Consider the following 72089-nt stretch of genomic DNA (forward strand, 5'->3'; position numbering starts at 1 on the left):
GGTAACGTGTGATCACGAAAGCTTGTCCAACTACTGTTGTCTTCCTTCGTTAGAGGGCAAAAATTACGAAGGGAACGGAGACTCTTGCAAAGTCTTCCCTACCGAAATTTAAAATCGAGCCCAGATGCACCTGCTCTTACAAGTGGCTCAGCGGTGGTTTGAGCCAGGTCTTATTGGTTCAAGAATGATTGATCGATTTCTTTCGACATATCAATCATTAAATCACATCTTGCACAACTTTTTAACTGTACGAAGTGCTATCCAATAGTTCGCACCATCAAAGAAGATCGATCATTCTTTCATGCAAAAGATACAACCCGCACGGGTCGGAGCTGGCTCAATCCCAAAAAAGTGAACTGATTTTAGCTCACGTCGGACATGGGTTGGGTTGTACCTTTCATGTGGAAGAAGGATTCACCTTCCTATACACTGGATCATCCACTGTTGCTTTGCGATCTGTGCTGGTGGATGAATGACGGGGGTTCAGAGTACTTTGAGATCTCTAGCATGAGTGATTAAATGGCGGATCCGTGCAAAAGAAGGTGGACCCCTCTTTTGGGTGAAATATACAAGCTGTAACCTTTTGTAAGGGCCCAACTAGACTTGTCCAAGCCCGATTGGATTCATGCATAAAGAAGTCATGCCCAATGCCAGGTCAATCCACCTACACATCTACTTATAGCCAGTGGCGGAGCATGACATCAAATATTAGAAGAACAAAATAATAATTTATTAATATTTTTTAAATAAAATATTTTATAATAAATAATAAAATAAAAATATATATAATCAAAATATTATAAAAATATCAATAATATTTAATTTTATATATAAATAAAAATAAATAAAAAATATTATCTTATGCCATCTGTAAAATAATTTTGATTGCATAAAAATCTCAATAATCTCTTTTACATTAAAAATTGAAAGATAAATAAAATATTAAAAAATAAATAAACAACTATTTTTTAAAAAAAATATTATTTTTAATAAAAATTAATATATAAATTAATTATAATTTTTTTCAAACTGATGGATTTATAATATATGTAAGATTAAAATATTGAAAGAGTCACTATATATATATAAATATATAAATAATAAGTATGGCCCTTCTTACGCTCCACCACTGCTTGAAGCCAACGAAGATTTTACCAATTTTATGAGTCTCATGATAGGTGAATTATATGCCTACTTATCAGTCATGGCTCAATGAGTCCATGCAACTGCCATAGCGTCAAGCTTAAATGAGAATGCTCTGTAAGTTGTAATGATTAAAATGGGTCGGCAGATGACAGCCAACCAAACAAAATGCCTTGGTCAAGAAGGTAGGCGATTTCAAAAAATCATGCTTGGAGATTAAGGGTCCACAAGGAGGTTGGTCATGATTCACGACAAGCAACTCGTCCTCAAATAAAGATTTTTTTGACTCCCATCATGCAAGCATAAGCAAAGAACCATAGTTGGTTATTTTGACCAACTAATTGATGTCATACAGAATTATAAACAAATTAATGCACATGTTTCTGCTGGGGAATTTTCTTGATCCTTGCCAATTACACTTTTGGTTAGAACATAACTTGGAACACATAACAAGGGAAAGACATGGAGAGGTGACATGGTGACACTCGTCCTAACGATCTACAACCGGGCCGAGGGGAGGGTAGTTGCCACGATAGGACTCCTCACCACATACTTCCCTTTATCATCCACCCAACTTAATGCACCATGAAGAACCTCATCCTTCTTCTTCCCCATCTGGCCCTCAATAATGATGGTGAAACTTTTCTTCTCATACTTCTCGTGAAACACCAACATATCTGGCATGACAGTGATTGAAAACCCCTTCATAGCTACCACCTTGGAGTAGTAAGTCGCCGCGTCTCCGACATTTGTCACCGTCCTTCGGAACTCTTGAACAACCTTATCTCTAGTAGTAGTCTTGTTAGGATTGAAGAATGCAATGAATGATGGATAATTGAGATCTAAAGATGCCTTCGAGCAATCGAAAGAGTAAGTCCTAGTGATCGTCTTTATCTGCTGGATGGTATAATTCATGGCACATAAGAGTCTCACATAGTCGTCAGAACTAGCATCATAGACAAGACCAGGATCAAGTGCCCTGTTGGGCTCAATGTGACCGGACCCCATAGCTAATGGAGTCGCCGGCCGATTGGAATCCCCCATGTCTTTAATTGGTGTCATGGTGTTGTCCAATTGGTTTGTGGTGGTCACCAACGCGGATCGAATCGCCGCCGGGCTCCAATCCGGCCTCGCACCCTTGATCATTGCAGCTATGCCTGCTGCGTGAGGGCAAGCCATAGATGTTCCAGATATGATGTTGAATGGGCTAAACAATTCATGAGACCTGTCGAACCCTACCGATGAATTCAGCGCCCAAGCTGCTAGGATCAAGGTTCCAGGAGCCACAATGTCTGGCTTCAGCACGGTTGGGCAGCTCATGGAGGGTCCTCTGGAAGTGTAGGCAGCCACCATTGGGGCAGGCTTTGTGCCCAGGATGGTCTCCCGGAATCTTATCATGGCTCTTGGGTCATGGTCTTTATTTATGTACTCCAAGATGGTCTTACCATCTTGAGGGCTAATGATAGCCGCGGGGAACGAGAATTGGGCCTCCAAGTCCTTGAAGATGACGTCAGATATGAAGAGGGCAGCATCCACTTTGGCAGACTGAACCTGGACGATGGCGAAGTCGAGAGAATCCTTGGCATCACATACGACCATCTTGTGACGCACATTCTTCAGCAAGGTCTCGTTGCCACAAGACCCCATGAATACCAAGGGCAATGGATGCTTGATGGGAGATGACCTTCCAGGGTACAGCGATTCCCCGACGATGGAGCTACCATCTCCGAGATCGATAATTCCAACGAATTCTCTATCGACAGTTGCGGCGCCGATGGTGGTGACCCATGGGGTCCCATTGTGCAGGATTTGTAAACTCGGGCCTCTGTTGCCCGCCGAGGTCGTGACGAATATCCCCTTCTCCATGGCGGCGAAGGCCCCTATGGCGATGGGATCCTTGTAGAGGGGGACCAAGTCGAAGCCCAGTGAGAGGGAGATGACATCCACGCCATCCGATATGGCTTGGTCCATCGCCGCGATGATGTCCGACGTGGCGACTCCTTCGTCCCAGAGAGCCTTGTACATGGCCAGCCGCGCGCGCGGCGCCATCCCCCTGGCCGTGCCGGGGGCGTACCCGAAGAAGGACGCGTTCGGGACGTAGTTCCCGCCGGCGGTGGAGGACGTGTGGGTGCCGTGGCCGTCGGTGTCGCGTGGGGAATTGACCGCAATGGTGAGGTTCGGGTTGGCTGCGAGCAACCCTTTGTTGAAGAACCGCGCTCCGATGAGCTTCCGGTTGCACGCCGAGGAGCTGAAATCGGTGCCTTGCTCGCAGACCCCTTCCATCTTGCAGGCACGGCGGTCATGCCGTCGTCGTTGAAGCTCTGGCTCTCCGGCCATATTCCGGTGTCGACCACCCCAATTATGACGTCCTTGCCGAAGTTGGAGGCCGGCCATAGACCGGAATTTGGACTAAGGTGGAGGAATTCTGGGGTGTGGGTGGTGTCGACCGTCGCCGGCGTGTCGCGGTAGGACGACAAGTAGCCATGTGATTTCTTGAGCTGTTCTAGCTGCGACGGCGAGAGTCGAGCACTGAATCCATGAATTGCATGGTCATAGACGTAGATGAGGTTCGAGGTCAGAGATATCGAGTCAGAAGTAGTGGCAGTGGTGGTGGCGGCGACGGCGGCGACGACAGAGGTATACCAGCTGTGGTGGCCTGAGAAGGCTTTAGGCATGGCTGACAGGTCCATATGGACAATATATGTGGCAACTTCAGCTGATGCCAATATCATGTGTGAGGTAAGTATGGTTAGTGCCATCCACAGGACACAGTGGAAGGATGGCAAAAGTGCCATGGGTTGTAGTAGTGGTGTCACTTGGACTAGAGGGAAGTCTCTGTGCTAATGTGTATATAAGAAGAGGGAAATGATGGGGAAAGGCATTCACCAAGTTGTTGGTGCTTTGGCTCACATTGCCCAAGTCAAGAACATGTGGGGGCTAGCTTGATATGAACTCTTGTGGTGGAGATGCAGTTGGCCATGAATGATCTATATGATTATATTGTGGTTACTGTGTGGTTAGGTAGTAATTAAGGACAGTAATCAGGTAGCTACTACAAGTAGTTCACATAAAATGTTATACATGGTGGTGTTATATTGGTAGTATATGTGTAGCATTTTATGTTGCTCCATTTATTCGATGTCAACTATATACGGACAATTATGAGGCAATGGCAAAGTTTCATTTAACTTTTTTTGAGTCTATCTATCTAGAACCGATGGACCATTAATTCTTCCAAAATAATGCCCACCTAATGAATCTATTTACTTAATTTGGTGCAAAATAAAGTAATTGTTCAAATCTAGAAGCTATGACTTCTCTTTATTCAATGCTTGATAAAGGTAGCCACTTGTCCCGACCTGCATTCATCAAGATCAACGACCGGCCGGGACCCATCCTAGGTTCACATGTGTGACCCTAAAATTCAATGGTATTACGAGAAATTATTATTTAGCACATATGACGCATGTGTTCAGTGAATTAAGAACAAAATATTTCAGATATGAACTTGCTTAGTCCATTCCATGGTTATAATTATAGTCATATGTAGCTATTGATCAAGAATGTTAATCTCATAGGATTATTAGTGTTGTTCGATAAAATAATTAATGGATTGAAGTTTCATAAGATGTTTTTAAACTGCTGCCTTTCGCCGGCAAGACTCTCTCTCGGTCCACCACAGCCGGCAGCATAATTAACTTGCGAAAAATGCTTAATAACAGACCATTAAACATCAACTCATTGTCACTTGGACTCAAGTTTTTGGATCAAAACCATCGGATCTATTAAAACTAAGGTGGTTGGCCGATCACCATAAGATTGTCCTATTTCCCAGCACGCAGCAACTAATACAACATGGGTGTAACGTCATGGAGTCCACGAGTTACAGCATAGACAAAGTAGGGACCAATAAAAAGTTTGGATACGTACAAAAGGGTGGGAACCCACAGCCAGCCTGGTTTTCACCGCAACTACACGTATGGTCAAGGCACCGGGCAGAAGCTGAGAAGTCCAACACTGGCCCAGGATATCCAAAGCTTATGGTTAGCTTATTTGTTATCTGTAAACATCACCTTGAGTGACCAACCTTTAATGCAACCAAGGCTAACATCAGGGTCAAGTTGCATGAGGCTTGTGACTCATGACTTATTCCAGTCTTATTCGAATGGGATCAAATGTTCAAATCTAAGCATGACTCTCTTTAACAAGTCGCATTCGATCGCATTAAGGTCTTTTATATATGTCGATCCAATGTGTTTTTCAAGTGTAATCAAGTCAATAAGAACCCCGACATTAACCATCAAAAACATGGACCATAGCACTTAATTGTATCTTCAACGTCTTTTAGAAGCACAAATTTGATAACCCACATTTTAGGGTTACAAACACTACAGTAGCCTAGTGGTTGCATTCCTCTTCCAATGGAAGGAGATTCTATGATTGAGCTTGGGGAGGTGCTATTTGACATGTTTACTACATCTATATATCTGATCCACAATGTAGTAGAGGTTGAAATTTCAATTCAAGGTTAGACCAGGTGATTTTAGTTCGAGTTCGGCCAAGCCGCATCCCGGTCGATTTCATAAGAGACTGATCAATTCAGTCCTCTTGCCATTGGCCTTTATGGTCTGAGAATAACTCTCCCTGTCCAAAGCAGTGGCATTATCAGTAAATGGGTTATGCTGGTTTGTTGCCCATATGATCTGAAACCACATCTTCTACTCTGCCTCCATGAAGCAATGACATCTGCAATAAAATAGACTCTTTAGTTATGATTGAGTGCTAGACGCCAACTAGAGCCCTGATTCAAGCAATCTTCTATGAGAGGGACCACTCCATAGAGTCATCTTGTCACAAGATTCACACTAGTTAGGCCCACCTCTACCATCAATGATGTGACTTCTAGTAATTGCCACCAACTAGAACCCTGATGCAAGCTATTTTCATTTTTTTTATTTTATTTATAAATAAGCTTTCAACTAAACCAAATCAATTTTATAAGTTAGGTCTGTAATTTCATAATCCTAATAAATTTCTAAAACAGTTTTATTCCATTTATATGTTTGTTTTATGGCATTCGTATGCTTTCCTTCATAAATAACTCTTAAAATTTTGCTCCTTTTGTATCCCCTAGAGAATTTTCTTTTTCTTTCCCTCCCTGAAAGACTTATGTCATTTATTTCTTTGATATTCACTTATTGAGAGAAACATCATGTAAAATTATTGAACCCCCTTTAATGTAAAGAAGATGTCCATTAAAATTTGCTATCTTGATATCAAATCTCATATTGGTACCATCTTATTATAGTTTCGGTATGTAGTACTGTATAAGATGGCAAGACGTACCAAATATCGATACGATATAATATTGCATACTAGTACAGTATAATATATCCGGTATAGTATGTTACTAATCGGTGCAATGAATCTTGGTATCAACTAATGGACTACGTCTAGTTAACTAAAAGTGAACTAGAAATTATAATCCCGAGCCTCAAACAATAGAACCAATAAATCATTTAACAGCTTGGCATTCACTTAAGACTTGACCCAACCATCCTACTTTGAGAAGGAGACAATTGTAGATAAAGATTCTTATCTAGTAACCAATAATTCAACACCAAAGAGCATCAAAGTGGTGCAAAAGAAGAAACCACTGTGGACTTTTTTTAGCACTGATTGTCTATTGTTGACCTCTTTTTCTATTGTAACACGGCTGTTTTATTTTTGGTGGGGGGGGGGGGGGGGGGAGATGCCCAATCAGCCTCTCTGCATGCAGTTCTATTTTATAAGCTTGATTCAAGCCTTAGACATGTTTGTTGCTATCGAATACGTTAATGTTCATTGCCGGCCTTGTATGTGACCTTTCCATCCCCTCTAATCAGACAATTTATCCTATTTTAATCACATAAGCTGGATCCTATTGGTTACTTTGGATCAATACTGTCTTTAAGAAAGTGTTCAAAGAGCGTCCTAGCTTTTTAAAGTGTAGCGTTTTAGACTTCTTACAACCTTTGCGTCATTGTCTCTATGAAATGAAAGTTGATATTTTCCCCTACTTCTTATTAAAAAAAAATAAAAAGCATTGTTTCAAGACATAAAAAGTATCCACAAGAAAAAAAAAGGTAACGACAATAATGAAGGACAAAAGATGATGAGATATCTTAATTTCTTAGATGGCTTATACGTATATGTTAATTTATTACTAATATTATTTTCTTAGATTAATGTAGTTTTTTTAACAGAAATTCTTGTTTGGACTAGCACTCCATTAGTGTTTTTTGAAATTTAGTGATTAGATTATTGATCATTGATTATTACATATTTAACTATAAAAAGATAGCTAAATACACTTCTTGCTTGATCCCAACCTCAATCAAAAGTCTACAAAAACCCTCTTTTTCAAAACATAGGCATCAAAGAAAGTAAGAAAACCTCATTTATCTAGAGCATAATATGGCCCATTGGTGTCCAATCCTACAAGAATGTAAGCGGTCAGAACTAAACAAATAAAATCAAACAAGCCAGGCCACAGGTTTCTTGTGTGGAAAATGATTTGAGACAAAAGAAGGATCCTAAGGGAGATCTAGAAGATACTCATAGACCAGACTTGGACTATTAGGCCTAGAACAATAATCTTTCCCCAGATATGCCCCCTAATATTCTTTTTCACGACGGTGGAGCTCTTAAAGGTTGGATGTAAAGTCTTTAACATTGCACTAACCGTGTACGCTCTGCTAGAAAGACCTCTAGAGTCAAAAAGCACCACACATAAGCAAATTTGAAAAATCCTGGAATACTTTAACAAGATTTAAACCATGGAAACATAAAAGAATCACCAAAACCTTGAGCTAAATTGGAGCTACCTAAAGACAGTGATGATCATTGTCCTAGATAAGACAATGATCTTAACTCACAATTCCTTGGCAGTAAACTGCTAAACGATGACCATTATCTTTTGTGGACCAAAGTTTAAAAATAATAAATAAAGGAATAATTTCATCATCATTATCATCTTCATTTAAATCTTTTGACCATCGAGCAGAACTTTAAATCAGGAAGGGTCTAAGAAAAAATTAAGGACTTCCTAACCGGATGCCTTCCTAGCATTATACCTTTTAGGATAAAGCACATTTAAAAGTTTAACCTTAGATTTGCAAAGAGTTCAAACAATGAGGAAAGATAAATATAGGGTGGACCCTTGGGCAACAGTAAGCAATAGGTTGCTCCATGGGTTTGAAACTATAGAAACTGCATACATCTAAGCCTTCCCGTACTCCCAAATGGGGGAGCCCATGCACTAAGACACCACCACATCTAACCCTTCCTGTACTCCACAAATGGGGGAGCCCATGCACTAAGACACCACCCTTCTTTTAAACATGGACAAATACACCAAAACTTGCTTGTAAATAAAAGAACAAACGATTGTATCGAGCTCATTAATAAATAAATAAATAAATCTTCATCAAAAAATTACAGTGCCATCCTCTTGCATCAGCAACTCTAGTTCTTGTTGGATGCACCAATAACTACTTATATATGAAATGATTTGTGTTATAAGTACATTCTCTCACTTCTTTTTCTAAGTGAACTAATTGATATCTGATCAACAGCAGCAGAAATTTCTAAATTTCTACAAGAGCTTAAAACAGAGATCTTGGAGTTCTTAAAAAATAGAACTCTTCATGGCAATTCCTTGCTTGCAGCAGAAAAACAAAGCTGATCACCTTTGCTTCATCACATCCCTACTGAGCTTCTGATTTCTTGAGTGGTCTGGTTGCAAAATAACATCAAACACTAAAAAGAAACTCAAGGTTGAGAGAAAAAAAACTAAACAGAGTTAAGGCCAGGAGATTGTGGTGAACCACTCTCAAGCAAGACACTCCGGCTACAGCAGGATCTGGAAGTACTCGAAGAAGATTGAAGACACCTTGCATCACCACTGTAAGGAATCACTTCATTTGGGTGCATTCTCACTCTACTATTCCTTTCCGGAACGTAATTGTCATCTTCATCTTCCACAAGTTGTTCCAAGCTATTGTGCACCAGACTGCATCTCTCAGTGAGTATTCTGAGCACTTGTTTGATTGATGGCCTTGCTCGTCCTTCCTTCTGGGTGCACCACTGTACGATCCCTACAATCAATTGGAGCTGTTCAAAGTCAAACAAGTTCCCTATCACAGGATCCACCAATTCGGGAAGCTTGGAATCATTTGTCATAAATTTCTGAGACCATCCAACTAGATTCTTGCTATCTTGTATTGCTCTCCTCCCAGTCACAAGCTCTAATAATAGAACACCATAGCTGTATATGTCACTCTTCTCTGTCAGCTCTTGAGACACCACATATTCAGGATCCATATACCCTGTAAGTATTGATGTTAAAATAAGTTTCAAGTTTACAATTTTTCAATTTAATAGAAAACAATCACAGGAAAGATGTACCTAATCATTTGGTACAAACCAACATGCCTTGGATTAGTTGGATGGCATCCCTCTCCACTTAGGAGAGGTCCAGGGTTCAAACATTGGCGGTGGTATTCCCACCATATTTCTCGAAAAAAAAAAAAAAATCATTTGATACACTACATACAAAAATTATGGTTGTTATGGCTTAAATTGGCCATGTCCAAGAAACAGATCTTCTTATGCCATATCCTCTAAAATTGGTAGTGTCTTCAGATCTCTTTCTTGCTAGAACTATCCAATTCTTTTTTGGAGCCACTCACCCCTTTCTCAACCTTTAACTTGTACCAAAGACCATTCCTGCACAGGCATCACTCCTAGACTCCAAACAGCTAGATTATATCAAACTCTTCTCCCGATATGTTCCACCAACACTATTAGGAACTCTAAAAGTACCGATTTTTTTCATTCAATTCTTAATTTTACAATGCATGCACTTCAAAATCCACTTTCCCGTTCTCAAGCTCATCTTAAGCTTATTTCTTAATTTCTTTAGTCAATATTATAATTTATAAAACAGAGTGCCGTCACAATAATAGTAAGATAGTAGTTAAAGAACGCCTTTTAAACTTATTATCTTTTATTTTTTAAGCTCCAGAACAACTACAGCAAACAAGTAATACTTGCGGATGCTTTTGTCCCTCATTTCGAAATGCATCTTCAATAGCATATATATATATATATATATATATTCATTGGTTAAAGTCTACATGCAAATGCATGTAGATTCAAATCTAAAGGACAAATAATACTAGATTCATGTCCCCAAATAACTATAAGTTGGTTGACATGTTTTGCGATTTGCTAAGTTTTTAGGCAAAATTTTATAGTTACATATAGCAATTTATTGATATATATAACCATTAAGGTCATAGTATCAGTTGTGCCCTAACACCTTTTCTGAAGGAAGCAATGTAATAGGCCTTCTTAGTTTGTGGACCACACTATGATCCACAGTAGTAATAGCTCATAGTTTTTCAATGAAAACCTAAACTAATTGCAAGGGATCTCACCTAGTCAGCTTATTTCCTAGACAAGTGCCCTTATTTACCAACCTATTATAATAGCCATTAGGTAATAACTAAAAGCCATTATACAGTATTTTATAGAGAATTAAGAGTTATATATATGTAATGAAACTCTACAGATGCTAGTTAGGTTTTAAAAAAAAAAAAAAACAATTGTACCAAACATCAATGAAAAGCTCCAATTATTATTGGAATATGAGATTGAGAGATTAGAAGAAAGAAGCAAACTCAACCTGGCATGCTTGCTAGCAGTTTGAGATTAGATCATCACATGGCAAGCATGAAAAATTGTCATGGCAACCACTCATAACAATGAGATATAGACAATGGCTTGACTCATGACATGAGGGTAAAGAGAGACATTTCTAGAATGTTTTTTATTTTATATTTTGTGCTAGTAAGGTCCAATTAGAATAGAGGAGAGTTTGGAGCCTTTGGATTTCTACCAAGTCTTAAACAACCCTTGAGGACTCATTTGGTTGACGGAAAGTGGAGGTGGGAAGAGGTATTTCCTGAGAAGTGGAGAGAGGACCTCTTGTTTAGTTGGAGTTTTAAGAGAAGAGAGTGTGGAAAAAACTCTTTCCATGAAAAATCACTTTTCACATTTCATGGGAAGTGAAAACCCATGGGGAAGGAGGATTTTGACACTTCCCATAGGATGAGAAGTGATCATACTTTTTTCTTTCTCAAAATACCCCTTTAGATCTACGGCTAAGATTTTGCAAAATATCGATAGATGATTAGGATAAAATACTGAATAGTGATATAATATTATATTAATATTATCCTAATATTTATATAAATATAATATTAATATTATAATATTTATTATATTTTAATATTATTTAAATATTTATACTAATATAATATTTTTATTAATATAATATTTATATTAATATTATATTATATTTAATATTATATTTATATCTATATTAATAAATTTATTATATTAAAATATTAATATTATATTAATATATATTAGTATTATATTAACACAATAAATTTTTATAGTCTAATATTATATTATAATATATTAGTATTATATTTATATTAATATAAATATAATATTTATATTTATATAAAGTTTAGGAGCAAAAAGATATGGTCTTATATCTACTAAGGGTATAATAGGTATTTTAAATAATTTTCTTAAAAAAATGGATGCTCAACTAAATATAAATTACTCTGCAATAAGTAACTTTCTCATAATCAACCAAACATACTAAAATCCTATTTTCAGGAAATAACTTCCCAGAGAGTAACGTCCTAAGAAGTTATTTCCTAGGAAGAAAAATTCTTTTCGCGAACCAAACGAGTCCTAAACCAACAGGCTTAGAGAGAATCAAGTTTGTGTAAGTATCGGAGGTAGTCTATCAACTGAGAGAGCAGATAGTTGCCTTGTCAGATATGTGGCTAAGTCATGGTTGGTTCCTCTTTACTATTGACTTGGGTCTGTTGAGCCAAGGGAAGACTCAGACTGCCATCAGAAAATCACACTGACTCAAGTACAAAACACAGAGGACAGCACAAATGCGACAGCAAGAGATAGAGAGATTTCCTATCAAAAGGCCAAGATTGTGACTCAGCCAATTTATTATGAGAACCATGTGCAGCATCAGTTAAGCTTTATGCTCTTTTGGGTCTCCAAAATTTTGTGGGATCGAGTATTTAAAGAAGTTACAGCTATGACTGTAAATGCATGTCTTGATATGACAATGTTAACATGTTTAGATCAAAAGCTTTCTTAGAGCTTGCCTATTGCAAGTTTCAAACATCAGTAGACAAAATATCAATCTGCAATACATAGAGAGTTCAGCAAGAGAGGTAAGAGATTTGGACTGTCAATAGTTGTAACTTTTTTCCAGAGAATCATGACATACTGAAGCCCGGTCGAAAAGCAGGATGAAAGCTGGATCCATACAGAGATTTTACCAATTAAACCAGATGGCACCCTACCATGTATGCTACATGCATAGATGTATTGGATCTTTTAAGTACTCTGAAGCAAGGTTTGCACATGTATAGATGAATTGTATCTTTAAATACTCTAAAGCATTGCTGTACTAGACAATACCATACTGTATTGTACTGATACTGAACTGATTACCATTCCGACACTCGGTACGCCACGCAATCTCGTACCACACCACACACTGACACTATAATAGAATGGTACCAGTACGAGGTTCGGTACCAAGACAGTGAACTTTGCTTTAAAGTCTAATGAAATGTGCATCTACAGCCCATAATATATTCAGCATTCCTCATTAGCTGATTGTTAATTCATTCAACAAGAACAATGAGTTACTTTTGATGTTATAGAAAGACAACTTCAAGACTAGCAGAATGCCTTGAACTTTTCTGTCACCATGAAAAATATATCCATGGAGAATCAAAAGAGAAGATAAGAAGAGAGAATATACCATAGAACATAGTTAAAGAAAGTCATGAAATATCTCATGAATGTTGGATAAAATAGTCTACCACTCCATTCATTTTCACTACTAATGGGAATATTTACAAAAAGGCCCTGGAAAACCATGTCATTTGGCCAAGACACTGGATAAAACACCAACCTTCACTTATACAGCTTCACGATGCTTGGACATCGCAGTACAAATATGGACATTTTTGTTAAGCAGATCAAGGTGTTCAGAGAGGTTTCATAAATAGTTAGCTTAAGTTCAGTATCCATCACAATATTTTTACATATGATCCATCAATTTTTCATCTAACTAAATTATGAGCTATCACTCAGAAAGATTTGCGGAGGTAATGAGGTTAAACCTAAGAAAAGTTACAATTGAAACATAGAGATTTCAATACGACTGCCTACTTACACTGATCATATAAGTGTTAGGAATGGAAGAAACTTACCTGGGGTTCCCCGTATATCTGTGTTCACTGGTTCAAAGCTAATTGCACCATATCTTGAAGCATGTGCGAGACCAAAATCAGCAACCTATGCACAAACCAAAGACTTACTTTTGAAACTAATGAACTGAAACATAACATCACAATCCAATCTAAGTATGTACCTTTGCTACAAAATTCTCATCCAAAAGAATATTGCTGGACTTAATGTCTCTATGGCAAAGGGGAGGATCACAATAGAAATGGAGGTACTCCTGAGATTTGCAAACAAACAAAAATAAGAGAAAGGTACTATATCAGGGAAATGAAATTCAATTTTATAAGAATTATATGTCCATCTGATAGCAACCAGCAAAACATCTGGCTTCAACCATGTCTAATTAGAACATTAGTTTACATCACAGAAAATAATTGTCAATATTATATCAGTTTTCCATGCCAAAAATGATTAAAAGTTTAAACACTGATTAACACTGAAGGCTCCTCAAGATACCAACAGTCCTATTTAGGGGCAATTCCTCCCCTATAAATCTGGAATTTAACTAGGATTTGCCTTCTAAAATTCTGGCTTAGATATTCATAAGAGTATATTCCCTCACTGAATTTGGAAATCCTCCATTTAAGACTAAATGATAAAGGCAGACCCCACTCATATCCCCAACCGCAAGGGCAACTTTACTTCCCTGGCACTTCCAAAACGTTGTCAAATCTAATATGATCAGATAAGTCCCAAAGTACCATTCTACATATACAAGTTAGACACTAAAGTTGGCGATACACCTATTCAATGTCTCGAGTTGGTTGGGTGATTGAAGAAGAGGACCACAAACCTGCACCAGACATTTCTTTACCTGATATTTTTCTTTTTTCCTTATCTCCCTCTTCTTTAATGGAGTAAAAGGCTTTCTGTGGCAACTTTAGGGCTCAAAACATATTTGCATTCTTTTCGACTATGGAGCCAGGGCATCTCATGCATAATTCATTATTTTCCTTCTATCATCCTGCTTTAGAACATTGATAATATATAGCATGATAGATATGTCATGGATATTTTACTTATTTTTTTACCAATAAAAGAAGAATTTTTCTTAGATTATATTAATATTCATTTTCACCTACTCTGTTAGATTGTCAAGAAACATTATGCACTACATATGTTAAATTTGTAAATTTCCAAATTGTTTCAACATGTTGGATCAAATCTTAATCTCTATCATCAAGATGATTGTTGAAGGGTGTGTGAAAATTTAGAGATTGATCAAACTATAGGTTGATTCTCTTACACTCAACTATTTTTATTCATTTTTTCCACTGATGTATTTGGAGTATGTCTGGCATCTTTTTAACATTAAAACAGCATCCTATAGCTGCCCACCTGAACAATTTCCTAACTCTACCACTCGGGTTAAAGTCAGCTGATTAATAGGTTGTAAATTAACTCCAGAATGGGCAAATCATTTGCATTGCTTTGCTACTTTAGTTGGTGTCATTTCAATGGTATTTTAGAGTTATAGAGAAAGCTAGACAAGCATAAGCTTATCATTCAATATATAAAACAACAAAGAAACTACAGGATGAGACTTACTAGCTAAGCAATAAAGACATAGCAGAGGATAGCTGAACAGTGAACACAGATTAAGATAAGTTGTAACGATCTAGAAAGCCAATATGACAAATTCAGCTATTTAGGCAATTTTCCAACTTTGGGCAACAAATGAAGATTGAAGAAAAGGAGCATGCACATGATATTTCTTTCGCACAAGAGACACATATTTTACACTAGAATAAGACCTTCTTTGGTGCAGAATAAGGAACATTATTAGATCAAGTGTGCAACATGGTACAACTAAAAATGCATGCTATGGGAGCCATGAGTCGGATCTTAACTACAAAGCCGAGAATGGAGACTTCCACCTTTGAGACATGGTAAATTTGTCATGGATAAGATAGGAGTGAACAAAAAATAAAATTTTTAAACAAAATTCCGCCATAAGTTCAGAAATCACTTTGGAGAAAAATATATGAAAGGAAACTTGATTGAGATTATAACAAGACTGTCAAATCTAAGTACGTTAATCATTTTCAAAAGTTCAGTTTAACTGTACAAAATAGGAAGGATCAAATTGAATACAAAATCAAATTTTAGAACAAAATTCTACAACAAACTCAGAAATCACTTCCAGAGAAAGTAAATGCAGTGAAACATCATTGAGATTATGAAAAGGGCAACGATGTTAATTATGTTAATCATTTCCCAAGTGTCAGTCATCCTGGAGAAAGAAGTAGATGTCAAAGTAGCAAACAGGTGGAATGAGTGGAACAAAGATAGGAATCAGAAATTTGATCCGAGACCATTCTAATGTAGACATCAGCAGGACCATTTTAGTGTAGGTATCAACATGTTGGGCATGAAATCAGATACATAAGCATACGGCTGATACAGATGACATGAGTATTTTGAGGCAGATGCTAGAACTATAACAGAAAACGATATTATTTACTACAATACATGAAGCTTCAGGGCAGCATGATTGGACAAAAGAAAATAAATTGGGATGATCGTTCTATATGCAATGTAGGCTAGAAGCCAGCTAAAATAAATTGGGATGATCATTGTGTATGCAATGTAGGCTAGAAGCCAGCTCTCCCAAGAGGTCAAGGATTCAGGTTGGCACGTCAAAGAGTTCTGAAAAGACAAACTGAACTTGGATTGCAGTAATGAAACGGGATTAAAGAGACCATTCAATAAGCTGAATGCTTTGGATATGATGCAGCATGATATATGATCCAACCTCCAAAAGATATTATAGAATTATTTATTTTTTCCTTTGATTATGCCAGTAATAAGCTTTACCAGAGCATTGGCTACATCAATGGCAATTTGTACTCTGGTCTTCCAGCTCAGTGGCTTTCTCTTTGGTGCTGCATAGGCAAAAGGAATTATTAATTTTCTTGAAAAAAGAAAAAAAATAAACTCAAAGGGCAACAAGAAACTGATGGATGGATTACAATGAAGATGATCATTTAGGCTTCCATTTGCCATGTATTCATACACCAGAAACCTGCAAATGGTGATCCAAGGGAAATATACATCAAATAGCAATAACATAGATATTTTATGAAAGAAAGAAATAAAATGTTGAAAAGGAGAACCACTACCTCTCATTCCTCTCAACACAAAATCCTTTCAGGGCAACAAGATGGCGATGGTGTAGTCTAGAAAGAAGCTCCATTTCTCGGCAAAATTCATCCTCACCTTGCTTCGAAACTTTGTCCATCCGTTTCACAGCAGCTATGGAACCATCACTAAATTTAGCCTTATAAACAGTACCAAAACCACCTTTACCTATGACAGTGATGAAATTCTCTGTTGCCTTCTTTAATTCACTGTAGTTGAACCTTCGGAAAACAGGTGACGGACCTGGAGAATGACCTATGTCAAATTGATTATTCACAGAACCAAAAGGTGGCTAGAAAAAGGTCCTCATAACCAGTTACTCAAGATCTCAAATTAAGCGTATTGCCCTAATGAGGTGTCAAAGCAGCCACTGTATAGTGTTAATCACCAAAATCACTAAAGCCATTGCCAAATACGATCAGCAATCATCCTGCATTTTTAAAGCATGAGTTGATGTTTCACTTTTTACCTAGTAAACATTTTTGGTTTCATCATATGCCAAAATGATCTTAGGGATTACTCAGTCAAAACAAAACCCTGATAAGCCAAGGATCATAGACAAGTTTCTAAAACAAGATTTCTGTTCCAGTTCTAGTCTCTCACATAAAGCTTCACTTTCAACAGTTTCAGCCAAGGATCGCCGACTTGAAGCCGAACCCCATGCTGGCCAGCCGGCGGTACGAATAGATACGGTCCTGCACTAGATCGTATCGGGCCTAAACCGACATGAAAACAAAAGATGAACCGATGAGGAAAAGAGAGAGAGAGATAGGGGGGATGGAAGGAAAAGAAGGCTGACGGAGACACCGATAGTGGCCACCGGAAGGCCGCCAAGGCCTTTTGGTCTCCGCAGTGCTCCACAAGAGGAAATGAGAGAGGAGAGAGATAGAGAAAGGGGAAGGGAGAGGAGTGAAGGGAAGGTGGTAGGGAGGCTGCCGAACAGCCCAAATCCATCTCGTGGTCGCCATAGGTTCGAAACAGGCAGGGATGGCAATAGGTTGGGTTTGGGTTGGGTCGACTAATACCCATACCCACCCCACCATAAATAATCCATACTTATATCCGCCCCATATCCATCTTGGGTCGGGTATATCCATTTTGCCTTGGGTCGGGGCGGACTGGGTTAGATCGGATCCGGTCGGGCCTCATCACAATCCTTCAAACCCTTAAAAAAAAAAATCATTCTTCTACCAAGATTAAGCTCTCAAAACCTCAAGGGACCAACTCACACCGCCACAAATCTCTCTCAGGTGCTCTCCTTTCCTGCAGATCTCTCTCCAGTGCTCCTAGGGCTGAGTACAGATCGGGTTGGATCAGGTTGAGAGAAAAATTTGATCCGACCGAACCTAATCAAATTGAAAAAGATCCAATCCGCTACCGACCATTTATCGTATATAAACCGTTTGAAACCGAAGTTAACGGTTTGTAGCAGATTCGGGTGGGTTGTGTTGGTTTGGACTTCAATGTTGATCCAATATTGATTCTAAACATCACAAACCAATTCACCATTCAATTCATATAAAAACTAGGATATAATAATTTTATAACATCCATAAGTCAGTACATAACATATCATAATTACCAATTTTTAATTCCCCAAACAGCCTAAGTATTGAAAATACTATATCGATCGGTCAGGTTGGGTTTTACACGGGTTAAAAATGTAGAAAAAGAAACCGACCATAATTAACCGAATTTTTTACAAATCACAATCCGATTCAATCCGATTCAAGTCTTTCAACCAACCGAAACCGATGTTTATCGAGTCAAATTGGGTGGGTTTCTTCAGGTTTCGGTTATTTGCTCAGTCCTAGGTGCTCCCCTTCCCCATAGATCTCCCCTTCCCCATGGATCTCCCTCAGGTGCTCCCCTTCCCCATAGATCCCTCTCGAGTGCTCTCCTTCCCCACAGATCTCCCAAAGAAAGAATGAAATGAGAAAAAAATAAAATAAAAGAAGCCAAAAAAATGAAAAAACCCCTCCAAACTTCCTTAGGTGCTCTCCTTCTCCGTAGATCTCTGAAAAAGAAAATAAAATGAAAAGAAAATGAAGCAAAAAAAAAATGCAATCTATGTGGGATGGGTCTTACCTTCTAATTTTTCTGTCTTTTATTTGCTTTTTTTGATTTTTTTTCTATGGTTTCCCATGGTTTTTCCTTTGTCTTTTCCGTCCATAGGATTCTTGATCAAGAGGGAGGCATGAAGTTTTTTTTCTTCCCAAAGCCTTATCGGGTGGGAGGCTTGGAGCGGCCAAATAAAAAAGCTTAGATATATAAGCTAGGGTTTTGTGTTGGGTCTTTATATTTAAGAGTTTAAATGGTAAGATTTTGTATTGGGTACATATATATATATACAAATATATATACAAATATATATAAGTTTAAATAATATTTATATATAGTAGGTCAGGTTTGGGGCTGGGCATCCAATTACCCGTATCCAACCCGAACCCGCTTGGGGTTTTTTTACTAAAACCCATGCCCACCCCGGATTTTAATTGGATCAAATAAAATCCATCTCTTTTGGATCGGGTCGGGTACCTGGCAGGTCGGACAAAATTGCCACCCATAGGAACAGGGGTATTCCCCCGTTTCATCATGTTTTTTCATAGAATGTGATAAATAGTGAAGCCAGCAATGGATTTAGTAAAGCCGACAAACCCATTATCGGCTTCACTATTTATCATGTTTTTAAGGAAAAAAAACAATGAAACAGGAGAACACCCTTGTTTAGAACTTGCAGTGACCATGGCACAGATTTGGGCCATCCAACGGCCTCCCCCCTACCTTCCACTCACTCCTATCCTCTCCCTTCCCCTCTCTATATATCTCTCTCTTCTCGCATCTTGCGGAGGATCGGGAAGTAAGGGTGAGCAAAAAACGAACCTGAACCAATCAAACCGATGAAACCGAACCAAACCACAGGTTTGGTTTGGTTTAAAATTTTATTCGATTTGGTTTGATTGGTTTTTGACATATAAAAAATAGATTTGGATTGGTTCAGATTCGTCACTAAATAAAACCATTCTCAAACCGAACCAGACCATCTTTAATAAAACGATGATATTTTGATTAGGGTGTTGTTTATGTTGGAGTATTAATATATTAGAAAACAATTCTGGATTTATGGTGTTATTTATCAATTTGATTTTGTGTTCATTAGCCTTAAACTCTAAGTGACTTACTAGATTGTTTTTTTTTTTTTTTTGTAATGTGTTGGAGATCTTTATCTTAATCCTTAATGATGATATTTGTTTAAGAATTTCATTTTGTTGAATGACAATATCTTATGTCAATTTAAATCATTTTACTTGATAAATTCTCTTGATGGTACTCCTATGTGAAAAGAAAATAAGTCTTCATGAATCATAAAAAAAAAAAAAAAATAATAATAATAATAATAATATAAACCGGTAAACCAAACCAAATCAGACCGTTTAAATCATGTTGGTTTAGTTTGGTTTCAATCTTCTATTGGTCCGATTTGGTTTCTACAAATGCCAAACCATTTAGGACTGGTTCAGCTTAGGTTTGAGCATGAAACCAGTCCAAACCGGACCATGCTCACCCCTATCGAGGACTGCGAAGCCTCAAAGGCCTCGGCAAGCCATTGCCAACCACCGCTGGCCTTTTCACCCTCCTCTCCTCTCTCTCTCTCTCTCTCTCTCTCTCTCTCTCTCTCTCCTTCTCCCTCACTTCCTTTTTACCGGCATTCTGAATCGAACGCCCGAACTGCACCGTTAGCCACTGATACAGTTCAGCATGCCCCTAATCATCCGATTTGAGGCAGTTCGGTGAACCATCTCTTTCAGCTCTTCCAGCAGCTTCACTCCAAGTTTTGAGGTTTCAGTCAAAAGAAGTCAATATAAGTTCTCGTAATATAAAAATCAAAAAAAAAAAGTTATTCTATATCATTTTATCTTCTTGAGATATCTTAAACAATGGTTTTTATACGTTGGTAATTTTATACTAAAACTGAACTTGTTGAAGCTTGATGCATTACTTATTAAACTTTTAATACCTAATATTCTATAATCAAGCATAAATTAACTCAATTAGAAAAGAGTATGAAACTAATTATAGATATCTACTACTCTTTGCCGCAATCAAAAGAAAAAAAAAAAGGTGGCAGGCATTAAGCTGATGCCACTAGTCCCTGATACACCCCAAGATTTGAAGAACTTACATAAGATCCTTATCTCCCAAAAAAGCTGGCTTTCAAAACAGCCATGCACATGCATCTTTTCAAGTTGAAGTAATGCATATACTTAAAGACACACAACACATAAATGTGTTGATTCCTTTATGGACTAAATTTCAACTAACCCACCATATTAAATAAATTAAAAAGTTGTGACAAAAATAGCACAGCTTAGATACATCTGATTGAATTATATTTATAAATTTTACAAACGTAGACATATTTACTGATCAACCCTTCTTTTTTTTTTTTTTTTTTAAGTAGTAGTTTCAGTTGGTTCCAGCCATTTTAAAAAGGTAGTAGTTTCAGTTAGTTCCAGCCAAAAATGGCTGAAACCAGTCAAAATCCCTTGAAATTGACCGAAGCCATAAATTTAAGTCAGTTTTTGGATTGGCTTCAGCCAAGAAGAAAAATTTTAGCCGAAACTCAAAACCTTGATCATAGCCAAACAACAAAGATGAAACATGATTTTCTAAAGGTTGTCAATATTATAAAATCAGGCAAATTTTACCATTTTCTTTTCAGGAACCTAATCATTTTATTTCTTATTATTCTGCTATTCTATATTCATCTGCATGATATTTTTGTTTCCATCTTCACCTAACAGAGTACAACTATCAATGTCTTTGACACATAGATGAAGCACAATTTTGATCATAGATGATTTGCTAGTACACAAGAAAAAGTGGTAAAAAAATATTATACCTTCCTGACTTCTCCGGACTTGTGTAGGAGGGAAGCCATTCTGTGATGTCTCATTGGGATCATCCGCACTCATTAGTTCCTTACTTTTTTTGTGAATAAGTAGTATCAAAATTAGCAGCAGTAGAATCGACACTGCTATAACCCCAATTCCAATTCCTGTAATCAATGGGAGCCGATAGGCTTGCTGATGTTTCTTGACAGGTATGCCACTGAGAAGCTGATTGGGGCTTGAGAAGAATCAGAACTTGGCAAGGATGGGGGGGTGAGTAATTGGGAAGATGACTCTGCAACATTCATCGATCACAATTTTTAAGAAGAGGACAAAGTCATACAAAGAAAATTAGTAGGATTTGCAACAATGCAGAAAGCACCCAATTAGTGCACAACCAATTTATTCAATAGTTTTTAGGCCTTGTGTTGAACCATGAATAGAAATTGAAAGTTTATAATGATGTAATTCTAAAACATTGACATGACCCGAGGAATAATGGACTGGTAGAATAACATGTCAAAGTTTTTGGAAGCATGGTAAGTGATTATCTTTTTCTGAAAGTCTCCACAGAAGTATGGATTCAGATTGACTTAAAATACTTTTCAAATGTTTTGATGTACTATATACATAACCCTTATTCTATAGGTTTGGAATTGTTTATCTTTAACCATTATGAAAGGGAATTGGGTTACCAATAATCATAGTCACGACCACCAAGCCTTATTCCAACTATGTTGGGTTGAAAATATGATCCATCCTTACCACCACTACCCAAGCTACAACAATTGTTGCTGTCTCTTCAAATCCATGTTAACAACTTCCATCTGCGCTGTCATGGGCCTTCTTTTCCCTTTTGCTATCCCTTTGACACATATCTAAGGCTCTTTCCTAACTGGGACCTTCACAAAACTTCTATGCATGTATCGTTACCATCTCAGTCAACTCTCACCTCACTGCCCTCAATTGTTTCAGCTCCCCCCCCCCCCCCCACCCCTACAGTGTAGTGTTCTGACCTTATAATCATAGTTTTACCACATATACCCTTCTATTGTCAAGGATATCGTGCTTATAAAACACTGCAGACCATAATGTTGTTTATTCAACATTTTTTTTTTTAATTCGGTCTCACAAGCACAAATAGATCAGGTAATAAGTAAAAGACACCTCCCCTCCTCATCAACCCAGTTTTAGTTCTATTGCATGTCTTCATACTCTCTCCTTTTCCTTCAATGTAATAGGTCCAAAATAAGAATTAATACCCTATTATATCTCATGGTCATCGCTCTAAAGCACCCAATAACTTTTCTTTACACTATCTCCGCATTGTACTGCAAGGTAGATCTAAGATAAGTTGAATGATAACAGCATAATATCTCATAGCCATCAAAATTAACCAAGCCATTACATTAACTTCTATTTTCAACAAAATTGCATTTCATCATAAGAATTGACTATGAGATGCTTAAAACATTAGAAATAACTGTAAACCAGTAAATAAACAAGTGTATCATGGAACTCTAAACCTTTTTGTTCCCTCATATGGGAGGGATTTTTTCACAAACAAGTTCACATTTCTTTGATAAAAAATGGATTTATGATTGAATTTTTTAACATACAGACAAGCATTATGTAATAAAGAGCATTAAAAGATATCACTGTTCTCTCCATTTCTAAAGAACTCAGATATTCTTTTAGTCAATAAAATATTATATGATCTGATACTCTAGGAGCAAAACAGGAGCACCCATATTATAGCTTCTTGCACCAATTAAGTCAGAGCAGTGATATTATAAAAATGGAATTAGAAGGTTACTATAAGTATCAATTCCATATTCCAGAATTGCTTACATATTTTCCTAATAGATTATTCTGCAACGATCTGGTCCTAACTATTTTACATCCTGTTATTAGATTAAAGGAAGGTCAAGTTTGGCATCTCATCATCTCTAGCATAAGCTATGCACTTAAAAAATCATTGGACATGGACAAATAATTGTATTAAGGGGTTTATGTTAGTCAAAGAAAAGCAATCAATTCTAAAAATAATCAAACCTGGTTGAATGCTAAGCCCTTGAACCCCAAAGAAGCAACTGGCCATGTCAACAGCTACCAAGTTGTCACCTTGGGTTGCAAGTGTAACAAACACTGCATTGCGACAGACACTTAATGTGACATTGTCATCTGCTCCTATAAGATTGTGAAGGTACATGATGCCATAATTCAAGCACCTCTTGCAACTGCTGTCCAATGAAAGTGGCACCTTGCAGTTTCCAATAACATCAGTAAATTTAGGAGACTGCATCATTTCCAAGACAGTTCCTCTCCCCTCACACTGATAAGAAACTCGGATTTTCGGTCCCAGTCCACAAACTGCAGTTGCACTAGTTGGGATTCCATATAACATGAATGTTTCAGACACGGAAGTAAGGCAGATATCAGAAAATGCTGATGGAACTCCAAGTTTGCCTGTTGAATTTGCAAAACGAGCAATGGAAATTGCAACAAATGCATTAATATATCGGCAGCATTTCCCTCGCTCATCTTGATTTGAACAAGCAGAAGCTGCCAATGTAAAGTTTGCCCAACTAAAATCCAAGGGACAATCTGCATGAACGGATAAAATAAACTTCATAAATTAACACCTTTCTGTTAAATATAGCTACAGAACTAAATGAATCATGATGACACTTAGCAGAAGGATTTAATCATAGAATAGTACTAACAACAAAATCATCAAGCCTTTTATGGAGAAAATACATGACTGGGGGTGTTAGAGTCCCATACAGTATGAAAAAATGTGGAAAACTAGTGTGAGCTAGTACAAAGGCTAGCTAGCTAGATAGAGCTTTTGTATATAAAGCTGAAAAAGGTCGTTCAAACAATAGAACTTGGTTCCTCCAGGCAGAATCAAATATCCATAATGACCTGAAATAAGGCTGGTGAAGCCACTGATGCAAAGTAAGATATTCTCAAGCAAAAGCTCATTTAGTTATGAATACACATTTCATAAAAGAAACACAAAAATAGAACAATGACCCGTGAGAAAGCATAACAGAAACAATCAAGCAAATATGCAGCACTCAAAGTAAAGAACATCAAGGATACCAAGCTGTGAAATTTTCATCGCAGTCAAAACAACTAGCATATATAAATATATCAAATAATCAAAATTTCGAAAGTAAAGTTTCTATACCGGAAGTAACAAACTGTATTTGGAGATGCCACATCTAGCAAGACAATTTTAGATTCATATTTTGAGTGACTATGACAGCCTTAAGGTTTAGAAAAAGACTGCAAAAAAAGAGCAAGCTTGCTAGCACTTTGAAATGTAAGGTAAGCATGTTACATCCAATCAAAAAGCTTAAGCTGATAAGTGAAAAGGGCGCATGAGTACATGAGACAAACCCAGGTCCCAGACATAGCAGATGTAGAGCCTATAGAGGGGCAACTTGTGGCAAGGTTTATCGTACTGATGCATACTTGCCCGCATTAAGCATACATTACTGTCTTGGTACCAAATTGAGACTCAGTAGGGAAGGTGTACCAAGTCTCGGTACGCCAAACTAATCTCCATACCAAGGATGCTGACACTTGACCAGTATGATACCAGAATGAGATCTGGTATAAAGACAGCAAACCTTGACTAGTGGTGAAGGATAGCTGATAGAGTGGAGGGACTGGCCTGTTAAATGGGACAGCGGACTCGCACACATGTTAAATGTGACAGCTGACTCTCACACTTTGCTAATGTCCAAACCAAAAGCTAGACCTAACCAATGTGGGACTGGTCTGCAACAATGCAAAGGTGCATGGTTTGATAAAATTCTGTAGTATGGAGCACCAGTAAAATGATCATGAATAGGATAGCAGCAATTTGGTTGGAATATAATAGGCAATAGATCTTTATCCCTTAAAATTCTCTTAAGAGAAACTCTCAAGGTGATAATTGATGAAGAACATGTGTCAAAGGGAATATTGGCTTTTTTTTCTTCATGATGTGACTGCATGGTCCAAAAGGTTTTTCACTCACTGGAAACTAATTTCAATGCCTAGTTTTCTTTTTGTTTTCTTTTCGGTCGGAAAAATGAGGCTGGATCTCCAACAACAGGTAAGCAAAAGGAGGCTCAGTCTCCAACAAGAAGGAAAAAAACTAAACTGACTCCAACCCAATTCCTCTAGCATCCAAAGCATCAACATTTCAGTGGGAAAACTCTGAAACCAACCAACTAGCAACATGATTACGTGAGAGATCTTTACTAAAGGGTGAGAGAAAAGGACATCCCCACAATCCAGCAAGCACGAATGGTAGGACCTTGAGTTGTATCTAGTGGAGACCAGTGGTTCAGGCATCCCTTCAATCCAAATTACCTTAATAGTTTTTTAGCAAAGTGAGTACTGTTAAACATTTCCAAACACCATACAGTTCCACCATGATTACAAATGGTCTGACAAATGAATGATGACAGCTACCAAGAGCCGTCTCATTGATTCACATAGAACAATACCAACACCACCAACACCATTTGGTTTTTGGGAGCCATCAAAGTTAAGCTTCAGCCAGCAAGGTGGTAGGGGTACCAAGAACTGAAGGATGATATATGGAGGCTATGAAAGAGGTTGGAAGATAAAGTAGCCCAGTTAACTAAATTGACTAATTTCAAAATCGATTGCTGATATTCTTTCACCTTTAAGAGAGCAGAATGGATGACAAAGTTGGGAACCACTGGACTGTGATCAAAGACGTCCTCGTTGCGGTCATTCCAGATCTGCCATGGTACATATGAAAGGATGGGCTATGCTGAAGCTGTACTAGTAGTTAGCTGGAGAGGAAGTTCCCAGCAAGAGGCCAACCAGAAAGACTATAAGATCAGTGGAAGGAGTTGCAGAACAGACCAAATTTCAAAATACAATGCTTCTGCACCTACCCCTGTCGAGTCTAGACAAACCTACCCAGTGAAGGAATTCTAAACCAGGGAGCCTGTCCTGGTAGAGTTTCCATAGGAATAGAGTCACCTGTCTAACGGGATCTGATCCTCCATAGCCAACACTGACCACCACACTGTTAAAAGGAGTTAGAAGTGGCAAACTTGCTGACCTCATGGATAGCAACACATCTTTGTTGATTAGGGCCCCAACATTATACTTATAGTCAAGAAGCATGGCCAGAAGGTATAGTGAGTATATTGTATAAGCATATCGATTCATCTAAAGAATTCAAGCCCAGCTCGAGCTTGGTGTCAATTAATCTCAAATCAAGCTTGTTCAGAATTATTCAAACTAAGCTTGAATCTGGTTTACAAGCCTGAGAATTTATTTCAAACCAAGCCTGAAAGTAGCCCAGCTCGATCAGGCTTGGCACTGTAAGGTTTGAAAATATCATATAATAGAACATATTATCATATATGTAATATATACTATCATATAAAAGCTTTGATTGATGCTTGTTAAATTGTTTTATAGTTTGATCATATATTTCATAATATATTTAATAATAAGGTTTCTAGATTTATGTTTTATACATAAATTTAATTGTTCGAATCAATTAAATGTTAATTCAAGATTGAACACAGATTCTATTCAAGCTTGAGTTGAGATTAGATTAAGCCTCATACAAGTGCAAATTGATTTTGGCTATTTGACCTCAGCTCAGTTTAATGCTATCGAGCTGATCGATTAGGCAAATCTTCATCTTAATTTGAAATTAAGCTCGAATTGGACTCAAATCAGATAATAAGAAAAATCAAATTTGCTTTCGAAATTTGGGCTAGAAATTAATTTCAAACCACGCTTGAACAAAGACAAGCTCCAAGCTTAATATTGTGTAACATGTTGGGTGGCAGAGTAGTAGTTTTGAGGGTAGAGTTCCAGTTACATAAAGGAAGAAGCAATTGGTTGGCAATCAAATTCTCAACTAAAAGATCCATATTGATCATGGTGGGCAGTCTAAAGCTAGATAGAAAGTTAATCCAAGAATTTTCAAGCACATGAATGGTTTGACCATTAACCAAGCCCAAAAATAAATTTATAAGCAATCAAACCAGTAGCTTTATAGATGGCCTTCTAAATCCAATTCCATGAGCAACCGTTTGATGGTTCATAGGAGGGGCAATCCCCTGTAAAGGAATATTTGGCACATGGGTGTTCCGTTACCAAGTTTTTCTTTTTTGATTTTCTAAATACGCTTTCCAAAATTTCTGAAAAAAAGTAAAATCTTTCAGGAGTAGCTTTCACTTTTTCGCTATATTCCAAGATCAAATCTCAATATCCTTGTACTTTTAGAAAAGGTTATTACCTGTCCAAGGTTTTAATAAAGCACAACCTAAAAAAGAGTTGCCCCAAAGGTTGGAATAGAAACTATTCATCTCATCTACAGACCTCTGAGCCTTATAACTTTTTACAGTGCTTTAATGTTCTAAACTTGCCAAATCATTTAAAAAATCAAACTATCAGTTAACTTTACCAAGATGCTATGTCTGCAACATCAAAATCTCAAAGCATATAACAATATCGATTGTCCCCACATGCGCATATTGACATGATCCCATTTATAATTTGTATATTGACATGATCCCATTTATAATTTGTTGCTTTAGACCTATTATCTAACACCATGTGGCTCACAGTATCCCTTGGTTCCCCCATTGACATAACATACAAACATAACAATGGCCGTTAATTTACAAAAACAAAAAAACAAAAAAAAAAAAGAAATTTAAAAATTAGAAGAACATATTTGTGAAAATAGCTTTTTTAGCATATAAACCAAGAAAACCCATTCCTTGATACACCACTCACAACAAACCAAAAACATATATATATCACAAAATAAAAAGAAGGCAAGACAAATTATTCCATAGAAAAAGCTGCAAAAAAAAAAACAAAAAGCAACCCCACATTGTAAGTTAATGGGAACAAAAACAACAACAGAACACCACCCAATAGTTCAAACAAGAATCCACTTCCAGATTCACATACTCCCACCAGAAAATAAGCTCAAACCAGCATAAAAGTCATTCTAGCTCAGAAAGAGGATAGAAAAGGTAAAGAGAAAGGGAATGGGAAGGAGCAATGAGAACTGACCTCCAGCGATCACGAGATGCTGTTGGGATTCAAGAAAAACCCACGCCAAGAACAAGACCAGAACCAGGGGCGGGCGCAGCATGGAGGGGAGCTAAAGAGCCGAGAAAGAGAGAGAAGCGAGCGGTGACAGTAGAGTGAGGGCAGCGTAGATGGATTGGAATCGGAAGTCCTAGCATCCTCACTGTTCTGTTCCGCTCAACCGCGGGTGTGTTGAGATACCGGTAGTCGACCCCAAGGTTGGACTCTCCATTTGACTAATTGAGCCACGTTAGCAGCTTGCTAAGTTCACTCTCGGGTGAGCAGAACACGTCCCGCAAACCTCGCGTTAAAGGTCGGACCGAGGGCTTCAGAACGGTGGCTTGGCTGTCCCTTGTCGAACAGCGAACAGCAGGACATCACGACGTGGCAGTTTATCATTGGTGGGATTTGAGAAGAGAGTGGTGCCACGTCGGTGAAGGAAGATGATTGCTGTTTGGGATAAAGTAGCTGATGGATGGACGGGGGAGTGGCGGGGCAGAGGACGGGCGTCGGGCCCAAGATATCGTGATGGGGGGAGAAGAAAAATAGAATCAAAATAATAATTCTTTTTTATTCGTAAGGAAGTGGGCACGGGCGAGGCAGAAAGCGTGGGCCGAATTGGGATAAAAGGTGTCTGGAGTCATGCTGCCTTTAAAAGTGGAAAGTTCCCACGAGAGCCCGTTCATGTGACTCACAGGCAGTGGTGTACAGGGGCTTCGTATGTGATTGGCGAGGAAATAGAACTGTGGAGAGAGAGAAGAAGTTACCTACTGAGAGGAATGAAAGAGATTAAAAAAAAAACAGAGATTAGGTTGTAAAGAAAATTCTGGGAGCATGGAAAAGCAAAGTTGCCATCGACCACTTGCCTTCTTTTATTTTACACCGAACCACCAAAATCTCAAATGTCATTTCATTCATCGATATGATCATGTTTGCAATCTCGTGACGTAACAGGTCTCCTTCTTTCTTGATATGTGACGAGTTATTATATTGGACACCACATATATCACATAGTCATGCACCATGTCGATTATAATGTTTTATTCTTGTATGCCTCTTTATCGTACATTCATTTTGATGATTGACCAATAAAAATGCAATGGTCTAATTGGCATGGTGTATGGCCGTGCTGGTGCATGTATTGTAGAATATAATTTACTGTTGTCTAGGTCAAATGAGATTGATATGATAATATTTTAGTGTATAGTCAACTATAATATTTTAGTGTGTTGGGATATACCGACCGATCCTGATGTCGATTCACCGATGCCGATTCACCGACGGGTCACGACGCCGACCCATCCTCGACGCCAACTCACCGACGGATCCCGATGCCGACCCATCCTCGAGGATGGACCGATTGACTTTGCCCGTCCGACGACGGGCAACGCCAACGGTAACGACCGATCATGCCCGGCCGGAACGTGTCGGCCTAACAGGCCAATACTGCCTCCGATCGCTTGAAAGCCGATCTCGCATCGCCGACTTCCTGTCGGTTTGGACAACCGACGTCCGACCTCTACAGATCTTCCTGGACGCCGATCGAGCGGCATGGGCTGCAGTCCTATCAAGGACATGCCGTGCAACCGCCAGGGGGCGTTGTCCTGCCATGAAATCTGGGGCGCTGTCCTGCCAAGGATGCGAATTAATTCCTAGGACCTGTCAGCTCGTCAACGACGTGACAACCTCCGGCAATTTGACAACTCTTCAGTTGTCTACATCACCGACGGCGGGACCATACCACCTCTTACTATAAGACGAGGTAAGGCAGCAGTTTGAGGGGGGGTCCTTTCTCTCTCTCGCTCTCTCCACCGTTGAGTCCCTTGATTTCTCTCTACTGTTGCCTAGTCTCCTCTCTGACTTGACCGTCGGAGGGTCCCTGCCGGAGGCATCTTCGGTCAGTGTGGACTTTTCTTTACAAGTGCTCGTTCCTGGTGATCAGGCAACGAGGAGATTAGTCGCAACATAGTGTATGGTCAACTAGAGAACTCTAGTGAAAAAGGAGATGAATCCACTCCATGTGCTATAACAGCTCATTACTTTTCCATCTTGGATAGATAGCGCTTTCAAGAATGAGTTTTTTATTGATCTGCATGATATGTGCTACACTTGGGTCATGCAAAATATTTTACTTGAATATTAAAGGAGTAAGTTCTTAGATCAAAGCTAGCATCACCTTATTAATGTCCTAGCTATCATCGTGCATTAGACTCGTGAAAGGAGAATATTTATTGATATAGAAAGGTGTTTCCTGAGCTATGATAATAATTGGTTCGTTTTGCAAGTCAATGCTTATATTAAAAGAGCAAAGAAAGCATAACAAAGGATAGGTGATGAAAGATATCGATCAGGAAGACCATAACTCAGATACAGATCATTTGCGATCTATAAAGAAAATGGATGCTACTTTCGATGCTTTAGGATGATATCCTTATTTTCTATTTTAATGTTTAAGGAGTATTTTTTTTACTAGTCTGTAATCTTCAATACAGTCAGCCCTCTTATAAATATTTTTCTTTTCTTAATAAAAATGGATGATTGATTTTTTTTGACCTCTCCCACTCCTCAAAAAAAAAAACAAAAAAAAAATACAGTTTAGCAAGACTACTCCAATATACACTCATCCTATTTTAACAAAGCCACGGCAAAACGAGATGCATCTATCAAGAAAGATTGTAGATTTATATGAACTAATGTATGGAAATCTAAAGGAAGAAATACTATAGCTACTACACCTAGCTTTTATGGTTCTTAGATGTCATGTTATTGATTTAGTCTAAAATAAGGTGGTCCAAAAAGGGAAAAAAAAGGGGTCTATTGTGGAGGGAATCCAAAAAAAAAAAAATTCAAAATTTTTTAAAATTTAAGTATTTTAATTTTATCTTTTAATTTTACTATTTCAATGTTTATGGTGCCATTAATCTCTTCATTACTATATTTTTAATTTCTGACCGTTTGACTCCTAATTATATGTATTAATGGATCAGTAAAAACCTAAATAGTCATGTACATTTAATTTTATTTTTATTTTATAACCGTTGGGCTTTTATTAAGGACTTTAATGGATCAATAAAAATCCAAACAATCATATTAGATGGCTATAAAAGGGTAATTTTGAGATCTGATTTTTAACATCCCATCTAAGTCTCTCCTTCATCTTCTTTTTGAATTCATCGGTTCAAATCTTTTTCTTTGTGATTATTTTTTTGGATACTGAAAGAATCTCTATCAATTTTCTTCACGGTTGTGCTCGCAGGCAAAAGATCTTAGTCGTGTATTGGGTGGTTTTCATGAATTTTTCTATACGAGGGATAGGAATACATCTTAGAGCAGTGCCTTGTACGCTTTCAAATTTGATCAATTTTATTTTTAAATATTTTATGAATCATTTATAATTTTTCTATGATAGAATTTTGTTAGTTTTGTTTAATTTTTTAAATCGCATCAGAAATTCTTTCGATTCTATTTCAAAATATATTGCTGCTAATTTGATCAATTTTATTTTTAAATATTTTATGAATCATTTATAAGTTTTCTATGATAGAATTTTGTTAGTTTTGTTTAATTTTTTAAATCGCATCAGAAATTCTTTCGATTCTATTTCAAAATATATTGCTGCTAATTTGCCTACCTAAATTTGCCTAATGAAAGAGGGGGAAAAAACAGTTCAACATGCTACTGGACATGAGAGAAGGAAGAGAAGTAGGGTAAGAAAAAGCAAGAAGCATATTTACCATATTCATGACATACTTTCATATGAAACACACTGGTTAAATATTTTAAGGTTTCATTTTTTCCTCATGTTTTTTTCCTATTTAAAGCATTCTAAGTTTGGTTTAATGTAGTCCAATCATGAAAGCTAAACTATTGGCTGATTTTGATTTTGAATGAGCATTCATTTACAATTTGAGGATTGACTCAACCAAAACTCAGTACATTCATATTCAACCTTTCATATAGTTGGTATGCGGTAGGATGAACCATGTTAAAATAGTAATCTAATTTACACTGTGGTTATCTCAAGACAAATTAGTAATGTTCACACGGAGGAAACAAAGCTTATTAAGTTTCCTTCTGTATCAAATTTGCTTCTTTTAAATTTTAATAGAAGAAACTTTATCTATTCCTACGTCAGTGTATAATTTCATTCCACAAATAGACTTTAAACACGTACCTACATGGGCTTGAAATTAATGTCTGGGAGATAGATAGTATAAATATACTCTCAAGTTTAGACATGGTTGTATTGTTGAACAATCATTTTTTTTTTTTTTTTGAATTTGTACATAATTGAGCAGACAAATGGGATAAAAATAGGACGATCTAACCTATTTAACTCGTATTATTCTATTATAGATCGAGACAGATTATCTATTTGACATAATAGTTAGGTTTTCATCTAAATTTTTTATTCATTTAATAATCAAAGAGAATTCAAATTGATAAATTTTTTAATCTATCATTTATCAAATTCAATTTATATCTGATCCGATCTGATCCAATTATCATCTCTAATTTTTACTCAAAAAAAAATTATCATATTCATCAGAAAAATTACAGACCCAAGCCGTAGAGCTCGCGTAAGAGCCTTCCCTTGATGCACATAAGCCACCAATTTTGGATATCAGGCACCATACAATTACATCAAATTTGTTGCATCATATTGGATTGTATGGATGATGCAGCTTCTCCGTTACACGCCACTCCCAGCTAACTGATAATTTGTTTCAAAGCCACCTCCAAATTTAGCAGCTGTATTCGCTCCGTTTATTATTATTATTATTTTTTTTCAACCCGAAAATAGAAAAGTGGTTACAATCTAACATCAAAAATCCGCATCAGTTGTCCGGCAGGCAACGTAACACATCCACCATTCGACCGACCAACCAGCGAACAGCTGCATCGGTCCATCACCTCCGGCGCGGAGCGCCGAATCCCATCAGTGTTCCGCAGGCACATCCCAACACAGCCGTCCGCTTTTCCCAGCCTCCGCCCTATCACCACAACAGCCGCCCATAAAAAAAGGCACCAGCACTATTTCCTCCTCTCTCTCCGAATAAAATCCTTGCTCCAGAGCCACAGGGAAAGCCAAGAGAAAGATAGGAGAGAAAGAGACGAGAGAACCAGAGATGAAGGCATATACTTCTCTAGTTTTTTCTTTTTCTTTCGTGTCATCAATCTTTCTCTCGCTCAATTCATCTACTGTTTTGTGATTTATTAGGGATCTCTCTCGGCTGTGCTATGCCTACCGCTACTCCTCGGCTTAGCTCTCTCTTCCAATGCCGCCACGGTTCTTCTATTCTCGTCAAATCACATAAATAACATACTCTATCTCAAGATTTCGTCTCGGTAATTAATTAAGCTTGGTTTTTGGATTCTGTAGGTGGGAGAGACATGCGGGGCGAATGGGGACTGTGGCACCGGGCTGCATTGCGGCAGCTGCGGGAGTGGGCAGTCTATATGCATGCGCGTGAAGCCCATCGATCCCGAATCCCAGGTGAAAAATCGCAGCAAAGATCCCTGCTTTTAGTTTTGGTAGCTTTGATGGCTTGTTTTGTTGATCTCGGTGAAGGAATTAATTTGGGGATTGGAATTGGGGGTGGGTACAGGACAAGGGGCTTCCGTTCAACAGGTACTCGTGGCTGACGACGCATAACTCATACGCGATCGCGGGGTCCCAGTCCGCCACCGGCTCCATCCTCGTTTCCCCCACCAACCAGCAGGACTCCGTCACCTCCCAGCTCAACGTACGTAAGCCCACCCCTCTCTCTCTCTCTCTGTCTCTCGTTCTTCGCCGGAGATGTTGGGATTTGGGGTGTTTTTCCTGTTTGGACTGGAAAGGCGCGGAAACGGGAATCGACTACGCGTTTCCCTTTCCTTTTTTGAAGAAGGAAAAAAAAAAAATTGCCGCCGGTGGCGCCACGCGGGCTGACCCGTTCCCGGGCCTTTTATACGGTGGAACGGGTTGTCGGATGGCGCTGCCGATCGCCTGCGAGCCGGTGGCACTAGAAAGTTTCTTTCAGTTTGCTTACGTGGCAGGGGATTCCGGGCTTCGGACTGTGGGGCCCACACGCAATACACAAGTTCCATGAACAGCACGTCAAGTTCTGTCGTGCCACGCGTCGGAATACTTGAGCCAGGGCTGCAGAGTATCCGAGGCCGCGGAAAGACCAAGGTCCGAATTTAAATAGCGGAAAGTTGGAATTCCTCTCGCTTTCCTTCTAGATGACCATCCTTTGTAGGACCTGTTCTCGGTTCACCCGGGCCTAAAAAAAGTCTTTCTTTCTTTCGTGAATGCTTTAATCTCACCCGCCAGGTTTTCCTACTTGAGCACATGGTGGACTTTGGCATGTGAGGATTAACAACTCACCAATATCTGATCATTATTCATATGTAAAGTAGGTAGGAATATCCATCTCTTGAGAATTGGAATAGAGCAATAGAGGGTTGGTAGAATCCAAATTCTATGTTAAGTTGGCCGGTTTGCTCTCATCCATGTAATTTTAATTAGAAAGAAAGGGTTTACTTAAAACTTTGGGCTGAAGGAATTGCAATGTGGAACCAAACTCAATTATTCTGTTTGAAAGTGATGCTTCAAATTGTTGGCATTCTGGCATCCAATTCCTTACCGAAAGTTATTAAATTAGAATAATGTGTTTATGATAGGAGAAAGAGACTCTTTGTTAGGCTGCTACTCGGTTGTAAAACCTTGGCCCTTGTGTGGAAATTAATTTTTGAGCCACCTAGTTATGCCTTTTTCTTTCTTGTCTATCTGATAACATTGTGCGTACCTTGCTTTGGCTTCATCCACAGGCTAAAAATGATACGATTGTTGCTGTCGGAGCTAACAATGTTTGCTCATGTAGTTTGTAAGTTACGTTGCAAAAAAATGTTTTTTTAGTGAGATCACAGATATTTATCAGACCACCTGTGTCTGATGTTTGATCTCAGTCATTATGCATCTCCAGTTGCATGGTTGAATTTGACAATATCTTGCAGGCGCTAGCCTCCATCATAGGTTAATAAAATGATCCATATTTCTTTCACTTCTTGCTGTGAGATCAGAAGAATCTGCAAGAATTCTTCTCTCTCATCCTATGTATTATTGTAATCATTAACCTTTACTTTGACAACCTCTCTCTTGAATAGCTTTGATACCCATTAGCGTGGGCCCATATAGAGAGGCCTGTATCACATCTTACATGTGAGCATTATTTATGTGGCAGAGGCTGCACATGCTTCTGTAAATATTCACAATGTTTTTAGTTGGATGTATTTGCTTTTTGTTATTCCCCCTTTTGCAATTGAACTAAAGTCTGACAGCCTTTAGTGCTCCAATGAGTATAAAATATAAAACATGAATGTGGGGAATTCTCATATAAATTTGTGGTACCTATATGTTCAGGAAAGAACAATTTATACTTGTAACAAAATCGTTAATTGACAAAATTTGATCCTTTTTATCAAATGCTTACTTTTACACATCCATAATAAATTGCATCATTTATTCTTTAGATATCATCTTCGGTTGATCTAATTGCATTAACTACCATGTCATATTTTACTTGTATTGGAGGTTATGGTCTATTTAGCAGACCAATCTGGAGTAAAATAATATTTATATAATGCCTTTGCATCTAATTAGAAGCTTAGCATATCATTACTTGGGCATTTGTTGTGCAAACCATGCCTCTCCTATCATCAATTCTTATTAAAATTACATTGATCTAAATGCAGAATGGTGTGAGGGGTTTGATGCTTGACATGTATGACTTCGAGAATGGCATCTGGCTTTGCCACTCGTTTGGCGGCAAGTGTTACAACTTTACTGCTTTTGTAAGCTTTTAGCCTGAACTTTCTCAAGGCATTCTAATTTCTGAAATCTCTGAACTAGCTACTAATCATGAATAACTATTGATCAGCAACCTGCAATCAACGTGCTCAAAGAAATCGATACATTCCTAGAAGCAAACCCTTCAGAGGTCATCACTATATTCATTGAGGACTATGTAACATCCCCTCAGGGCCTCACCAAGGTATTCAATGCGTCTGGGCTCATGAAGTATTGGTTCCCATTGTCCCATATGCCTAACAATGGCAGCGACTGGCCTTTGCTAAGTGATATGATCAGACAAAATCAGCGTCTTTTGGTTTTCACATCTAAGAAATCCAAGGAGGCTTCTGAGGGGATTGCTTATGAGTGGAATTATGTGGTAGAAAATCAATGTAAGAACAGATCAAACCTAAAATAAGTGATGTTGATTTGCTAAATGTTTTGCATTTTTTTGAGTGAAGTTCTTCCGAGTGTTTTTAATTTTTTTGCTTTCTGATTTGCAGATGGTGATGAGGGAATGAAAGCAGGTTCATGCCCTAACCGTGCAGAATCATCCCCCATGAATACGACTTCTAAATCACTTGTTCTGATGAATTATTTCCCGACAAATCCAAACCAAACTGAAGCTTGCTCAGATAATTCAGCACCTCTTGTTAGCATGCTTAAAACTTGCCATAAGTTGTCCGATAACCGATGGCCCAACTTTATAGCTGTCGACTTCTACATGGTAATTCTATATAAATTTTTCTCCTGCTACACTTTTGATGAGTTCGTTGAATCACTATCATTTGAGGATTAACTTCTCAATCCTCTGATGCAGCTTAGTGATGGAGGCGGAGCACCAGAAGCTACAGACATTGCAAATGGGCACCTCGTTTGTGGTTGTGACAACATTGCCTATTGCAAGGTGAGTAGATCCTCTTTCTAGGACTAAGACAAATAAGTTTCCAGAAGCATCATGCTTGATACGATACAGAGAATGCATGCCAGATGAGTTTAAACTGATAGGATAATGCATTGTGGAAGTTTAGGAGCAGTGCTAATTGAAGATAGAGTTACTGGAAAAGTAGCAAGGATGGTTTTCATATCTATGAGGGCTCAATTTGTGTTGAAAGATCAGAAAAGAAGAAAGATTGAATACCAATGGTGAAGAGAGATTGAAATAAGTAACCTGAAAAAGATGAAATGAAACTTAGGCCTTTATTGCATCCACTGACCTCATTTATCAACTTGTTTCTAATCTATTAATTGATGAGGGTTTCTTTCAAATGTAAGCAAACATGGTAGTTTCTTTGTGATGCTGTGCTAACTTGTTATCTGAACTCATTAATTGTAACAGGCTAATGCCACCTTTGGCACTTGCAAAGTGCCCCCACCACCACCACCAAAAGCTCCAACCTCAAGTGTAAACAGGGACAAAACATCGGATGCTTCTTTAATTGGAAGATTCTCTCTCTGGGGTTGGCTATTTAAGATGTTATCAGTAGCCATGGTCCTCCTATTATAATTTCCTTTGTTTTAAGTAGCCTGTAGTTGCTGAGGTGCTCCTTGCTGTTGTATGAGTTGGTAGATTATTTTTCATGATATTGTTTGATTCATACACTTCAATACCTTCGCAAGTGTGCCAATTCTTTATAAAAGTTTTGTTGGGATGAAAAAAAATTGTTATTTATCTTGTTCATGAATTCTTCACAAACACCTCCCTTTTTTCGGTGAAAAAGTACGATCGATGTATACAGTGGAGCCGTCTCCTCCTGGAATTGAACCCTAGATATCTCTTTGGGATCAATTAATACAGAGACTCCTCCTGGAATTGAACCCTAGATATCTCTTTGGGATCAATTAATACAGAGAGTTTAATACAAAAATTTAAATTTTAGCTTTGGTAGGGGTGCGCCCGGCCCGTGCAGCAGTGCAACGCATGGGCGACGCTTGAGGGCCCCAGTGGCAAGCCACTGTGGATGAGCCCTCCCCCCAAAAAAAATTAATTTAATATCATGGTGGGTCGATGACCCACGTATCAGATATTAAACTGATAAGAACAGATACTACACTTGATCTTAGCCAAAAGGCCGAGAAAGGTATGAGTCAATTAATCGCCCAAGGTCTCCTTTTATATATTCTTTGCTGCGTGCCATCTCTTTGCGTGCCCGATGTGGGACTAAAACTATGGCAGTCCGCTTCATCTTTTATGACGCTACGTGAGAAACATGTTAACGTGGGTGTGGAGTGAGTTGGTGCACCTGTCGATGGTTGGCCTCCACTGGATACCACCTTGTCGTGTGGAGGAGGTACAGAGTAGGAAGAAAATGATGTTTGGAGGAAGGGGCAGGTAGTGAATTTTTTATGGGTTATGTCATCTATCGACCATTGTTTTGGACTGTGGCTTCTTGGCTACTAGCTTTGAGAACCTCATATTTTATAATGTTTTGCGTGAGGCTAACCGGGTGGCCAAGGGAGAGGTCTATGGGTTGAGTCACTATCTTCTACAATATGAATTTTACATGGCAAACAGTGTATAGTTCGGGATGATTATTATGTCATCTGAGCAAAGAAATAGATAGCTAGCTATCAACAGGCACGGCATTGCATACCATATACCACGTGTTCTAAGTTCAATATATGATGTCTTGTTTGATAGCTGTTCATTTCTATGATTAGATGACATGGCTTTAGTCATCTAGGGCTATATAACTCTGAGGATCAAAACTCTTATGGGTTAATTTTATTATAAGAAGACTTATACCTTGTTGAGCTCTAGTATTTCGAATATTTTATCCACCATCAATAGATTCAATACATCAAAAAAATAGTTTATAATAAAGCTCTACTTTTTTTTGGTACAAGTGAGGGTTAGACAAAACAGAATGATAAAAAGGTATGCTATTGTAAGTTACAAAAGAATTGGACAAATCCAACTCATTCACAGAAAATGGTCAGCCCTATTGCATCATATATGACATGCGAAGAAAAGAGGGAGAAATAAGAAGAACCTTTATTTATGGTAGATAATGATCTTTTATATGGGTGCATGATATTTAAAGGAATTATTTGTCACTTGTATAAAAAATCATATTTTGATAGTTAATTACTAGAATCAACTTTATAGAAAATTATCAAAACAAGATAGAGTCACCCATGCAATTAAATACTGATAACCATCAAGGAAGGAATTATGAAGACAAGAAACTACCAAATGACTGAGGATACTTATTGCTAAAAAAAATTACCAAACCACGTCATAAAAAAGAAAAAAAAAGCTTTATTCGATCTTATCACACCGCAAATATAGACAATTGACTATCTTGATATTGGATAAGATTTATATGATTCGCTTATAGATCATAATAGTATCAAAAGTATTCAACATCCATGACATAGTCTAAAATTTTTCAACATGGCCTCTCATCATCTTCGAGAAGATCAACCAAATGTCAAGCCTGTATCCTAGATTCTTATCTATTTATCCTGTTCTCTAGCATGACAACCATTCCATTTGGGAGAATATTTATCATTATATTCAATTAATTATATTTTTTCCATATATCAATCTCTTTGATATTGTTTCTCTACCTATGAGTTATTACTTCACTTTACTGCTTTCTTTCTTTCCAATTTTTTCATCCTTTTAAAAAGTTTAAGTCGATTTTCTAAAATATGGAATGTGCTATCCTTGATCAACTATACCTATCTGATTGTCTTGATCAATATGGAATTCCTGCAGCCCTTAATCTATAGATTTGTGTTTTTCAGAAATACTTTTTGTTATACCTACTGGATTTAATAGGATTGAATGCCAAAGAAAAGTTCTGAGATAGTAAATCAAGACAAAACTTTTCAAGGAAATGACTGCATGGAACGACCATGAAAATTATCCCTTGCAAGATAAATTTATGTTGGGCAAAAATATAATAGGAAAGAGGCTTCTTATGCTCATAAAAAAGCCTCAACCAATTGCCAAGAAGTGGCTGGAATCTTTTAGTAAGACTGCAACATGGTCAATGGGATAGCCAAGGGATGGCAAACATATCTCGCAATGAGATTTAATTTGATCAAATTGGCCAGCTATGCCTATACTTCACTAAAGGATTTGGTAACTCATGCATGTATGCATTGTTCTTTTTACCACACTAGAACCTATGTTGTATTGTGGTTTGATCATATAAATTTATTATCATATAAATAGTATGACCATATAAATTTCATCATATAAAGTTGTATAAAAATATGCGTGCGTGCACGCACTCACACATATAGATCAATTTACAATGTTGAGTTCTTATTTTATGTCCCCTTTCGATCTTAAAGATCATCGTTATAACTGGCTTAGGAAAGCTAATTAATTGATCATTCGACGGATATAATCAATTCATCTAAAAATTGACCATATATGCAAGTGAATAGTAAGTGTTTCATGTGCCCTTGTGATTTCAAACATGGAGGCATTATCACAATTGGCCTTGAAAGGTAAACCAATTGGAAGTTAAAATACTCATAGGGCACCATTTGATTGGTTAGAAAAGCTAATAAAATTTAATAATTATAGATTAAAGAGTATAAAATATTTTAAATTGACCAATAACATGATTAATACATTTGGTTGAGAAAAATACATTTGGTTGAGAAAAATGATTGAGTGATAAACATGACTGATTTGCTCAAAATTATGATTATTATCATGGTCAATAAGTATTGGCGCATTTAAAACCAGAATAATTATTATGATTGATAGGTATAATCAACCTATTCAACAATAGTCACTTATCATGGTCAAGAAAAATGACTGATCAATTCAAAACTACTATTAATATTATGATCAATGATGATGATTGACCAATTTGAAACCCAAGATATTACGATGAACAATAAATATAATCAACTTATTCTGCAGTATGACCACTTAGCGATTGGCCTAGTCAACAATAAAGCCACACATGGCCAATAGTAAGGTTAGCCTATTCAAAATTATGCCCATTATCATGATTGAGTGGTATAATTAACCAATTCAAACTTTTGACCCAATGGTCAATAGCATATTTGGTTGATTTTAAAATTATGCTCTATACTATAGTTAATATACATGACCACTAGGCTAGATGTTATGATGATGTGCTATAGTCAAAAATGATTAATTGATTAGTCACTTGTTATTTCGATTATCCTAGTATTTCTTTTTTTTATAATTAAACTTATGCTTATCCAACTTAACAAAGATATTTTTTTCATCGAGTTATAGGAGACAATGTTTACACCAAAATTTAATCGATCATCGACCAATTGTACTTAATGATAAAAAAATAAAGTTAACGAAGTTTTGGTTAATCATTTGTCTATGATACTTGAAGGAACTACATCTATCTACTTTTATAAGAGGTCACATTTAGATAGTTAATTGGTAGAACTGATTTTATAAAGGAGGTTATCAAGATGTAAGAGAGTTAATCAAGTGGGTAAGCATCGACAACTATCAAGAAAGAAGTTACTAGGATAAGGCATTGCCAAAAAAGGATAAAGGTTATTGTTAGAAATAATTTCTAATTTGTATCCTAAAAAGTGAAAGAATATTTCATTGACTCTCTTTCACTCTACACATGTGGATACCTTGACTATCCCAATGCTAGATAAGGCTTACTTGACTGACTATCCCAATATTAGATAAGATTTGTATGCTTCTCTCATGTACCATGATGAGCATTGAGATAACTCTAATCCATGGCCACATCTAAAATATGTCAATATGATGTTATATTCCATCTTGAGAAGATTGACCATGCATCAACAGGATTTTGCACCTTAAGCTCTCATCATTGCAATTGCAGGGTTCCTTGGAGGCACCTTTGCAGCTTTAGACATGGAAGGCACAACACACCCAGGTGATCATTAGATTTTATTCTCACAAAAGGTAATTCTCATGGCAGTGGGACCTGATAAAGATCTGGAGCACTGTACATACAACTCCAATCTGGATGTAGTTATATGCTATAAGTACTAAAGCATGTCCATAAGAACTGCAGTCTTCCACACAAACAAATTCATCAATCTTCTAACTTCAAAGGCAATATATAATAAACGAGAAATCTCAAATCCTTGATGTAACTCAAAATTTCAAGCCGGTTAAATTGCTTGACAGGGAGGAGGTGAAGGCAGGCGTCATAAATCCCTACTCAAGAGAAGAGGATGCAGGACCAGCCCCATATCCACCACCACCACCACGGCCAAACCCTGGCCTACCACCAGCACCCTGCATGATTTCGTCAATAAAAGTCAGATACCTGTCTCCACATGAAATCAAAAGTATGAACAGTGACTTCCTCCAAAAAAATAAAAATAAAAATTATATATAAACAATAATGCACGCATGGAAAATGTTGAGATAGCAAGGGTGACAACTTGCAAGACTCAAAATAAAAGAAAAGGCTATATCCAACACAAGCAATACAACGGGTATCCTTAAAGTCTGTGCAACTCAAATTTGCGGTCAGGTATAAGCTTAAGATAGGTAACAAGTGTTTGCAAGCTCGTTCAATTTTCACTTGAGCCGCTAAACATAGCAGCAAAACCAGTCCGTGCACATCGATTACAGTTACGGTACACAAGTAGAATCAAGTCTCAAGGTCTAACTAGCAGCATAGGTTAATACTCTGTCACACAATCAAGATTAAAATATTCTATAGACAAAATGTGTCAGAATTAGGAGAGGCTGTGTCACCCAGATTGATTAATGCATCTTCTACACTTTTTTCGATCAATCTGTGAGACTTCTTGGAATCTATAACAAGTGCTTCCATGACCTGAAATTTGGCACAAACACAGAGTTGTCCTGGGATAGGAGGCAGAGTAGAAAGCTTTCTAGCTTTGATGGATCATCATTCATATAGCCAACCAAAAATAAATGGATAGTGACTTGCGGACAAAGGTCTAGACTCTAGATTAAGGACTTAAAAAGCGCATTCACATGAAAGCAGCAAGTTGGTGGCAAATTAAAGGAAAAAAAATTTGAATAGATACTTCTAATTAATTAGATGATGGGTTACTAATTCTTACATCCTAGAATATTTATTACATGCTTCATTCATACTTCCAGGAGTGTTGGTAGAACTAATCATTTGCAGAAACCAACTTTTTATTCCCCCATATGCAACAACATACTGAACCCACTGGATCATTCTATGCTACTCTATAATGGTATCTGCAAAAGATTAGCAATCCTGAGTCTAGCTGACCTACTCATATTAAAATCATAAGTAAAATTACCACATCAATTTTCTCCCCCCACAAAAAAAAAGGCATCCATGTGGACTCATCTATACAGTTCCCAAGCCTTGTTGTATCCCTCACTAAATTTATGATAATGAGTGGAATCCAGATTAGCCATAGAATAGGTGATACAACTGCTATCAGTCTGGGTCAAGCATGAACTTAAGATAGGGACGCAAACAGGATCGAGCACATCTTACATATTTCAAATGTAGGGATATCAATATATATGGCTAAAATACAAATTTAAAAAGTTGAAACCAAATCCACATATAAATAAAGATCAGTAAATTGACACAAACAAATACTAAAAAATACTCATTACAAATGCTCATTCAGTACTTCATGATTTATATTTAACCTATGTTTAGCCTTAAGTACTTGAATCGTCATTTACTTATAATTATAGCTAATATGGATATTAAGAACCATATTCAACTAGTAAGCATTGTGTTCGTATTTCTCAAAAGTGCAAGTAACCATATGATTATACACACATACATTATCAACTCAATTTACATCTATATGTGAAGATCAGAAGTGCCCAATTTAGTACAAGAACAAGGGGAGAAGGGGGTGGGGGGACCTCATCCTATAATTTAAACAGTTTCCAGTCCAACATTTAACATCAAACAACCAGTTAATGTGTTATATCACTTCCCATACCAAGACTTCCTGCACCAACCAAATAGTGGTCCATTTAACTTGAGACTAGTTTCATCTTATGGCAGAGATGACAGCACAAATTTTAATCATATAAAAAACAGGCAGACATAACTCTATCTCTCTATCATTCTTTCAAGTGACACTTTGTTTAACATAACAAATATAGCAATTATTTAAGATAGCCAGTTGCAGCAATCAGTGTATAGAGTACCTTACTACAATCTGTCATCAAGGAGGACAAAAAAACTAGAAATCAAAGTTTTAGAAGAAACATCACTTCACACCCATGCATGTTTGGAGGTGGGCGAGGGATAGGAAGTTGTCAAAGCAAAGTGCATGAATGTAAAAGCATACAGAAAATTGTACTATTTCCTTTTAAAGAACTGAAGCCAATAGAAAAAGTGTTCAAAAAGAACTAAGCTGCACCTATCATTGTGATAAAATTCATCTTCACATAAATGATAAACATGGCCGTGCTCAATGATTTCTTCAAAATGGAGAGAACACCACACATATTGTACAAATGCATGGAGAGATAAAAAGGAAAACCATCAAGGATTGAATTTGACATCAACCTAGACATATCTCAGCTGACCGTCATGAGACAGAAGAAAATAATTCTCATCACCTCGCTCCTTTCGGGAACAATAATGCAAAATACATCAATTCAAATAAAGGAACTAAGGTAAAAATAAATAAAGACAAGACCATTCAAGAACTCTAAAGTTACTACAAACATTCAAAGACCTTAAAATTTAAATAGAACCTTCCCTCAAAAAAAAAAAAAAAAAAAAAAAAAGATATCGAGAAACATCATAAACATTCACCATGAAAGAAAAAATGAAACAAAAATGACAAGAAATAAACAAGCCATCATATAAAATATGAAACAAATGAGAAGATAATAAAGCTTGCAGACAGCAATATGATGAATACTAGAAAACAGCAGTTATGTCTTTTTTAAATTTATTTAAGCTCATATAGATAATTTGATTTCCAAAAGATAATTCATATATGCAACAAAACATCGGCCAATGGGCCAATGGTCAAGTATTCCCTATCACTGTGTACATGAAGCTTTATGGAATGATGGTTTATAACTTTGCTTGAAGAATTTGTGAAAGTGGATATAAAGAAATGGGGTATCCATCAATTTTTTGTGTTTCTATTATTTTATTCTTCTTTCAAAATTTTCCAGGTGAAAGGGTTGCATTTTTTATCTTGTTGACCATCGGACACTTTCAAGGCTTTCCTTTCTGGGAAAAGGGTTTTTCCACCCTTTAATGTAAGCAGACCTCATTATCTTAATCTAGATGCATGTCCGTTCTTGATATTCAATATTCTAGAAACAGTACTTTTTCGACAACAGGAAACCAGAAAGCATTTAACTCCCTAATTGTGGTAAATATTATATTATCACAGTAATCTGGCAAAATGGCTATTGTTAAAGCTAAAAGAAAACAATATAGACAAAATATTAAATTATCAATAATAATTGTATTAATAAAAGCAGCAGAGGTGAAAACAGTTACAGCCAATTCACATCATAAATATCAGCTTCCAATCCTTGGTTGGGAACAATATAGGAACCATCAGTATAATACCCTTTCAAGAGAGAAAAAAAAATGTATGAGGATACTGAAACTAAATGTTGGAGCTTACCCTGAAAGATGGCTGGAATTCAGGAGGTGCACCACCCTTGTCCCCGAAATCGCCTGGAGGCCCAGCACGAGGACCTCCCCGATAACCATCCCTATCTCCAAACCTCGGCCTATCTCCCTCAAATCGTGGAGGTCCCCTGTCCAAAATGCGTAAATAATTTGCTAAAGTTTGACCAACATTTATGTTAACTAATAACGAACACAAATGACATAAAAACAGAAAACAGAAGGGAGTGAAAGAAGTACCTGGGACGGTCTCCAGGAGGACCAGCACCAAATGGGCGGGTTGGGGGCCTGGCAGACTTCTTGAGGGTGGCAGGCACAATCTCTGATGGAAGGTTCAGGTATGTCCGGAGGTATTCAATGCCATCATTGGTGAGGTACCAATAGTAATGCATCCATGCAAAGGTCTCCCTCACGTATTCCCGGGACTTGAAGCTCTGCATCAGCTTGATCACCTGAAGGTTTGGCACATCAATATCGGGGTGCTTTGCAAGGTTGTAGTCCTTCTTCGCATACAGTACCCCCTCTGCACCCATTAGTCACATAACAAACGAAAATCATTTCAACACGCCATATTCACTATCCAATACCCTGAACCTAACAACAACAAGTTGGTCATCACGGTACCAACAGCAATTGATACAAAAATGGAAGAAAAAGACATTCTGATCTTCTTCAAGTACGGAACCCAGGAATTAAATCAAAACCAAGTAAAAAGAAGATGTTTCTTAATCTAAAACCCTAGGCAGCAACCGGAGGTCCAAAACTACAGCACCAACAGCAACCAAAACAAAACAGGAGGAAAAAGATCTAGTTGTCTTCACATATAGAAGAACATATCAGAATATTTCAAATTCCGAAGCCTTAATACCAATGCCAAAAGCCGGCAACGACATCAATAGCAGCAATCAAACCAACCAAGAAGATAAAATTACCTTCTTTCCTCTTCCTGTAAACACCCCTGCCCCACGCAGTGCCCACTTAACCAACACCAATCAAATCAAGATCAAATTAGAAAAAAGACGCAATCTTTCAGAATCCAAAACCTTAATCTCAGTCCAGGAGCACAACGGACAGAATAACAACAACAATCGAAAAAAAACGAAAGAGAAATCTATACCACAATACCAACAGGTATCTGATCGAAACCAAATAAAGAATCAATCTGTCGGAATCAAAACCATAACCTTAGTCCCGGGACCTCCCCGAGCGCAGTAACAACAGTGATCGAATTGGAACGAAATCGACAGGGAGAAAGGGACTGAGCGGCATACCTTGGAAGAGGTACTTGCAGATCTCATGACGGTTCTTCTTGGGAATGATCTGAAACAAAAAGGAAACGAGAAGAAGGGAATTAGAGAAAGAGATTTAGCCTGGATGGATATGGAAATCCCCAGAATTCTTACCATAGTTCTGGGCGAAAGCCTCCGCAGGAAAAAGCGAAAGCATGCACAGGAGCCGAAGAAGAGAACGGAGAAAAACCCTAATCCTACCCGGTGTTTATAGTGTCCCGCGTGCTTTTCGCGTGCTGGGATGAACCCGGGGAACAGTTGTTAGGGTGCACGGTGGTGAGCCCAAAAGATGGGTCTGGGCTAGCATTTACATTTTCAAAAGAAATATGGAACTAGAGTCTAGGGATCCTTTATTCCTTAGTGTCCGTCATGTGGGATTTGGGGTTGCCCTAATGTGAATGCATCCAACAAAAAAAAAAAAATCGCCTCTATCCAAAAAATATCGCTAGAATGGGGAGCTATACCCACAAAATATGTCAGGCCTACGAGGAGACGTACCCCTGCATCATCCTCTGAATGTCTCATAGTAGAGGATGAGAGTGCACAGACTCTGACTAACTCTGGATCTACTATGCCTTTGTAGTGGAATCATCTTTGACAATGAGATGATTAGCCCCCAGAATCTACCCTCCTAGGTGATACTAGCCCAAATAACTTTACTCTCGAAGATCAAGATATCAAAGAAATGACTCCCACCTACTACCACAAGGCCCAAACTCGGATGACGAATAATAAATCCTGCACCACCACCATTGTTGTTGGACACAATATCATCGAGTTGACCTTAAGTAAACTCGAAATAGGGTCCCCCACTCCTCATAGCCAATTGAGCAAAGTTGCTTCTTGATTAGGCTCTTGAATTTCTTTTGCATAAGATTAGAAACATCATTGTTTTTCATATATGAATTTCACCATCTAAGAGCATGTCTAAAAAACTTCAGACGAGCAAAAGCTATCTTCTGAATATTAAAGTATCTATAGATAGTAAAGTATGTCTTTAACTGATCCAACAAATTATTTAACATTTCTACACCGATGGTCTTATCGTATACAAGGATTTTGACTCGAGCTTCAACTTTAAATAGTTGAAGAGAGATTTTTGTAGCTCTAGATTGCTTATCTCCATAAGATAGAGAATCTTCATCCCTAACCATAGGAGAAAGCTCCACAACAAAAGTTGTTGGGGCTTGTGCTTGCATTAAAAGTATCACCAATTTGAAGATGATCTTCAGAGTTGGATAATTTTCTCCTCTAGTTGTGCAACACGTCCCATCATCTTATCATTGATCAAAGAAGGACTAGCCATCATACTCATTTTTTTCTTTCAATATACTTGAACCATGAATAATCCTTCTCTTGATTTTTTGTATTACTCATATGTCTAGACCATGAACTAAGATCTTTATAGATATAGAAGACCAATACTCTAATGCCAACTTATTTCTATAGATGTAAAGAAACTTGGCTATGATACCAACTTGATTTGATCGAGAAGAAGAAAGATTTTTTTCAACCCATTCAACTCAAATCTCTCAAAAAAACTAGAAGAAGATGGAAGAATTGTGAAAGTAAGACTTAAGTCTCCTTTTTTTTTTATTGCTTAATTTTTTACCATAAAAAATTATGGTACATAACTTCTATTTATAATAGTGAGATCTTCTCCTATACAATTTGAGTAGGATTCTTCCTTGTAGTTTTCAGAAATTCATAGTTTTTAGAAGGGCATCTGTCTGTCCTTGAATAATTCAGTTCGGATTCTTCTTTCTAGTTCGAATAGGAGTAAGTTTCTAAAAAAATATGATTAATATAAAAAATTATGAAGAAAACTAAAATTTTATAGTTTTTCGATCTCGACTTCTATGTTTCTCAACTTATGCCTTAACTTTTCATTCTATCATTAAAAAATCACCTAATTCTTCATGAATTGGAAGATAACATCCAATCAAAGTATTTCTTAAAAAGAAAAGTTTCGATTTGATTAGTCTATTTTAAGGTCCAAATGATAGAATTTTGGTATAATTTAGCCTCTTTGGGACTGGCACAAAATTGTAGATCTCCAAATAATATACAATTCTAAAAAAAAAATATTTCAATCAAGCAACGTATGACTAAGTTATGATCTTAAAAAATTTGACATATAATTTAGCTTCGTGATGTAGCGGATCTCCTAGATCCTTCCTATCCATAGTGCTTAAAGTAGTCCACATCGAGTCTGAGGATCATCTGGATCAGCAACTCAGCTACTATAGTAATATTAACTTTAAAAATATAATTATAATTTATTATACTTATTCATATTATAAGAATATGCTCATTTAGAATATATTACATTAATTCATATTTTAATACTTAGATATTTAATATATAAGTTCAATACTCTTCCTTTTGACCAAAAAAAATGACTAACTTTATTTTACTCTTTATAATATTTGAATTTTTTAAAAAATATTTTGAAAAATATCAATAATTCACATATTCCAATATTTGTATATAATTTTTAAATCTCTTTAAAATAAATAATTCATGAAAACCTTTAGTATTTTAAATAGTTTAATTTTTAATATTGTTTTAATTCAAATCAGGTTAGATCAACGATCTGAACCTTAGTTGAATTAGACCAAAAACAAGTTTAATATTTAAATCTTAGATTATTATCTAGCTACTATAATTTTTGGTACCATATTTATGGTGATAAAATTTTTTCATCAATATAATTTTTGTAACTAAACAATTAGTAACATTAATTATTGACAAATCTTAGTTTTCATAAATGAAATGGCAATTCTTGGTGATGTAATTTTATTGTCATCAACAGTAATCATAGATAATTATTTTTTATATATTTTGAATAATAATTATAATATTATTTAGTGATATATTAGTTTTTATCAAAAGTTTACTATAGAAAAATTAATTTTTTAGTAATGGCCCAAATTGCCACTAAAAATTTCAAAAGCCACCACTACACATATTTAGTGCTGGTCAGCAGCGGACACTACTTTGACCACTAAAAATTCCATCACTAAAATAATTAGTGATCCAAAATGCGATCGCTACTAAAAAATCTCTTTAGTGGTAGCTAGATCTTGATCACTAAAAGTTGAACTTTAATAACAGACTAAAGTAGCTGCCATAAAAGAACTTTATAGTGACAGTTATGATCTGGTCATAAAAGAATACTTTGTGTGGCTTCTGTAAGTGATTACCACTAAAAATTATATTTTTAGTGACGATCAATGATTACTAAAGAGTGATATTTTAATGACAATCATATTTCGATCACTAAAAGATTAAATTTTTCCTAATAGTCATTAGTAGATGTGACCAAAGAATCTTTAGTGGTGGCCTCCTGTTATCATTAAGAAAGCTATTTATTGTGACAATTAGTAATAGTCATCACTAATATATCTTTAGTGATGGTCCAGTATGATTGTTAAAAATTATATATTCTATGATAAAGTAGCCACCACTAAAAATATTCTTAAGTGGTAGGAGCTATAGAATTATATAATAATACACCTAAAATAATAGTAATTTACTTCTACATTCAAAGCCTTCAAATTTGTCTTAAGCAAAGACAAAAAGAATTTTATTCTCAACAATGTTTCAATATCATAAAAATAAATAACTCAAAAATATTTATAAAATAGTTATAAAAACTATCCGTACATCCTACAATGATGGTTAAAACTTATACAACAGTTGCTAAAATTTTAAGTTTAAAATTGCTCATACAGTGCACAACATCCAAATATACTTACTAAAATTTTGTGACTTCTATCTTTTGAATCCATAGCACTCAATTATCTTGTCCTTCATCTAACTACTTTCCCGATTCAAAAGTAAATTAGATAACAAAAATAATATCATATAACTAAAAATAAAAAATAAAAAGTAATATGTATGGTATACAACATATTATCCACCGGATGGTCATGGATACCAGTCAGCACGACTTAAAATATCAAAAAATCATAAAGATTACTTTAAACTTATTACGGTGTTGTATGGATCGATAAGAGGCCAGCTTTGGATAGTCCCAGCCACTTTTCCTGCATCTTCTTTCTAGGAGGAGGTGGGTGTCAATTCTTTGTTGGTTTGATATGTATTATGCTTACTGACTGATACAGGCCATATATTTGGTACTTCAATATATGTTTTCTGAAAAAATTGTCAATTGAATATTGATTCTCTACCTCTTTTATCTGGCTCAAAAAAGGTGATTCAGACTGCTGCAGATGGTATAATGCTGAGATCAAGTAAAAGCTAAATACTTATTAAAGTTAGGGAGGAAAGGAGGTTCCTGAACATCTGTAGCAAAAAAATTAAATATATAAAATTCAAATTTAGAGTAAACAAATCGACATCAGGCCCCGAAGAAGATTATCATGCTACTTTTAGTTCAATGCCAAGCCAACTGGTAAGGCATTATGTTTTCTTTCTTCACTGCAACTTGACCAAGTTGTAATTTTATAAATTACATAGTGAAAAATTCCTACTATAGGTGTAGGAGAAGTGAATTTCTATATAACCATGATGAGCTTATTAAAAACTCTCTACTATTTGGACAACCATCCGATATTTGAGTAAGAGTAGAAAGTAATTCCTTATTCCACCATAAATAACTTTTCAGTATTTGACTAAGAGTAGAAAGTTATTTCTTATCTCACCGTAACTGCAAAAGGCAGTTATCCTTCAAAGACATCCGGTACAAAAAAAAAGTATGGTGAACAAAGTACAAAATTTTTTTGGCTCTCAAACTATCTCTGTGATATATCCAAAAGTAAGTGGATTTGGGTGGTCGACAAAAAGATATTTATCCATTCATGATTTACGTCGAACTACAAGCATATTGGTTGGTTGCTGATTCACCCCATATAATTTTTTGGGATAACGTATTTTTAAACTTAAATATTTGAAACTCATGAATTTTTGAGCATCATAATTAAAATTAATAAATAAATTTATTTTTTATTATTTTAGTCATCCGAATATTCCTTCATTGCTATCAGAGCATAGATAGGTGTTTTCTAATCATATATGTGCTGTAGCTGTGATTATAATTGCTGTATTGATGTGTTACTTAGAACCTTTTTGTCGTATTTTTTCGATTGACATAAGTAGGATTATTATTTATGCTGTGAAATTTCGCATGTCACTGGATTATATATGTGTGATATAATTTAAAAAATTTCATGGCATGAGATCTTGTATGTTGAGAGATATTAGTAACCCAAACTAATTGAACCGAAATCTTATTTTAATTATCTATCTCTATTTCTTTTAGACTATGAAATTTATATGGTTTAAACAACTGTTCATAAATTTTCTGTGGATGTAAAATTCATAATTTTTTAGAGTTGAAATGAGAGAGATATTGAATTTTTGAAAATTCGGATCAAAATCGGTTCAATAACCGGTTTGGTTCGGATTTGAGAGTTTTTAGATGATATACTCTCTATACAATATATATTTGTATATGTATGACTACATCAAGTACATGATTTCTTGTTTCTGAGTTATAGTTTATCTAAATCATTATGAAATCATCCTATATGTATTTCTAGACTGACTTATATTTTTCTTGTAGTTGACATGTATTATTTGTGAAAATCTCAGTACAACCACCTTTAGGTCACATGTTTAAATCTTGGTATCCAGACAATAAAATGAGCTCACTATAAAAATTTATATACATTTAGTCACAAAAAAAATTGTTGCTAAAAAAGAAAATTCATTATCTAAAGTATTTGGTGATGAAAAATTTTGTCACTAGATTCATAATCAATACCTTATCACTAAAAGACATCCATAACAAAAATAGTATTTTATCATAAAATATTTAACATCTTGTGATGAAATAAATTTCATCCTAAATACATACATAATTCGTGACAGAATAAATTCATTACTAAAAGTGAGTGAAAAATGTTGCCTAAACATCTATTTTATCATGAAAACTCAGGTCTAAGGATCGTGTGCATTAGTTTTTTGGTACAAAAATGATTCTTTTGATGAAAGCACGTCATAAAACATTTTGGTGATGAAATTTTCTTTATTACAAAATGGTAACCATTAGTAACAATGTTATCTCATCATTCAAAATCAAGTATTACAGATATTTTCATTACAAATTTGGATTAAAAATGAAAAAAGTATTTTATAAACAAATTTATTTCATCTTATCAAATTTGGATAGAAATTATCTTTTTAATCATTTCGAACCTAAGATCTTTTTGTTTATTACCTACTACTCAACCGCTATGATAATATTAGCTTATGATTTGAGTTATAATTTACTATACTTATATAAAACTTGTTTACATTATAAAATATACTCATTTTAATATATTATAATATTTTATATTTTAATAACTAATTATTTTTATAAAACATTCAATCCTCTTCTTTTTCATTAAAAAATATAAATAACTTTATTTTTATTCTTTATAATATTTTTAAATTAATAGTGTTTAATATATTTTAAATATAAATTAGGTTGGATCACAATATAAATTCTGGGTTAAATTTATCTCCATACGAGTTTCATAATTAAGTCTTAAACTATTATTTGGTTATGGTATGTTGCTTCTAGTTTTGATAGTTGATTTTGTTCCCAATCTATAGTGATAAAAAGAAATCATAAATAACTAATATCAAAAATTATTAGTTATAAAATCACATATGGATGACAACATCCATTTTATCATTAAATAGTTAATATTCTATAATTAAACTATATATATATTGCCAATAAATATATATTTAATACTAAAATATTATCATCGCTAAATCATATAAATAATTTGCAACAAAAACTCTTTCATCATAAAAGCCATATAATGGCATATAAGTGACGAAATGTATTTCATTATTAGATAGTTAGTATTTTACAACAAAACTATATATATTGCCTATAAAAAATATATTTAAGTATAAAATATTGTCATTACTAAAAGTTTTTTAGATAATTAGAAATAACAATAATTTATATTATAAATTTATATATTAAAAAATATATGATCAAATATTATTTCATTACTAAATAACCTGCTGATTTATGTCACAAATTGACATAAAAAGTATCAATTAATATTTAAATTATCTAACTTTATTAGGAAATTGATACTTGTTATTATATTTTACAGAAGAAGAGGTCATCAATAGAAAGAACAAGGAAAGAGGATTCCAATGGCGCAAATTTTACGGAAAACGGAGTTAAATTGACCCAGGAATTGAAGAATGAAGAAAGAAGACTCAATTGGGTTAAACCCGAGTCAAATCAGGTCAAAATTGGTCAAAAATCAACTGATTTGGTGATCTGGTTAGCCGCCTGGTCCACAGCAACAGGCGCCTGGACCATGGACCCATCGGCGCACCATAAACCAGCCAATCAGCGAGTCTCGGCTCACCGCAATGCATCGCGAGCCCGATCCACGCGCGCGGTTCAGGGCTCATGAGGAGAGAGAAGAAGGTCCGAAGGGTAACCTGGTAACTTCACATCACTCGATGGTCCGATCTTCTCTGATCAAGATCCAACGCTCCATATTTTTGCGCCATCAGACGGCCACCATCGCAGTCGGTCAAGATCCAACCATAATCAAGGCAATTGCAAGAATCAATAAACACTAGGACAACACGGGATCCCTCTGCAGCGCGATCCAACGGCAGCGCTTCACCCAGATCGTGATCCGACGGCCCAGAATCACTTTCGGCTTGATTTATTAGATGAATTGGGTCCTTTAGATGAAGATCGGATGGCTGAAATAATTTCTAGAGTTTCTTGATGGATTTAAGTGCTTTTTGAGCGAGATTTGAGCCCCTAAACCCCCCTAACAGCCCTCTAAAACCTCTTAATCCCATATCTAAAGTTTTGAAAATCTTATAACCCCCAAATGCCTATAAAAAGCCCCCAAAGACCCTTGTTTTAATTCATTCTGACCTTCCGATCAGGCTTGTAACCCTAGATAGTAGGGTTTTTAGCTTTCTTCTCAAGCCTCGAGCTTTGAGGTTTTTGTAATAATTTTTTTTTTATATAAAATCTTATTTTTATGCAATTTTATCTCTTTACATTATGTAATTTATTTTTTTTGCAATTAGGATAGTTTAATTTATGCAATTTAATTTTATGCAATTAGGTTAGTTTAAATTATGCAGTTTAAATTTATGCAATTAGGATAGTTTAATTTATGAAATTAGGATAGTTTATTTTTCTGTATTTAAATTTTGCAAGTAGATTTAGATCATGTCTAGCTAAGCATCCCTTCTAGGATTTGCGATGAAGCTAGATCATGAGTAGGGGTTTTACATAGGGTTCTTTCTTTTTCTTAGGGTTTCTTTTTCTTCCTCTTTTGCCAAGAATTTATGATGAACTACAGTTGAGTCAGAGTCCCTTCATAGTTCATGCTTGATTCAGTGCATAGGAGGAGAAAATCCTAAGGGATCCTAGTTACTACTCTCCTGTAAAGAATCTTGATGGGTTATCGTTGGGCCTTAGTCCCTTCATAATCTATGCTTGGGAAAGACAAGAGGAGTAGTCGTTAGGATCAATAAGAAAAATTCTAGATAGAATTTCCTAATCTAGATCTAGTGGATTCAAAAACCCTAGATCCTTAGTCTTATTGTCTTTAGCAAACAACTTTCGATTTTCGATTTTCGTTAAAGCTCGCTTGAGCATAGATTTGAAAATCATTTTTAAACCAAGTCTCTGTGGGATCGATCCGTACTCGCTAGTCGTGCTACTCTGCACACTGTGCGCTTGCGGTTTTATTTACAAATTTTAAGATTTGCACATCAAGTTTTTGGCGCCGTTGTCGGAGATTTGACGTTTTAAATTGTTTTCAAATATTTGTTCTTCGTGCTTTATAATTCTCTTTCTTTTTCCTTTAGGTTTCTAGATTTAGTTGGTGTTTGCTGAAAAACTCAGGTACGCTTCTAATTTCTCTTTTATTATTTTTAGTTAATTACTTTTCCTTTTAGACCTAATCATTTGAATTTATTTAATCACAAAAAAAATAAAAAAAATAAAATAAAATAAAAGACATTTCATAATCGTGAAGTAAAATATTAAAATAAAAAAAAATCTAAATTAAAATCTTTTACATTCTTGGTCATCTTGTTTATTTGCATTTGCATTTTCATAATTAATCTAAGGGCATCAACCCATTAACAAGATAAGGTGGGGATTTTATTACCGTTCCTTAGCCCAAAAATCATCTCCATCATATTGCATTACCTAGACCTTTAATCTTAAAATCAATTAGACGTCAACCTTAAGGAATTTGAGCTCAATAGGACAAGGAACCCTAAGAGTTCTACCAAGTTTGAGTTGTTTGATTAGTTGGTGTCTAGGCAAGTCCCTGAGGGTGGTTTGTTAAATTGGTTCAGTTGCTGGCCTGACCAACTCGTTTGGTGTCTAGAAAGGCAACGATGAGTGAACCTCCCACCTCTTATACTTACCTGGCTAACTAGTTGATCAATCTCCACTTGGAAGGCTTGAAGGGTCATCTTGGAACAGTTAGGAGCTGTCTAGATTTAGGTTAACCCTAGGATAGATTGAGTTTAATTTATTGTTTCACTTGTTTGAAAAATTAAAAAAAAAATTATTAAAATTTAAATTAATTTGGTTACTTTTCTTTAGATTTAGGACTCCTTAGGATCTTTTCTTTAGAACTTTTTCTCTTTTCTTTCTTTTTCTTATACATAAAAATTTTTATAAAAAAAAATTGTATAAACATCGAGAACTGTACACCTCATGTGTGGAGAAGAGTGTCGGATCGTCTAGTTAGAATTGAGTCAATTCTTGTTGTTCCAATGGCTGAACCAATCCAACCCATGACCCTTAAGGATTTGTGTTATCCAGTTGGCTCCATCCAACCATCTTGTATCAGGTTGCCACAACCCACAGCTAACAATTTTGAAAGCAAATCTTAAATCATAAATATGCTTCCAAAATTCACAGGATTAGAGGATGCTTATATATTTATTAGAGAATTTGAGGATGTATGTGCAACCATGAAACTGCAATTAACAGAGGATGAGGTCAAACTTAGATTAATCAACTTTGTCCTTAAGGATAATGCTAAGAAGTGGCTTTATAGTCTGCCAAACTATTCTGTCACCACCTGGGAGGGCTTTGTGAGAATATTTTTGAAAAAGTATTTCTCCCATCATAAAACAGCTAGGATTAGGAATGAAATAAATCAATTTTACCAACTAGCTGGTGAATCATTTTGGAAGTACTTTGATCATTTTAAGAATCTTTTGATCCAATACCCACACCATGGAATAGAAACTTGGAGACTATGCCAGATCATCTATGAGGGGTTAGATTCAAACTCAAGAACCATGTTAGAGTCCATGTGCCAAGGCCAATTTATGGACAAAGAAACTACTGAAGCTTGGCAATTCTTAGAAGACCTAGCCGAGAAAAATTTACAGTGGGAAACAACTAGGGAACCTGATAAAGCTACACCTTCAAGAGGAGGAATGCATCAAATTCAACCAACCCTAGCATCAGAGGCCAAGATTGCAACCTTAACACGTAGATTGGAAGCCTTAGAATTACAGAGACCAGCCAATGTAAATCAAATATCTGCACCCATGTGTAAAGGGTGCAATGCACCAGACCATGTCTTAGAAGAATATTCCTACTCGAATGAGTATGCACAGGTGAATGCCACCTTTCAAGGACCATTGAACAATCCTTATGCACCCACATATAACCCAGGTTGGAGGAATCACTCAAATTTCTCATGGTCCCAGAATCCTAATGTAGGCAATCCAAATTTCAATCAGCAAAATCTAAGGTCCAACCCAGTGATGAACAACCCGCCAGGCTTCCATGATAATGATAAGAAAATTACCTCTTTAGAGAAAAGCCTAGAAGCCATGATGAAGACACATACCAGCTTTATGCAAACCACGGGTCAATTCATAAATAATAACACCCAAGCTATAGCCCGTCTGGAAATGCAAGTAAGTCAGCTGGCTTCGACCATTAGTGAACGAGAACATGGTAGGTTACCTAACCAACCTGAGCCAAATCCTAGGAACCAAAATGGTCCACGACCCCAACAAAAAAACCAAGTTAATGGTGTAAATGCCATTTATACCTTAAGATCGGAAAAACAAATAGGCAATAAGGTAGTTGCACTTGATGATATAGAGGACTCATCTGCCGAGTCACCTTCTAAAACTACTACCTTTCAACCTCAAGCACCAGAAACTGAAAATTTACCTAGTCCAGTACTTAAAAGTCCTAGAGCTCCTTTTCCAAACAGACTGAAATCTAATAAATCTGAACATTTAGACAAAATTTTAGAGGTATTTAAACAAGTCCAAGTTAATATTCTTCTTTTAGATATAATCCATCAGGTTCCAACTTATGCCAAATTTTTAAAAGATCTTTGCACTAGGAAAAGGACCACTAATGTACCAAAGAAAGTATTTTTGGCTGCAAGTGTCAGTTCATACCTATCTAGCCATGTGCCAATTAAATATAAGGACCCTGGAGCTCCAACAATTTCTTGTGTTATTGGAGAAACCAATATAAAAAAGACCTTGCTAGATCTAGGAGCTAGTGTGAATATCCTTCTATATTCGGTGTATGAGCAACTAGGATTAGAAAAACTTCAACCTACTGGGATCACATTACAGTTAGCCGATAGATCTCTCAAGATCCCTAAGGGAATGGTCGAGGATGTTCTGATAAAGGTTGAAAATTTTATTTTCCTGATAGATTTTATTGTTTTAGAGACTGAGCCAGTTGCGAATCCTAAAGGACATATACCTGTCATTTTAGGAAGACCATTCTTAGCTACGGCCAATGCTGAAATCAATTGTCGAAATGGTCTAATGAAGTTATCCTTTGGGAATATGACCATTGAGCTTAATGTTTTTAACTTAGAACAGGAATCCTCTTCTCATGCTGATGTCAATGTAGTCCAAGATGGTATTTATGAATCCATTGACATTAGTGATGATGAAGTCGACCTAGAGTCTAACCCCTGGTTAATCCATGAGTCTGAGGATGTCAATGAAATACTTAAAGAAAATCAGATTAATCAGGAATCGACACTTCCTACTGAACCAATCATTGAGATGGTGAAATCATCACCTAAACCATCGATAGAGGAAGCATCCATTTTAGAACTGAAACCCCTCCCAGAACATCTCAAGTATGCATATCTAGGACCCAAAGAAATTTTGCCTGTAATTATTGCATCAGACCTAGATCCCAAGCAAGAGGAGGAGTTAGTATCAGTTCTAAAAGCAAATCAAGAAGCAATAGGTTGGACCATAGCAGATATCAAAGGAATAAGCCCTTCTATAGTTCAACATAGAATATACTTAGAGGAAGAGGCTAAACCAACAAGAGAAGCCCAAAGAAGGCTTAATCCAGCTATGAAGGATGTAGTTAAAAAGGAGATTCTGAAACTCCTAGATAGTGGAATAATTTATCCTATTTCTGATAGCTCTTGGGTAAGCCCAGTTCAAGTAGTACCCAAGAAATCTGAGGTAACAGTGGTCCAAAATGATGCAAACGAACTTATCCCAACTAGGACCCAAACGGGATGGAGGGTCTGTATAGACTATAGAAAGTTGAATGCTGCGATAAGGAAAGATCACTTTTCTTTGCCATTTATTGATCAAATGTTGGAAAGACTAGCCGGACAAGAGTTTTACTATTTTCTTGATGGATACTCCGGTTACAACCAGATCCCCATAGCCGCTGAAGATCAAGAAAAGACTACATTCACCTGTCCATTTGGTACTTTTGCCTATAGACGAATGCCCTTTGGACTATGTAATGCACCGGCAACCTTTCAGAGATGCATGATCAGCATGTTTTCAGATATGATAGAACGATTTCTAGAAATTTTTATGGATGACTTTTCTGTTTTTGGCCTAACCTTCTCCGAGTGTCTGAATCACCTGCAATTAGTTCTAGAACGATGTAAGGAGAAGCACTTAGTTCTCAACTGGAAAAAATGTTAGTTTATGGTCAAACAGGGAATAGTTCTTGGCTATATCATTTCTAAAAAGGGGATTGAAGTAGACAAGGCCAAAATAGATCTAATTGCAAGTCTTCCACCACCTAAATCTGTGAAAGAAATACGTTCATTTTTAGGTCATACTGGATTCTATAGAAGGTTTATTGCCAACTTTAGCAAAGTAGCACATCCACTGACTAATCTTTTGGCAAAAGATATCAAATTTAAATTTACTCATGAGTGCTTGGAATCTTTTGAATTTCTAAAAAAAGCACTTGTATCAGCTCCAATCATTCATCCTCCTGTCTGGTCTGAACCATTTGAATTAATGTGTGATGCGTCCGATCATGTTGTGGGCGCAATCTTAGGTCAATGGATAAATAAGCTGCCTACAGTGATATATTATGCAAGTAAAACCTTAAATGATGCGCAGCTTAGCTACACCATAACTGAGAAGGAGTTTCTTGCCGTTGTCTTTGCTTTAGAAAAATTTAGATCTTATTTGGTTGGGACCCACACCATTGTTTACACCGATCACTCAGCCATTAGACATCTCCTAGCAAAGAAGGATGCCAAGGCATGCTTAATCAGATGGATTTTGCTCCTTCAAGAATTTGACCTAGAAATTAGGGACAAGAAAGGCACTGAGAACGTTGTAGCAGATCATTTGTCCCGAATTCCAGTCGCACCATCTAGTGAACCATCCATCAATGAATCTTTCCCAGATGAGCAACTCATGTCTATGTCTACTGAACCTTGGTTTGCTGATATTATAAATTATTTAGCCATAGGTAAGATACCTTTTCATTGGACTAAGCAGGATAAATATAAATTCTTTGCCCAAGTGAAGTATTTCATTTGGGATGATCCTTATCTTTTTAAACAATGTCCTGATCAAATTATTAGAAGGTGTATCCCAGATAACGAAGTCATGAATATTTTATCTTTTTGTCATGATCAAGCATGTGGGGGTCACTTCGCGTCTAAGAAAACTGCTGCTAAGGTTCTTCAATGTGATTTTTATTGGCCCAATTTGTTTAAGGATGCTCATGAATATTGTAAAAGTTGTGCTCAATGTCAGAAAATGGGTCGAATCACCAAGCGACACATGATGCCACTCAACCCAATCTTGGTAGTTGAAGTTTTTAATGTTTGGGGGATCGATTTCATGGGACTATTTCTAAATTCCTTTGGAAATAAATATATTCTAGTAGCAGTTGATTATGTTTCAAAATGGGTAGAAGCAATTGCATGTCGAACACCCGATAGCAAAATGGTCATTAAGTTTCTTAAAGAAAATATTCTCTCCCGTTTCGGTATTCCTAGGGCAATCATTAGTGATCGGGGAACCCATTTTTATAACCGACCTTTTGCAACATTGATGAAAAAGTATAATGTCACCCACAAATTGGCCACACCATATCATCCTCAAACTAGTGGGCAAGTTGAAGTGTCAAACCGACAAATCAAACAGATCCTGGAAAAAGCTGTTAGTGCCAATAGAAAGGATTGGTCTTTGAAATTAATTGATGCACTTTGGGCATACCGAACCGCTTTCAAGATCAATCTAGGAATGTCTCCTTATAGGATTATGTTTGGTAAACCATGTCACTTGCCTATTGAGATAGAACACAAAGCCATGTGGGCCATCAAACAACTAAATACAAATTTGAACGACGCTGGAAACCATAGGAAGCTTCAGTTGAATGAATTAGAAGAACTTAGAAATGAAGCCTATGAAAATGCAAGGATATACAAGGAACGAACCAAAGCATTTCATGATCAATCAATTATGAGAAAAACTTTCAATATCGGATAAAAGGTGCTCTTATATAACTCTAGATTACATCTATTTTCAGGAAAGCTTAGGTCTAGATGGACAGGACCATTTTTAGTAAAGGAAGTCTTTTCACACGGAGCTGTTGAGATAGAAAATCCAAGTAATGGTGTTATCTTTAAAGTTAATGGTCAACGATTAAAACCATTCTTAGAATTACCTGTCGAGACTGTTGAAGATGCCATGATTCTTTATGGACCAACTTATTCTGATTAAATTGCTTCGAGGTTTGGTCTGGCTGAAGACATAAAACTTAGCGCTTCTGGGAGGCAACCCAGCTTATTTAATTTCTAATGCTTTCTTTATTTTCAGTTTGCTTAGGACAAATAAATTAGATAAACTTCATTGGGGACAATGTCGGTCAAGTTGAGGGGAGAGCTTGAACAAAATCAGGTGTTATCATTTCCTTTTCCTTCCACTATGAGTTATTTCTTGCATTTAATATATTAAAAAAAATTGAAATAAATTAATCTAGAAAAGAAATAAGAGTAAGTTAGAAAGTATTTGCTAATAAATGTAGTGAGTCACAGAGAAGATTAACTGGTTAGACTCTTGGTGGCCTAGGTCATTTAAAGACTATTAGCACTTTCAATTGCACATGCACACTAACAAGGTAAAGTATGTGTTAATTGTAAGGCCAATTAAGGATTTGAGTATTATTTAAATTAGATAATTTTTTCTACACCCCAATTGAAGAAATTTGAATTTAAGGAAAGAGCTACCTGCCTGAAATAAAATGCAAAACACAGAGTAAATATGGATTGCCCTAAGCCTAGTAACCGGGTCTCTTCACCTAAGTCAAGTATTGAGATTCGCATCAAACGGTGGTGGGAAGGCCAGGATGCTCAGCAAAAAAAAAAAAAAAAAAAACAGTGTGAAAGCTACCTTAGTTCTTTGTTTAATCTGGGGTGTATAGAAAATTAATCGAACTAAGTTATGAAAAATGATACAATTGGCCTGTACAAGTTAATACTGAAATACTAAGTTAGTTATCACTCACACAAGTGCTATAAAACTTTAAGTGTACTCTAAGAAAGCTCCTAAGTAGACTGACTACCGATTCTAATTCGAAGCTCATTACTTAGTAATACTAGAAAACTTCTTGAATTTCGATCTTAAATTAATTTGCAAAGGAAGGATCTTTTTGGAATATGATCTTATTTTGGTACATTGCTAAGGGACTAGCAATGATTAAGTTGGGGGGTGTGATTTATGTCACAAATTGACATAAAAAGTATCAATTAATATCTAAATTATCTAACTTTATTAAGAAATTGATACTTGTTATTATATTTTGCAGAAGAAGAGGTCATCAATAGAAAGAACAAGGAAAGAGAATTCCAACGGCGTAAATTTTACGTAAAATGGAGTTAAATTGACCCAGGAATTGAAGAATGAAGAAAGAGGACTCAATTGGGTCAAACCCGAGTCAAATCAGATCAAAATTGGTCAAAAATCAACTGATTTGGTGATTTGATTAGCCGCCTGATCCACAGCAACAGGCGCCTGGACCATGGACCCATCGGCGCACCATAAACCAGCCAATCAGCGAGTCTCGGCTCACCGCAACGCATCGCGAGCCCGATCCACGTGCGCGGTCCAAGGCTCATGAGGAGAGAGAAGAAGGTCCGAAGGGCAACTTGGTAACTTCACATCACTTGATGGTCTGATCTTCTCTGATCAAGATCCAATGCTTCATATTTTTGCGCCATCGGATGGCCACCATCGCAGTCGGTCAAGATCCAACCGTAATCAAGGCAATTGCAAGAATCAATAAACACTAGGACAACACGGGATCCCTCTGCAGCGCGATCCAACCGCAGTGCTTCACCCAGATCGTGATCCGACGGCCCAGAATCACTTTCGGCTTGATTTATTAGATGAATTGGGTCCTTTAGATGAAGATCGGACGGTTGAAACAATTTCTAGGGTTTCTTGATGGATTTAAGTGCTTTTTTAGCGAGATTTGAGCCCCTAAACCCCCCTAACAGCCCTCTAAAATCTCTTAGTCCCACATCTAAAGTTTTGAAAATCTTATAACCCCCAAATGCCTATAAAAAGCCCCCAAAGGCCTTTGTTTTAATTCATTCTGGCCTTCCGATCAGGCTTGTAACCCTAGATAGTGGGGTTTTTAGCTTTCTTCTCAAGCCTCGAGCTTTGAGATTTTTGTAATAATTTTTTTTTTATATAAAATTTTATTTTTATGCAATTTTATCTCTTTACATTATGCAATTTATTTTTCTTGCAATTAGGATAGTTTAATTTATGTAATTTAATTTTATGCAATTAGGTTAGTTTAAATTATGCAGTTTAAATTTATGCAATTAGGATAGTTTAATTTATGAAATTAGGGTAGTTTATTTTTCTGTATTTAAATTTTGCAAGTAGATTTAGATCATGTCTAGCTAAGCATTCCTTCTAGGGTTTGCGATGAAGCTAGATCATGAGTAGGGGTTTTACATAGGGTTCTTTCTTTTTCTTAGGGTTTCTTTTTCTTCCTCTTTTGTCAAGAATTTTTGATGAACTACAGTTGGGTCAGAGTCCCTTCATAGTTCATCAAAAATTCTTGGCAAAAGAGGAAGAAAAAGAAACCCTAAGAAAAAGAAAGAACCCTATGTAAAATCTCTACTCATGATCTAGCTTCATCGCAAACCCTAGAAGGGATGCTTAGCTAGACATGATCTAAATCTACTTGCAAAATTTAAATGCAGAAAAATAAACTATCCTAATTTTATAAATTAAACTATCCTAATTGCATAAATTTAAACTGCATAATTTAAACTAACCTAATTGCATAAAATTAAGTTGCATAAATTAAACTATCCTAATTGCAAGAAAAATAAATTGCATAATGTAAAGAGATAAAATTACATAAAAATAAGATTTTATATAAAAAAAAATTATTACAAAAACTTCAAAGCTCGAGGCTTGAGAAGAAAGCTAAAAACCCCACTATCTAGGGTTACAAGCCTGATCGGAAGGCCAGAATGAATTAAAACAAGGGCCTTTGGGGGCTTTTTATAGGCATTTGGGGGTTATGAGATTTTCAAAATTTTAGATGTGAGACTAAGAGGTTTTAGAGGGCTGTTAGGGGGGTTTAGGGGCTCAAATCTCGCTCAAAAAGCACTTAAATCCATCAAGAAACTCTAAAAATTGTTTCAGCCATCCGATCTTCATCTAAAGGATCCAATTCATCTAATAAATCAAGTTGGAAGCGATTCTGGACCGTCGGATCACAATCTGGGTGAAGCGCTGCCGTTGGATCGCGCTGCAGAGGGATCCCGTGTTGTCCTAGTGTTTATTGATTCTTGCAATTGCCTTGATTACGGTTGGATCTTGACCGGCTGCGATGGTGGCCATCCGATGGCGCAAAAATGTGGAGCGTTGGATCTTGATCAGAGAAGATCGGACCATCGAGTGATGTGAAGTTACCAGGTTGCCCTTCGGATGAAGATCGGACGGCTGAAACAATTTGTAGGGTTTTTTGATAGATTTAAGTGCTTTTTGAGCGAGATTTGAGCCCCTAAACCCCCCTAACAGCCCTCTAAAACCTTTTAATCCCACATCGAAAGTTTTGAAAACCTTATAACCCTCAAATGCCTATAAAAAGCCCCCAAAGGCCTTTGTTTTAATTCATTCTGACCTTTCGATCAGGCTTGTAACCCTAGATAGTGGGGTTTTTAGCTTTCTTCTCAAGCCTCGAGCTTTGAGATTTTTGTAATAATTTTTTTTATATAAAATCTTATTTTTATGCAATTTTATCTCTTTACATTATGCAATTTATTTTTCTTGCAATTAGGATAGTTTAATTTATGCAACTTAATTTTATGCAATTAAGTTAGTTTAAATTATGCAGTTTAAATTTATGCAATTAGGATAGTTTAATTTATGAAATTAGGGTAGTTTATTTTTTTGCATTTAAATTTTGCAAGTAGATTTAGATCATGTCTAGCTAAGCATCCCTTCTAGGGTTTGCGATGAAGCTAGATCATGAGTAGGGGTTTTACATAGGGTTCTTTCTTTTTCTTAGGATTTCTTTTTCTTCCTCTTTTGCCAAGAATTTTTGATGAACTACAGTTGGGTCAGAGTCCCTTCATAGTTCATGCTTGATTCAGTGCATAGGAGGAGAAAACCCTAAGGGATCCTAGTTACTACTCCCCTGTAAAGAATCTTGATGGGTTATCGTTGGGCCTTAGTCCCTTCATAATCTATGCTTGGGAAAGACAAGAGAAGTAGTCGTTAGGATCAATAAGAAAAATTCTAGGTAGAATTTCCTAATCTAGATCTAGTGGATTCAAAAACCCTAGATCCTTAGTCTTATTGTCTTTAGCAAATAACTTTCGATTTTTGATTTTCGTTAAAGCTCGTTTGAGTATAGATTTGAAAATCATTTTTAAACCAAGTCTCTGTGGGATCGATCCGTACTCGCTGGTCGTGCTACTCTGCACACTGTGCGCTTGCGATTTTATTTACAAATTTTAAGATTTGCACATCACCTGCATTATGTGACAAAATTATATATATTACCAATAAATAAATATTTAATGATGAAATTTTACTGTCACCAAAAAATAAAGATCTATCTGCAACGAAGTATGATTTTGTTGCCAAATATAAAAAATATTAGTAATGAAATAAATTTATTGAAAAAAATTGCTACTATTTTCTGAATTTCATATATCCACAAGTATATATTAGGAACGATTCTAATATTATCATTAAAATTAATAATTAATTCATGACAAAACTATATCATCATTAAAATTCATGATATTCATGATTAAAATTTTTATGTAACTACCCCTACTTTAAAGATAAGAAAGAGGATCGGGGGAGATGAGGGTTGAATTAGGCTTTTTTCTATTTTAATTTTGTGTAGCTACCCCTGCTTTAAAGAAAAATTGAATTTAAATATCGGGGACAAAATGTTTCTTTGATCAAAAGTGAAAACTAACTAGTGTCTAGAAGAAAACTTGTTCGATCATATGTTAGTAATTTTTATATGGTTCAATCGCATCTTTGGTATTTTTAGGAACCAGATCGGTTTGGTGTCCAATTCATCGATTTTCTAATTGGACCAATCGGTCCAGTCCATTTTATAAATATGATGTGTTCAGATTGTTGATAGTCTAATCAAGAAAATCGGTATTCATAATACCAATATGCACCGGCCAGTATGAGCATTACATTGCATTGACTTGGGACAGTACTGATATGATCCAAGGGCTTAGTATGGCCCTCTAATGGATGTGTAGCAACTATTTTAATTCGAACCGAGTACCATATTTTTATACAAGACTATACTAACTCGATCTGTATATGTAAGCCATGTGTAGGATATGATACTCAAATGTTTAAAGAAAATAATATTCTATATTTGCTTATTTATTTGTTCCACTTTTTTAATCACATATACTCATAGCTTTTTATGGATATTGGTGGTTACAGAAAAAATCAAATACCTTACCATTTCTATCCACATGATATAGAAGTGAGCATGTAGTTTAAGCAATTGTAATATTATATGTTTTTTAACTATTGTTAAGAGAAGTTTCCATGTCATGACCATAGCTTATGGTGTTGGAGCATTATTAGTTCACTTGTTCTTAGATTCCTTCGAGAATACTAAACGCTTTTGCACACCGTGAAACTTGTTCATTCTATCTTCACATGATAGATCTTTAGCATCATAATTCTTCTGCATGTTGATAATATTAATAAGTTATTAAATTTTTTATCTTTTCATACTTGAATATACTTACTTTTTGATTGAGATGAACTATTCTCTCCTTATCTCTTCAGCCTTCTCTTATTGTATTTTCTCTAATAATTGTTGCTTTTACAATTTTAGTTTCGAATGTAACTAATATATTGTGTGCATGATAGACATGGATCAATAACTGCTAGAGGAATGTAAGATAAATTAGTCATTGAAACTTGAGAAGCATCTTTTATCATGCATTCATTTCACAAGGTTATTTTCATGTTCTCAGGTTTAGCACTCGGTATAAGGGACTTCAAACTAGATCAAAAGATAATGCCCACTCATTCGTATCTATGGAACTATTATTTAAATATGGACTATATAAAATGCTCGCTTGCATCCACTAGAGTGCACAAGGAGGTTAAGAAGATGCCTTTTATTCTTTTTAGTCATGAAGATGCAAAAAGCATAAAATCTCTTTGAATAATTCTCATCTCATGTTGTGTTTGTGTGTGCACTAAATGATAAAATAATCACATACAGTCATGGTTTTAGAAACATTCCTATTTTCTAGATATCATCAGGAGATAAAAAAAATTGGACTCACTACAATAAAAATAACCATTAGTGACACTTTTAAGTGCCGCTATAGGTCAGGAAGAATGTCGTGAATATCTTTATCGATATTTTTGTGATATTTTTTTATGTACTGTCTTAAGATGGTATCGATAATTAATTATCAATATATTTTAAAAAATATAGATAAAAATTTTTATTTTAATGGCATATGTAAGTGCCTTTAAAGTTTTCATTCCATCATATATAAGTACCTTTAAAATTTTAATGTTGGCATTGGACTGGAACTCTGCTGTCTTTTATGTGTTGCATCCATTTTGCAGTCGATCCCAACATATAAGCTATCGACTGGCATAAAGACCTGCATAAGTCTTAGGATTAATCAAATGCAATATGTTTAGATCATCTATATAAATAACTTCTATTTTTTTTCTTCTTATCTTATGAAGAGTTTATGTTAAGTTATCATACCCAGCCGACCCCCATCTTATCATAGAACAAGTCTTTTAATAGGAACACTGGTGCAGTTATCCATTCCATGTTATGATGGTTGGTTATAGCATTTGCAGGCAGTGCGTGTGCTGCACAGTTTCTTTTTTGTTAAATATGTGAAATGGATATGGTTTTAGGATTAAAAGAAGTCAATACAGAATAGCATGTATCAATTTCCTTTATTATCCCAACTATGGCAAATTAGTGCTTCTTTGAAAAAATATGCTGAGGCTGAAAGAAGTCGGTGATGCTTCTATAGTCATTTTCTAGTTTTATAGAATGAAAATGATGATCTATGGCCTTTTGAAGCCCATGTTATATGGCAGTTGCCTCTTTTTTGGCTGTATTAGTCATCTCATCAATAAAGATGGATCAAGCTTTTATGAAGCGCCCCTTGTGATCTTGTATAATTAGGCCAACACCATCCACTTTTGTTGCATCACAAATTGCTTTAAAGAAATCATCGACATTGATTTTTAAAAATGTAGGAATTGGAGGGATCCATTGCTTCGGTAGTCTTTCATCTTTGCTAACTTTTAAAGGGTGGTCATCATTTTCTTTCTGATATTGCCCATTGTGTCTTGAAGTTGTGAGGCAGCTACAAATGTGACAAAAGCATGCCAAATTTTACTATACAGCTAAACAAAGATTAAAAATATGAGTCATGCATGTAACTATTGAAAGAGAATTATGGTGATAATATTTAAATAAAATATAATATTTTATTTAAATAATGCACTATATGTTTGCTTGCGTGATAAATATAAAGCATTAGTCTATTTATTTTTTTATAAACAAAAAGAAAAAAAACTAATGCAACATCAAAGAAGGTTGAGTTGAAGACTTCTATATTAAAGCCTGGAAGATTCTTATTTCTTGTTCTCTCCTGCTGTAGGGGGTTTCCTTTGACAAACTATTCTGAGATCCATCTCTCACTAAGCCATTTAATTATAATTTATTTTTTCTATAATCAGCATTGTTTGTTGGGTCAAGTCATGGCAAAAAACAAATCTGATGCTATAGATTATTGTCCATAATATATGTCAAGCATTTGTCATCATTAATCAAATTTTGACTTGTCTACCCTTTTTTTGTTTGTTAGGGTTTCTTTAGGCACAAACATACTCCATTGCACTCAATTACACTTTAGCAACCTTGTTAGCTGCAATCATGAATCCTATTCCAATAGTTACCTTCATTATGGTTGTTGTATTAGGGTATGACTTGCAACATTTATTGATATATTGCCATAGCAATTTTGGAAAATGAGTAGCCTTTTTTATGCAGGAACTTTCCAAGAAAAATCCTTCTTCATATGCAAACTAGAAGATTATATTAACCATAAGTGGATAAAGCGCACCATTCAATTGAGGTTGGTGGGACTTCAAATCCTTTTTTTCTAGCTTCTCAAAGGGAACCACTGGTTGTCCAACATGGAAAGATTATACTAGCAATTAGCAAATGGCAAGGGCAGATTTGAGTATTTTAATCCTAAATACAGATGCTTTGAGAAACATGCATTTTTAACTCCTTGGAAGGTTGCTCCTTTCTTGGAAAGTCTGATTTCACTGCTTGCAATTCAGCAAATCATGGATGAGGGGATTCCAAAATGGGATGTGGTTTGCTTTCCATCCGATTCTTTTAGGCAGTACTTGTGTTTATTATTGCATCCGAGCACAAAGAAAACTATAAGAGATTCAATATTTGAAGGTGATAACAGGTAGCAAAGAAATTCAAATTTGAAATGGGATTGTTCGTTACAGACATTTGATGCAATAGAATTATGGAATGTGGATTAGTTGGTTCTAATCATATTTTTGATCTATTATAAAATTGTAATTGATTTTGATTTTCTTTTATTAATGTTGTTACTTTTGCATTTGCAAGTCATTGTGGCATCCATGGTTCACTCTCTATATGCATTGGCTCTGGTTTATATTATCTTTTAATTTATTCAACAAAATGTTATCTGGTAATTTCAACCAATCTGGGAGGTTTTGATGTTCATGCATCTTATTTCATCTCCCAGTCGTTGTAATTACAGCCATGGTCTTTAATTTAGAGTCTATAAATGAAATTCTATCAGTATTAAAGTGCTAGTATCAAGATTAATATTCTGAACTTAGAGCTTTGTGACATGTAAATTTTTTGTTTTAGGAGCGTCATAATTGTATTCTTCAAATTGAAAGTCATAGTTCTGAAACTATGTTAGTTTAACAAAGACTATGACTGATACATCCCTCTTTAATAGTTTTGTATATTGAAAATTCTTAAGTACCAAGTATATCAAGATTGGATTTTGCCCATAGACATTATATGTGCTTAGAGTCCATGAACTAATTAAAATTCTCTGATCCACATGAGCATTATAGGTGGTGCTCATGAATAAAGGTTCTGTTGGGTATAAAGTGCCCCCCGACCGAAGCCTGCAGAGGACTGATCCATCGGGGCTCCTCCGGCTCCCGATCTTGTACGTGACGCCCCTCTAAACTCCCTCGGCCGTCCGGATTTCTTCGACGATGGGCCTCAGTGTTCACCCATCGGGCCACCCCAAGAGCCCTCTGAGCCTCGCTGTTAGCCATCCTTCTACAGCAATCGACTACCCCCGAACTTCTTTTAGGCTTCGTCAGCATCTGAGCTTCCCTAACAACGAGATTTCTACAGTAACTGGGCTCCTTCCACGTTTCTACGGCGTTCGACCGCCTTCAGGATTCCAACCGAGCTCCTGCGATAGCCGAACTTCTACCGCTAGCGACCTGCTCCAAACTTCCACTACGAGTGGTCTGCCCCGAACTCCTGCTGCGAGCAGTCTACTCCGAACCCTGACAGCGGACGGCCTACCTTGGATCCCTACTGTAAGCAAATCCCATCCGAGCCTCTGCTGTAAATATATTCCTCCCGAACTTTCATTACAGGTAGACTTCAGCCGAGCTTCTTCGTAGTCGGATCCCGCGACAACCGACCTTCGACCGAACCTCCATAGCGGTTGGATATTGGATGAGCTTCTACGACGATCGGGCTCCATCAGTTGGATTCCTACAATGACCGATCGCCTCCGATGTCGGTCGAACCTTCCCAACGCCATCC

The 72089-nt window shown here is 36.3% G+C and overlaps 4 protein-coding genes and 1 non-coding gene across 6 annotated transcripts; 1 reads left to right on the top strand and 4 right to left on the bottom strand.

The window, feature by feature from the left end:
* Positions 1 to 1438: 1438 nt before the first annotated feature.
* Positions 1439 to 3957, bottom strand: LOC105038043 (subtilisin-like protease SBT3). Its single transcript, XM_010913729.3, is given in 2 exon segments — positions 1439 to 3416; positions 3419 to 3957. Coding segments are annotated over 2 exon segments (2295 nt in total). The 5' UTR covers positions 3939 to 3957; the 3' UTR covers positions 1439 to 1641.
* A 4800-nt stretch (positions 3958 to 8757) lies between these two features.
* Positions 8758 to 28828, bottom strand: LOC105038044 (probable receptor-like protein kinase At1g49730). Its single transcript, XM_010913730.4, is given in 10 exon segments — positions 8758 to 9512; positions 13518 to 13602; positions 13679 to 13768; positions 16369 to 16436; positions 16524 to 16576; positions 16674 to 16935; positions 21596 to 21823; positions 21826 to 21879; positions 23640 to 24191; positions 28668 to 28828. Coding segments are annotated over 10 exon segments (2010 nt in total). The 5' UTR covers positions 28750 to 28828; the 3' UTR covers positions 8758 to 8976.
* A 4860-nt stretch (positions 28829 to 33688) lies between these two features.
* On the top strand, positions 33689 to 38159 carry LOC105038042 (PI-PLC X domain-containing protein At5g67130). Of its 2 annotated transcripts, XM_010913727.4 has the most exons (9): positions 33689 to 33820; positions 33907 to 33975; positions 34069 to 34182; positions 34295 to 34432; positions 36423 to 36521; positions 36608 to 36911; positions 37023 to 37246; positions 37340 to 37426; positions 37859 to 38159. In XM_010913727.4, the coding sequence occupies exons 1-9, from the start codon at positions 33815 to 33817 to the stop codon at positions 38024 to 38026; spliced, it is 1209 nt and encodes a 402-aa protein (XP_010912029.1). In that variant the 5' UTR covers positions 33689 to 33814; the 3' UTR covers positions 38027 to 38159. The 2 variants fall into 2 exon arrangements, with proteins under 2 accessions (XP_010912029.1, XP_010912030.1); XM_010913728.4 differs by lacking the exons at positions 33689 to 33820; positions 33907 to 33975; positions 34069 to 34182; positions 34295 to 34432 and adding an exon at positions 34577 to 34860.
* A 246-nt stretch (positions 38160 to 38405) lies between these two features.
* On the bottom strand, positions 38406 to 38604 carry LOC114913929 (U2 spliceosomal RNA). Its single transcript, XR_003800058.2, has one exon. It is a non-coding gene; the product is annotated as a U2 spliceosomal RNA (small nuclear RNA).
* A 3769-nt stretch (positions 38605 to 42373) lies between these two features.
* LOC105038041 (small ribosomal subunit protein eS10z) lies at positions 42374 to 47659 on the bottom strand. Its single transcript, XM_010913726.3, has 5 exons — positions 47513 to 47659; positions 47381 to 47429; positions 46350 to 46632; positions 46105 to 46240; positions 42374 to 42760 (listed from the first exon to the last, which is right to left on the bottom strand). The coding sequence occupies exons 1-5, from the start codon at positions 47513 to 47515 to the stop codon at positions 42680 to 42682; spliced, it is 552 nt and encodes a 183-aa protein (XP_010912028.1). The 5' UTR covers positions 47516 to 47659; the 3' UTR covers positions 42374 to 42679.
* Between the last annotated feature and the right edge of the window lie 24430 nt (positions 47660 to 72089).

This window comes from Elaeis guineensis, chromosome 1 (assembly GCF_000442705.2).
Source record: "Elaeis guineensis isolate ETL-2024a chromosome 1, EG11, whole genome shotgun sequence".
Lineage (NCBI taxonomy): Eukaryota > Viridiplantae > Streptophyta > Magnoliopsida > Arecales > Arecaceae > Elaeis > Elaeis guineensis.

Bases quoted from the DNA above. Each gene is read 5' to 3' on its own strand.
- LOC105038042 (XM_010913727.4), top strand. The intron at 33,976-34,068 runs GTTCTTCTATTC...TGGATTCTGTAG, and splicing joins TCTCTTCCAATGCCGCCACG to GTGGGAGAGACATGCGGGGC. The intron at 34,183-34,294 runs GTGAAAAATCGC...GGGTGGGTACAG, and splicing joins CCATCGATCCCGAATCCCAG to GACAAGGGGCTTCCGTTCAA.
- LOC105038041 (XM_010913726.3), bottom strand. The intron at 46,241-46,349 runs GTACTTCTTTCA...CATTTTGGACAG, and splicing joins CCTCCTGGAGACCGTCCCAG to GGGACCTCCACGATTTGAGG. The intron at 42,761-46,104 runs GTAAGCTCCAAC...GAAATCATGCAG, and splicing joins AATTCCAGCCATCTTTCAGG to GGTGCTGGTGGTAGGCCAGG.